Source organism: Sciurus carolinensis, chromosome 4, assembly GCF_902686445.1.
Source record: "Sciurus carolinensis chromosome 4, mSciCar1.2, whole genome shotgun sequence".
In the NCBI taxonomy this organism is placed as follows: domain Eukaryota; kingdom Metazoa; phylum Chordata; class Mammalia; order Rodentia; family Sciuridae; genus Sciurus; species Sciurus carolinensis.
In genome coordinates, this window is record NC_062216.1 from 112,279,667 (window position 1) to 112,349,012 (window position 69,346).

The 69,346-nt window shown below is 55.0% G+C and overlaps 1 protein-coding gene across 3 annotated transcripts; it reads right to left on the reverse strand.

Moving 5' to 3' along the window:
• Nucleotides 1–29,444: 29,444 nt before the first annotated feature.
• On the reverse strand, nt 29,445–50,898 carry Krt80 (keratin 80). 3 transcript variants are annotated; one of them, XM_047551113.1, is made up of 9 exons: nt 50,428–50,895; nt 45,376–45,584; nt 40,778–40,838; nt 40,410–40,505; nt 33,409–33,573; nt 32,847–32,972; nt 32,019–32,239; nt 31,511–31,566; nt 29,445–31,378 (listed from the first exon to the last, which is right to left on the reverse strand). In XM_047551113.1, the coding sequence occupies exons 1-9, from the start codon at nt 50,725–50,727 to the stop codon at nt 31,254–31,256; spliced, it is 1,359 nt and encodes a 452-aa protein (XP_047407069.1). In that variant the 5' UTR covers nt 50,728–50,895; the 3' UTR covers nt 29,445–31,253. The 3 variants fall into 3 exon arrangements, with proteins under 3 accessions (XP_047407069.1, XP_047407070.1, XP_047407071.1); XM_047551114.1 differs by having other exon boundaries at nt 31,241–31,431; nt 50,428–50,898; XM_047551115.1 differs by having other exon boundaries at nt 31,241–31,413; nt 50,428–50,897.
• Between the last annotated feature and the right edge of the window lie 18,448 nt (nt 50,899–69,346).

Consider the following 69,346-nt stretch of genomic DNA (forward strand, 5'->3'; position numbering starts at 1 on the left):
GTTTCTATCTTGTTGCCCCAGAGGCTGAAGGGCAAGTTTGAGCCAAGCTGGATGGCTGCCATCAACTCTGTGTTCCAACCAGCGGCCCGAGGCAGGAGAGGGTGTGTTCCCAACCTCATCACTTCTACTGGCATCCTGTTGTCCAGTCCTCAGTCATGTGACGCCCCTGCCAGCTACAAAGGATCCTGGGAAACACCATGGGTGGCCGTGTGCCCTGATACACATTAGGGCTCATTTTTTCCACAGAAGGGGAAAGCAGATAGCAGGGAAGAACGAAGAGTCCGCTGAACCAGGCACAGAGGCGTGAGCCACCTTGACCTACTCCTCCCAGGCTTGCTCAGCTCTTGAGGGTGGGAAACCAGGGCTGGAGTTACAGAAATGGAGGGGACTGGCCTTGTCCTCAAAGGACCACCCATTTCTCAGCAAACTTGAGCCGGTCGAGGGTGTTTCGGGAACTCTCTGATGGACTGAACCACCCAGCCAATTTCTGAGTACTCCAAGTTCTGGCCGTGACCAGACTCTCCTGCCTGGGGAGAGTCTATCCCTGGATCTTGTTGGCCACCTTTCTGGTGCAGTGTCTTCAGCAGTGGTCAACTAGTCACAGGAAATATGCTTTCCTCTAGCTGTCAAGATTTTTTTTTTTTTTTTTTTTTTTGCGGTGCTAGGGATTGAACCCAGGGCCTTGTGCTTGGGAGGCAGGCACTCTACCAACTGAGTTATCTCCCCAGCCCAAGGTGTTTTTTTTAGGATGTAGCCGACAGATTTCATCACTCAGTTTTCTCCATTTCAAGGTCCACGTCAACCATTTTTATTGGAATGTGTCGGAAGGGCAAAGCTTTGTCCCCACAGAACAAGCAGTCTGCTTCCTGCAGATAGTATGGATCCAATTTCTTCTTCTGCCCTGGCTGCCTTGAGGCTTCATGGCTGCGTGTTGCTAGGCAGGCTGGCCTTTGGTATTCTCTGTTTTCTGGGGGCCTGCATTTTAGTTCTCTGCATTGGCTACGACTCTGAAGCGTGTTGCCTCCCACGTTCTCTCTCTCTGGAAAGAAGCAGGCTATCATTACCAACAAAATAGAAAGCGAGAGCTCACTAATTGGGGGGGAAATGAAGCCCGTGGCCATGAGGGGTGGTACCATCCCTGATTTGTTTTCCAGCAGCTGGGGCAGAAGGGGAGGAATTAGCAGGCTGTCTCAGAAAGATGGAGGTGGAGACTGGAAAGCAGCAAGCCCTGAGCTGCGGGGAGGAGCTCTCGTAGGCAACTGGGACACTTGGGCATGGATCCCAGTTCTTCCATCTGGGAGCTGTGTGACCTTGGGCAAGTCACTTTGCCTTTCTGTGCACCAGGTTGGTGGGAGGGTTAGATGTTTATTGCCTACAAAGGGTGAGGAGAGAGCCTTGCACTCAATAAATGCTCAATAAATGTACATTTGCGTCGTGCTCATAATGGGTGGAGGAAGGATGGGGAGAAGGAGATACACAAGCATTATGGAATCCCTTAGCTTGGAGTGGAGCTGACGAAAAGTTTGGTTTCATTTGTCCATCAAGGAAATGCAAAGTTAAAACCAGAATGAGATAGCCAGCTCTGTATTTCTGGGAGCCTAGCTAAAACGGAAAAGACTAACAATAATTAGTGTTGGTGAGGGTTTGGAGCAGCAGGATTTCTCGCAGGCTGCTGGTGGTTGTATTAGCTGATATAGCCACTCTGGAAAACAGTTTGGTGTTAAGTATTAAAGATGAAAGCAGGCAACTTGGGAGGCTGAGGCAGGAGGATCAAAAGTTTGAGGGCAGCCTCGGCAACCTCGGCAAGACCATCTCTCACAATAAAAAAGAGAAAGATCTGGGGATTTAAGTAGAAGGAAAAAGATAGAGCTATAGATCAGTGGTAGAGTGTCCCTGGGTTCAATTCCCAGTACCAAAAATTTTTTTTTTTTTTATAAAGTCACATGAGGCTGTGTCATGTGGAAAGGGAGGGTTGGGCATGAGAGAGCCCTGTATGGGAGTTAAGCAGGTGTTTGCTTTGCTGTAGTTTAGTGAGCACGTTTAATTTTTGTATATGTATGTGAGTTTTTTTTTTTTTTTTTTTCGGTGCTGGGGATTGAACCCAGGGCCTAGAGCTTGCAAGGCAAGCACTCTACTGACTGAGCTATCTCCCCGGCCCTATGTTATACTTCTTAATTAAAAAAAATGTTAAAACTAAGATATCTGTTTGTCTATATTTATCTATGAGCCTGAGAGGACTTGCCCCCTTTTTCTGGGGTGGGGTCTCAGCAGTTGGCCATCTCCCTGGGGGCCCTAGGAAGGAGGCGCTCATCCCACGCTGGCTCAGCTCAGCCCTCAGTGGGGCCTCACGCCTGTGCAGGTCTTCCTCACCGCTCAGCCTGGGTGAGTCTCCTGCTGTGAGCAGACGGGCCTCTGCTCCTGGCCTCTCCATGACCAACCCTGGAAAGGCCGCGTCCCTGACGGCCTAGGACACACGGACCAGGCCTCGCTCTGCCTGCTGCTGCTTTGCTGTGTGCCTCCAGGGGTGGGCCTATGCTTCTTGGCTGAACCCTTTATCAAAGCTCTTTTGAGCACATGTTCTGTAGTGTGGCTGCTCGGTACTGAGGACCGAGCCCTCGGGCTCACAGTCTGGCTGGGAGTAAACGTGGATCAGCTAGTCCCTCAACGGATGACAAATCCCAAGTGCTACAAGGGATGGGCAGGGACTAGGAGGGAGGGAACTGGAAGTGTGCCTGGGAGTGACACGTGACCTTGAATCTGAGGTTTGTGAAGGACTTAGTCGAACAGTTAACTGGGGATGGACGAGCATTCTAGGCAGAGGGAATGGCATATGCAGACTGCCCATGGGGACAGGACAAGCATCCTGAGCAGCAGCGTCGGGTTTCAGCCCCAACAAGGACTCTGGATGAGGGTGCCAATGTGTTCTGGCACTTCCAGACCTTACATGGAGCCTCCCAGCTTGCTGCTAGGATAGTTTATGCTAACTTGAAATGCCAGAGCTGCCCTGGCAGACAGTGGGGGAAGGGAAGGGAAGGTTCTGGGAAAGCCATGTGGGGGGTGGGTGTTCTGTGCATGGCTAGATCATCCAGAGGAGGATTTCTGTTCTTGGGAAGGATCCGAGGACACACCATATATACACCAAGTGGAAAAAGAATGGGCTGATGGGAAGCACTGTCCCTTCCACATTCAGGATAACTTGTGGGGGAAGAGAGGGTACAGGCAATCAGGTGTCCTAGCCAAGTTCAGGCTGGACTTGGCTTAGAATTCAATGCAGAACCTAATTGTATCATTCTTTTATATTTTTTTTGGGTACTGGGGATTGAACTCAGGGGTACTCGGTCACTGAGCCACATCCCCAGCCTTAATTTTGTATTTTATTTAGAGACAGGGTCTCACTGAGTTGCTTAGTGCCTCACTTTTGCTGAGGCTTGCATTGAATTCAAGAGCCTCCTACCTCAGCCTCCCAGTGGCTGGGATTACAGGCATGTGCCACCGCGCCTAGCTAGTTGCTGTTTCTTTGATCCCCAAATGTATAACTGGGGTTGAACAGAGCAAGTACTACCTCCACACTGAGTCCTTGGCTGTGGGAAGGGCTATCACTGGAAGAGGCCAAGTGAAATGCCCCTCCCGCCAAAGCCAAGAGCATAAATCAAAACCAGCACTAGAGTGTGGCCATGAATGCCATCCCTAAGCCTGTGAAAGACTCAGGAGTAGTGATGACTATCACATCTCCAGGTAAAGCACCAGCCTGGTCTCAATGGAAAGTGGACAGAACCTGGTAGACGGACTGTCATGACCAGTGGGCAAACACTAAGTTCTGGTGAGGGGCAAAGGGGGATTGGAAAATAAAGATTGACAGACTCAGATCTTGAAGATTAGGTTGGGATCAGGTGGGGCCTGCTCTCTGATGGAGATGCAGGTCTAAAGAATTAGGCCAATAATCTTTATTTATTTATGTCTCATTATCAGGTTAAAGACTATGAAAGCATTATTCTTTGTATTCAGGAAAGTTAGGGAAACTAGGACAGCTATGTAGCTTTTCCTCAGTTGCAATCCACAGTTGCAAAGTGCAATTTAGGAGCTTTGTGTAGCTCTTAAGAAAGCCCATTGTTAAAAGTTGCTATAAGGCGGGCAGGAACCGGAGAATCGGAGAATCAAGCTGGAGAAACACCGAGGTTGTCTAGCATAAGAATTTCTTTTTTCCCGGGAGCTGTGTGCTGAGATCGAGGTCAGAGTTGATAGGGCTCTTGCACAGAGCCTGCTCATACAGGGCATTGCTACAGCAGCTAGGCATCCTGTGCCCTTGTACAGAAACATTCCCAGAAACCTGGCATGCCACAGCCACGAGGGCATCAGAGACCCCTGATCTCAGTAACTGCTCCCCCATCCTCCATCACTGCTCCCAACAATGGTCATAGACTACCACTGTGTGACCAAGTAGGAGTCCCCGTTGCAACGGCCACGCTAGATGTGGTGTCTGCTAGAGAAGAAGAAACCAAGCTGCGATATTTAGTGAACAAACACTGATTCTGCAGCTGCGTTCTCATCTTCTTCTAATTCAGCTAGAGAAGAGGAGCACGAGGCAGTTCACATCACACCAACTGGGCAGTAATATAATTTGCAGCTTTGCCCCAGGGTTATGTTAAATTTCTTGCTCTCTGCCATATCTGTTTGAAGAGGATCTGGACTCTGGACATCTGCACATCCAGTTGACCTGTCACATCATGGTATTGCACTAATTGGGTCAGATGAGCAAGTGACTGTACCTAGGAGGCCCATAGCCACCGCTCCTTCTCACAGAGGCATTTGCTTTTTCTTTTCTCTTTTGGTGGTGGGTACTGGCGAATGAACCCAGAGGCTCTTAAGCTCTGAGCCACATCCCCTTTTTTGTATTTTATTTAGAGACAGGGTCTTGCTGAGTTGCTTAGGGCCTGGCTAAGTTGCTGAAGCTGGCTTTGAACTTGTGATCCTCCTGCCTTAGCCTCCCGAGTGGCTGGGATTACAGTTGTGTGCCACCATGCTCGGCTTACAGAGACATTTTCATTTGAACAACTGTATTCATGGTTGTCCTTTCAGTTACATCCCTAGTCCTTTTATATTTTATATTTATTTTTTGGTACCAGGAGTTGAACCCAGAGGCACTTAAACACTGAGCCATATCCCCGGCCCTTTTTATTTTTTATTTTTTAAATTTTGAGACAGGGTCTTGCCAAGTTGCTTAGGGCTTCACTAAGTTGCTGAGGCTGGCTTTGAACTTGTGATCCTCCTGCCTCAGTGTCCCGAGCTGCTGGGATTACAGGCATGTGCCGCCCCACCCAGCTTCTCACAGCTGTCCTAACCAATCATCACCAACTTGTTGAGTTGAAAGAACAGAAATTTATTCTCTCACGTTCTGAATTCTGATTAGGCCAGGAGTCCCTAGTTATGGGGGCTGCAAGGCTGTGCTGCCTCCAAAGGCTCTAGGGCAGAAGGCTTCCTCGCCTCGGCCGGCTTCTCGCAGCGAGGTGTCCCTGGCGTGCGGCACATCACTCTAGACTCCGAGTCTGTCTTCATCTTATTCTTTCTTTCTGTGTCCACGTCTTCTCTCCCCCAGCCCTGCCCTCACATACAGAATCCATCAATCCGTCAACCAGTCACTCCGTCAGTCACGGGGTTTAGGGTCCACTTGGTAACCCCGGATGCTCTCGGCTGGACAGCCTTTTGATTCCATCTGCAAAGACACTTTTCTCAAATAAGGCCACACTCACAGCTTCTGGGACGTGGGCCTATCTTTTACAAGCCATCATTCAAACCACTTCAAGGACTAAAGTTTTGGGTCTAAGCAATTGGTCTCCTGTGGGTGGGAGGAGAGCCCCGTGGGCCCCTACGGATTCCATCTGGAAGTCTTCAGATTTCCCCACAGCTGCCTCTGCCCGTTCAGATGTAAGAGCCGCAGGGTGGGGCCTATGCTCCTCTATCTTCGCTGTCTGGCTGTGCACACAGCAGGCGCTCAATGCATACAGTAGGCTCTGCCTCTCTCTGAGGGCACTCTGGGGCTGCAGGTGGCACGAGGCTGAGGGACCCAGAAAGATGTGCAGAGAGAAGGACTGAGCACAGGATCTCCTGGAGCCCAGCAGGAAAGGGCTTGGCATCCTTAGCATGGGTCCGCTTAACTCCCCCCAGAGTGGCTGGAGGACGTTCTGCCAAGCCAGACCCTCAATGTGGACATTGTCACTGGCGGACAGACTCGCACTTCTCCCAGCCCCGGCCCACACTGTCAGCTCAATGGTCAGCTTTAGGGTCTTCCTGTGACAGCTGCCACTCTGGGCCCTCTCCTGTTCAAACACCTCCCATGGCTCTCCACTTCTGCTGAATCAAGTCTAAACTCTTTCAAGGTCGGCCATCATGGGGAAGTTGGTTACCTTGCCAGCCTGAGAATCCTTTCCTAATGTCCTTCTCCTTATGGCTGCTTCACAAACCTAATCCTTTTCTTGACACTGTCCCCTCCTGAGGAACAGTTTCCCTCCAGCAAACCTAGCCCTTGACCATCTTTAAAGGCCCAGCTCTCTCTTACTGCAAACATCCAGATTTCCCAAGGTAGAAGCGATCCTTTGGTCTGCCATGTCTACCTTAAAGCACTTCCTTCTTTCTATCTTGTCCCATTACTGTTTGTGAACAGGACTCATTTCCAATATAGAGGTAACCCCTGCTGGCACGAGCCATGTCCAGCTCACTTTTAAGATTCCTAGAACCTCACACATAGTACGTGCTCACTAAATATTTTCAAATGAGTAAGATACCTGTTGTAGTTCTTGCACATTGAACTTCTTTAGCCACAGAGGCAGGGTTCTGAGGAGAGAGCTGCATGAAGCTTCCTGACCTTGGGACTTTATTCTGTGGTGGTTGGTGTGGGGGCATGAACTGAGATTTCCCTGTGGGACCTTTCCTCCAAGGTTGGTCGTGGTTCATTGTGGTTCATTGTTTACCTATATGATAGAGTTGGCTTGAAACTTTGGAAACTTTGTCTTAAAGAATTAATGAAATTTAAACAATATAGTTTATACCTATGAACTATTAATATAAGCCTTAAAGAACAAAATGAGGGCCAGATGCGGTGGTGCATGCCTGTAATCCCAGTAGCTCAGGAGGCTGCGACAGGAAGATGGTGAGTTCAAAGCCAGCCTCAGCAATGGAGAGACCCTAAGCAACTCAGTGAGACCCTGTCTCTGAATGAAATACAAAATAGGGCTGGGGATGTGGCTCAGTGGTTGAGTGCTTCTGAATTCAATCCCCAGTATCCGCCCCGCCCCCCCCCAAAAAAGAATGAAATGAGGACCCAGGAGTCCCCCACCCAGCTTAATTGAAAGTGATGCCCTATCTCTTCCTTGCCCCTATAAAGCTCAGAAAAGGCACAGCTGAATACATGAAGCCTCTGCCAGACCACTAGGTTCTGAACTCTTCACCTCACCTTGCGTTCATACTAAAATGGAATTTGGACCATGAACAAAGGAAAAATTTCATGACACAGTTCTGCCGCAATCTGTCTTCTGATTGGTGACCAGATGAAGCAGATCAGGTGTGCAGAAGTCACTAGAGCAATGAATGGCACCTTCATGGTTGGAGGTGGTTGGTGCTGGGGATGTTAACCAGATCTTTTTCTTTGGAAATCCCTCTAGGTACCTCCTTCCAAAACCTCTGCAGTGCATATTTCTGTCCCTAGATGGCGCTGCTGCACCATGCCCTGGCCAGGGACAGTCTGGGGAGAGGAGGTACTTTGGATTTTGGAGATGGGAGAAATGCTTTATACTGAGAAGTGAAACTCTGACCCAAACTTAACGCGTCAGAGTTAGTTGCTAATTTTGCTGAGCATAAATCCCGATCCACTTACTGTCTGCATGGCTTTGGGCAGATTGAACATGTGGAGTGGAGAACAGCAGAGCCTGACTTAGAGGATTTTGGGGATAATTGAAATGATTTCCTTCATATGAAGTGTTTAGAACAGTGCCCAGCACATAGCAAGTGCTCAATAAAATTCTAGATTTTTTTTGTTCCTTTTCAATTTGCATTGCAGTGACCTTTCTCATCTCTTGAGGGCAGGGACCATGGCTTGCCACTCATCTCTACTTCTCAGGTGACTGGCACAGAGCAGGCACTTCGTAAAATATTTCTCTCTCTATCCTGTACCCATCACATGAGAAGAGAGAGTTGCTGTGTTCCAGTGAGACCAGGCCGGGCCTTATAGGAAGGTGAAGGGGTAGGTCGATTGGCAATCCGAGTTGTCCAAGAATGAAACAGTCTTCCTGGTAGAGTGAGCTCCTGGGCATTGGAGGTGTGCAAGCAGAGGTCACCTGCCACACAGGGAGGTGCAGAGGGGACCCTGGTTCAAGTGCAGTCTGGAGGTCACATTTCTAAGTGAAATGCTGATAGTTGCTGGGGTGCTGGTTGTGAGAGAGACAGGAAGGCCTGGGAGGGTGGGGATCCGATGGCATTAGGGGAGACAGGACCCTGATGGGGAGGGGAGAGACGTGTGAGGCAGTTCCAGGCCTTAGCCTCCCTGTCAATATCTAGGATGGACGAGCTTTGAGTAGAGGGTGGGCCGTGAGTGGCTCTGGGTGTGCCCTTGACCTTGGCTGGGCCCGCAGTCATTTTCTGGGGTGAAAGTTGCTGCCTGTGGGATCTCCGTCCCCCATCGATCCCCTGCCCACACTGCCCTCTTCTGACAGTGTCTTAGTTTGCTGAGTGACTCCTCTGCCCAACTGGTTGCCCTGTCCCCCACGCCTACCGGCAACAGAAAGAGCTTTCCCGAAGGAGAAGGCGTCACACCTGTTCTCCCTGCTCTGCCTCCGTCTGCTAGCAGGAGGGAGCCTGGGAAATCTTCCATCCAGGGCTTTGGGGGCTTTGTCCTTGCCTGTCCCTCCTTGCATGACTGGCTGGCACCCCTGCTCCTTCGTGTCTTGACCTTCAATATATCCTTCCCTGACCGTCGGCATGAACTTCAAACCCTCCTCCTGGCCACCCCACCCTTCCATGTTTTATTTTTCTCCACAGCAGTTGCCACTTAACATGGTATGTTTAAGGCTGCCCATGGAATTTGCAGGCTCAATGCAAAGTGAAAATGAGGGCCCCTTGCTTAAAAATGAAGAACTAGACAGCAACAGAGGAGCACTGAACCAGGCGCAGGGCCCTTCTGGGTGTGGGCTTGTGGAGTGACCCTGACAATGTGGCACTTATGTGTTTATTGTCTTTCTTCCCCAACAGGGAGGTAGGCCCCATCAGGGGAGGGATCCTGGGTTATCGCAGTAGTACCTTTTAGAATCTGTTACATGTAGCCGGGTGCGGTGGCACACGCCTGTAATCCCAGTGGCTTAGGAGGCTGAGGTAGGAGGATGGTGAGTTCAAAGCCAGTCTCAGCAACTTAGTGAGGCCCTAAGCAACTCAGTGAGACCCTGTCTCTAAGTAAAATACAAAAAAGACGGGTTGTGGCTCAGTGGCCAAGTACCCCTGAGTTCAATCCCTGGTACAAACAAAACAAAGCAAAACAAACAAACAAACAAACAACCCCCCCCGAGACATCTAGAATGTAGTAGGTACTCAGTAAACACATATTAAATGAGTGAAAGAGAAGTGCACATAGGAGGTCAGCTCTGAAGGAGCACTTCCGCCAGCCAGTGGGTGTAGGGAAAGGAGGCACATTGGAGTTCCGTTGGAGAGATGAGTGCAGGGCTGGGGAAAGCTATCCCAGCTTGAGTGATTGCAGTAGGATGTGCTCTGGTTCCAATCTACTGTGTGACCCTGAGTAAGTTACTCAATATCTGACCTTAGTCTCTTCTTTAGTTCCCCCACCCAACTTTTTTGTTTGTTTGTTTGTTTGCAGTACTGGGAATTGGACCCAGGGGTGCTTTATCACTCAGCTACATCCCCAGTCTTTTAATATTTTTTCTTATTTTTGCTGAGAAAGGCCTCAAACTTGTGATCCTCCTTCCTCAGCCTCCTGAGTTGCTGGGTTTACAGGCATTTAGTTCCCTTGTCATAGGGATGATACAGGGGACAGTGAAGAATACTGAGTACACAGAGTACAGGGTACAGTAATGATAGGATGGCGTATTTGGTGTCTGTGGGCTGGGAGAGGGTGGACCTCCATGCATCGGTGTCTGGGAAACAGTGGACAGTGGGTGGAGCATTGACCCCAGGGCCGGAAGGACTGCTGTGGGGCTCCTGAAGGGAGAGAGGCGAGGGGACTGGAACCAGGGGTGAGGGAACCTTGCTTGGGAAGACCTCTAAAGTTCTGGACCTGAGGACATGGTGCTCCGAGGCAGAAGAGTTGTCTTCCTCCTTGCCCCTCGGCACCCTGCCCGGGGCAGGCCCCTGAGGCTGGGAGGGCTAAGGATTCAGCTGGCCGCTCTCCAGACAGAGTTCTCATGGAAGACACCGGCCATGGAGGCAGCAGGGCCTCCGCAGGGAAGCAGGAGCAGAGCGAGGGCCCTTTACAAGGTTTCACTCCTGGGGTCCCCCCGAGATAACAAGGGAGACTTCCTGGTGGACAGCAGGAGGCTCTGAGGCACAAAGGGGGCCTCAGGAGCCCCTCTGATTTGGCATGGATGTCAACATGACCACATTTTTATCCACGGGCTGGTGACCTCAGCACAGCACCTAGAAATTAGTACATGCTCAATAAACAGGAGTTGACACCTGTGTCGTTGGTGCGTGTTCTGGGGAGGGCTCTGCAGGGAACTGAGGCCAGGCTGGTGGGTCATGACAAGCACAAGGGGGGAGGGGACCTTACCAGCATCTTATCTACACCAAGCTCACTTTGAGAAGATTTACTCAAGGATGGGGTCAGAAGCCAGAGAGGGGAACCGTGGGACGTAAGGAATCTCCCTGCTCCCGGCCATGTCCCTAACTCTCCAGGGCTTCAGACAGGAGCTCCCACTTCCTGCTGGTCTCCTCTGGGATGCTGTTCAGGTCCCTCAAGCCCAGGTGTCCAAGACAAGTTCTTCAACTCCCTCCCCAGGACTGTGGTCTTACCATCCACCCTGGGGCCAGAATCTGGGAGTTGCATGGGCTTCTTCCTTCTCCAGTCCCCAGCCCACCCCACCGCCAAGTCTAAGGCCAAAATCCACAAGGCAGCCGCCATCGGCCTCTGCTCTCTGCTGCTCCTCCCTGGCCTGTTCTCCGTGCCGAGACCTGTGCCGAGACCTGTGCCGAGACCTGCCCCGTTTCTCTTCAGGCTCACCTCCTCTGATTTGGCCCTAGGTGCTCAGTAAAGTCAAAGAGTGGAGGGCGGCTAGGGGTGCTGGGGCACCGAGAATTCTTTGGGGCCTGGGGCCTGACTGGATCCCACGGTCGTCGGCTGGGGGCGCTCCTGCCCCACGGAACCCTAGTGTGTGGGGGTGTCTCCTGCGCAGCTGGCCTAGCCAGACTGGCAGGTCTGGTCTGGGTGCGGGCGGGAGGTGGGAGGGTTTCGGAGCAGCGCGTCTGTGCGTGGGTGCAGGCCAGGGGCCAGCTGGGAGCTGGGTGCGCACACTAGCTTGGAGTGTGTTTGTGTGGGGGCCTCAGCTGTGCCGTGGGCTGCTTAGAGCTGCCCTGGCTCCTTGCCTGGCCACAGCCCAGGCCAGGAGACCCTGCAGGAGTGTTACAAGGCTGGGCCAGCTCTGGTCATCTCCCGGCAGACCGTCCCCAGGGATCCCTACCTCTTCACCCACTTGGGGCAGCCCTGTTGGGAGGGAAGGCTTTGGGGTCTAATGCCCACTCTGCCACTTGGTCTGTTACTTAAACTGTTTGGCCTCAGTGTCCTTGTAAATAAGGGGACAAGACACACAGGTCACAGAACTGTCATGAAAACTGGAGCTGGGTGTGGGACGCTCTTAACTCCTGGTTTCCACAGTGACAAAAGGGATGGAGAGGTCAAGCAGAGACCACCATGAAGTCCCAGTCCCAGTCCCCGAGTACTAGCCAGGGGGCGAGAGTGGCCCAGAGAGCCTGCAGTTCTGGAGACTGGAGGCCTGGAGGGTGGCAAAGACCACCGATAGCCACAGGACAGGGGAGGAGGAGGGACCGTCAGAGAGGAGGGACTGTCAGAATTCAGAGCACAGTGGTCTGGGCTTCAGAGAAGCAGACCCCCTAGATGGCCAGCTGCGGGGGGGATTCAGCAAGGGCCTCTGGGAGGAGGTGGGGCACCACTGGAGCTGGTCTCGAAAGGACGATGGGATTTCCCAGGGAAGGGGGGCCCTCTGGGTGTGGAGGGAAAGCTGCAGGGCCTGTCTGGAGGGCAGCGGGGTCCTGCCCGTCAAGCGGGGTGTGCAGTGGGATCAGGCTGGGGCAGGGTTGGCAGGATGCAAGGACTTGACTGCTGGTGCAAAGGCCTCAGTGGCAGGTGGCAGACTGAAGTATTTGAGGGGCAGGGATGCCATGCCGAGCTGTTTCCGGAAGAATCTGCACAGCCATGGGCCACTGGAGAAGGGATAGCAGATCCCTCTGCAAGTGCAGTGGAGGGACAGGGCCTGAGCCAAGGAGACCAGCTGGGATAAGGCAAGAGGTGCCAGGGCCTGGCGTGGAAGGCAGCTAGAGGAAGGGAAGGTTCCCTAGGAGGAAAATCTCCTTCTCCCCTTGGTCTACACGGTAAGGAATTGAGATTAGATGACCAAAAGAACTTCCTGGGCCCAGATCTGAACATGCCCTGTCCCTTACCTGTCCCCGAGTCCTTTGCTGCCCCCTAGCTCCTACTACCCCCAGGCATCCCTAACTGTTGACTAGGCTTTGGGCTGAGCCCTGGCCTGGCTGAGGCCTGAGGTGGGCCAGGGAGTGTAGGATCCTACCCCACTGAGTAATAGGTGACGTGTTGTGACTTGGCTGCAACCCCTCATGTGCCTGCCAGAGAAGGGTCTGGGGGTCCTGCAGAGTTTGTGACAGGGACTCAGCCAAAGGGCTTCAGGTGGTAGCAGAGGGAGGTATTTTTTCAGTGAGCTGGGGCAGCCACCTGGGAAGTGAAGGAGGGTACCCAGGGTGAGACCAGCCAGTCGTGCCTGGCTGTCTTCCCCAGAGGCCACCTGCGGGCCTTTAGGAGGGCAGGGTCTGGGTGTTGGAGGGGTGCTGGCCCCTGGGCAAGCTGCACTCTTTCCAGAGGCCTGGGGTTGACTCCCTCCCATGAAGTGCAGGTGGCCGGGGCCTGGGTAGGGCAGAGGGCTGGGCTCCTGGTTGGTAGGTACCTGGGCTGCTCTGAGCTACCTCCCCACCCTGGCTGCGGGAGGGGGCAGCAGGCTAGGGCAGGTCAATGGGCCTGAGTCTGGATGGCCCATGGGAGCAGCCGGCAGACCTGGGTGCGGGTCCTGGTGATACTGCAGACCTGCTGTTCTTACCTGGGGGCACGTCCTGTCCCTAGTCTCTGCTGTCTGTGGTAACTCCCAGCCTGTGCATGTGGACCTCTGTTCCACTACTGTGTCCCTGTCCTGCCCAACCTTCCAGGCACAGCCCTCTCCAGTGGAGGCTCCTGATTGTCAGACAGTGGACACTGGACAGGCACAGTGGAGACAGCTGGGGGAGAAAGGGGCTTCATGGGGAGCCTGGGATGGGGAGTAGGGTTGGTCGTGAGGGAAGAGGCAGATGTGGGATATTACCCGGATGTGGAATAGGGGTGAGGGTTAGGGGACGGCCTGGGGAGGCAGGGTGTGGAGGGCTGTGGGTTTGGGGCAGGGTAGGGCTGCCACTGGAATTTGAGGCACAAGTAAAGTCAGGGTTTGGGATGTGACTGGTGGAGGGCTGGGTGTCAGGGTGGGGGTTGACCTGAGCTTAGAGAAGCACCCAGATTTGAAGTGAGTAGATTTAAGGTTGAGTTAGGGGGCCAGTTCAGATTTGGGGTTAGAGTTGGGACCATAACAGTGTCAGATGGGATGTGGGGTGAGGGTGAGGGGCAGGTGGCATGGGCCTGGGGTTTGGGGATCCTTCCTGTCAGGGAAGGCAATGTCCCCACCCCCACCTGCTCCCTGTCCTCCCGGGTGGCCTCTTCCTCACTCTGGACCCTGCATGGGAACCCAGTTCCTCCTCTGAGCAGCTGCTCATGTGGGTCTCATCAGGGAGAGTCCTGTGCCTCTGAGGAACCTCAGTCCCTGGTCTGGTGGGGGAGCTGGGCCTGTGCCTCACCTGGCCTTAACCAGGTGGTCACCTGAAGACCTGGTTGTACCACCTTGTGATTCCCACATGAGGGCCAGACTTAGGAACCAGGGTCGGGCTGCGTCTGCAGTATATCTCTGACGCAGACTGAACCAGGGCCCGCGGCCTTTGAGGAGGGCCTCTCCCCTCGGCTCAGTTCCTCTCCAGGTCTGGCCTCCTGAGCAGGTGCTCTGCTTCTGGGCTGAACTGAGTCTGGGATAGTGGTGGGCTGATGTCCTGGTCTATACCTGCACCCGCCAGGCTTCCTGGGGCCCAGCTCAGTGGATATACCTGAGCATGCCCAGTCAGGGTGAGGGGTGCCCCTGTTCTGCTACTGCAGCAGGAGTTTGGGGCCTTGTGATTCTCTGGGGTGGGACTGGCAGGGAGGCTTGGGGGCACCCAGTTGGGTGTGTCTGTGTGTGACTCAGAGGGATGCCGAGGCCCTGAGCTGGTGGCTTTGTTCTCCCACTGGCCGGGTGGGTTCATGCCACAGCCGTGAGTCATCAGGGTGTGGCCCAGATGCCTGTCAGGCACACAGCCACACACTGGACCCAGGGCACGGCAGCCGGGCTCAGAGGGGCTGCCTGCAGTGGTTCCTCTCATTGGTAACGCCGCGGCCTTCCTCCTCCTCCTTCCGGCGGCTCCCTGGGAAGTGGTATACTCTGTGGGTCTCGAGGTGCTGGAAGGGAGTTGGCACTGCAGCCCCAGCAGGAGCGCACAGAGTCCTTCCCCAGCCGCCCTATCAGTGGTACTTGTGGGCCACTAGATGCTGACTTCTCAGTTGTCAACTCACTGGGTCCTTACACAACACTGAAGGTGGACCTGATGGTTCCCACCTCATAGAGGAGGACACTGGGGCCGTGGGAGGCGAATAGCTGTCCAAAGTCGCATCTCAAAGGGTGTCCAGCTGGATGAAACCTCCTCATCAGGTACTCTGTCACTGTGGTTGGCTGGAGCCAAGTGTGGGGACATTAGTGAGGCTGGCCTGGCCTCTGTCCTCCCTGTTAGTCCAGCTCTCCACTATGACCCCCATGAAGTCCTTCCCCACAACTTAGACTCAGGCAGGGGTCCTCTGGGGCCTGGTTTTCCCTTGGGGAATGAGGGAGGGATAGCTGAGGGATCCTACTGTCCCTCCTCCTGCCACTGGACTGGGCCCGAGTGCCTCTGAGGATAGAGACAGATGTGGCCCTGCTGCTCCTTGGGAGGTGCCCTGGTCTGCCTTCTCTGGACAGGGGCCAGAGGAGGGGCCCTGGGGGCAGCTCCCTCCTTGGGGCACTGGGCCTCCCTATCCCCAGAGACAGGAAGGACGTGTGTGTCCCACAGGACCACCTCCCTCTTCATGGGTGTCTGTGTCTGCCTGTGGGCCAGCCCGGCTGTCAGTGGGGTGCAAGGGGAAGCGGCGCAGGTCAAGGGTCCTAAACTCCATTCATAGCACCATCCCACAGGGGCAGGATGGGACTCAGGAACCCAGGTTCCCAGGTGCACCTGGGGCCTCGGAGGTTGCCCTGTATGGCTTGTTTTCTCTGGACAGTAGGGGGTCTGCTCCCAGAGAGGTTGCTGTGACTCTATGCAGCTGGGTGGCAGGGGAGGGTGCGCTCCCAGGGCCGCCCGCCCTCGCCCACACCTTGGGGTTCTCGGAGGAAGCTGAGCAGGAGGGAGAAAGCACCTTATTAGGTAAGGAATGCCTCCCTGGCCAGGTGGGGAGAGGAGCTGGCTCCTCCTCTGGGCCCTCTCCATCTGGGTGGCAGTGGCAGGCCTCTGTGGTGCCCAGGACCACTCCCAGCCCTGCTTCCTGGAGCTCCTGTGGCTTTGCTGGACCCCAGCAGGTCCACCTGGCTGGGGGGAGACTTGTCATGCTCACCCGGGAGGCTGAAGAGGCAGGGGCCTTGAGTCAGCTTGGTGGCTGTGTGGCCTTTCAGAGACTCGGCTCCTTCCTCTGCACAGTGAGGGGTGGGCCAGGGCCTCCGCAGAACGTCCTTTCACTTGCACTCACAGGACCCCGCCACAGTGACCCCCTTTCTCTAAGTCGAGGTGCTTGCTTGCCTTCTGGGCCTGTCCTCTTGGTTCCAAGAGAAGTGGGGTTCTGAGGCAGGCCAGTTTCTCCAGGCAGGGTGCCCTGCTGGATTTGGCCACATCCCAGTGACAGGGCTCAGTAGAGAGCTTGGGACACAGGTGCTGCCCCAACCCCCTGCAGTGGCCACCTTGCCCCCAACTGTCGAAGGCCAAGGCAGGCCTCCCCAGGGCCGCACCCCTCCATCTCTCTCCAGCCCCTGTGGGCAGCGTGTTTGGCGTCTCCCTTTGCCGGCTGTCGGGTGATGGCCTTGGAGATGAAAGCACGGACCCCGCATGTCCGAAGCCTTTTCAAGCATTATTCAGTTTGACCCCTGCGACAGTTCCCCTCCTGGGACATTTTGGTGGGTGAGTTTCATGGAGAGTGTTCACTAGGGGCCTGGATGGAGGCCTGCTCCTGCCCGGGTCAGCGGGGGAGGCCACATGTCCTCCTGGTGGTCCAGGAAATATCAGAGCTGGGAGTGCCTTTGAGAAATGTCCTCCCCGCCCCCACTGTGAGCCTGACTCTGGGGCCTAGGGCTTCTGCTGCCTCCTCCCCAGTCCTACTCCAGCTCTTCTTTCCTCTGCCTGTCTCTGAGCCTCCTGCCCTGCCCACTTCCAGAGCTGTGATGGCTCACAGGGTTTCCAGGGAGGCTGACAAAGCAACTTCTGCTGTGTGAAGAAAACAAGGTCAAACACGTGAGAACGTCCATGTGCAGAGCCACCCTCTTCCATTTCAGCCTCCCCTGTGTACAGCCTGTCCCCAGCCCCCTACCTTATGCTGAAAGGACAAAGCCCCTGTGTTCACTCACACCCCCTCCTGAAAGCACTAGGGCTCAGGGAATCCCCCAGTCTCTTGTAGTTTTGGAATTCTGAGAGTTCAAGCAGGAAGTTCTGCCTGTGTGTAGCTCTAATCTTTCCTGCTGTTTTAAGTCCCCTGTTCTCTGGAGTATGCATGCACTGCCCAGGGCTCAGGAAGATTCAAGGTCAGGATTCCAAGGGTCCACATTCTCTCCTCTTTGTTCTTATCTGTGGGACTTGAGAACACCAGAGGCGCCATTCTGAATTCTCACTGGGGAGGCCCTCTCCACTGTCCTCCAGCTGGTTGGGGCTTTCTGGATCTTGTGCTCACTGTGCTCTATTGGGGCTATTGACACTCTGTCCTCTACTCTGAATCTTTGTTGGTACCTGGTATCCTCTGTTCCCTGCTGGTCTGGTCCCCAGTGTCTTGGACAGTGCTTGACACTAGTTGGTGCTCAATAAATATTTGGTAAGGGCTTGAATAGTCCCCACAACAGGAAACTCTACTTCACCATGGCAACTTTTGTGGGAAGCACTAACTGAGGAAGACATTACTGGCTCTGACTGGCTCCCCTCACCCTCTGTTCTGAGGCACAGATGAGTCTCGGTTCCCCTCGCTGGCAGCTCTTCAAGTGCATGCTGAGAACCATGGTCAGTGGACTCTTGCTGACTTTCCAAATGGCAAACTCCAGAGAAGGCCCTGTGGGTCCAACCCATTGGACTTCCGGTTCACGGCCCTCTAAATCGGGTTATCTTCACCACATGAACTGGGACTATCTTTTTTTCCTGGCCTGTAGGATTGTACTGTGCCCTAGAGGGGTTACAGGGCAGAGGAGACTGCAGGGCCTGGACACAGACCATCACCCATCTCCAGGTCACTCGTGTGGCTTCTTTGGGCCTGGACCAGGATTCACTAGAGGGTTCTAGAAGCCAAGAGGGTCAGGCCAAGGGAAGCAGGTGTGGTTTCTCTCAGGCCCTCGGCTCAGATGGGAACTGAGAGCAGTCAGTGTGTAAACAATTGTTAGTTTGTGCATTCAGTGAGCACTTCCTGTATAGAGTAATTCTGGAAGGGGAGAGCACATTGTGAAGGGAATACACATAGGTCCATTTTGAATCTCAGATGGCAAGTCTGGGCTGGGTCTTAGAAATGCCCTTTTTCAACCAACTCAAAAACTTAGGGCTCAGAGAGGGAAACATGCTTTCCTGGGTCACACAGCTGTGTGCGGTGGCTGGGATTGCAATCTGTGCTCCTTCTCCAGCATCTGCTGAGCCTGGGTGCAATATTGGGAAAGGGGACACCCAGGAACCAACAAACTGTGCCCAATGTTCTGAGGCATGGCTTGCCAGCAATCAGGGGCCCAGAAAGGAAATTACAGGAGTCATTTCCAGAAATGGGGAGTTACAGGCATCAAGGGTGAGTGAGTGTGTGTGTGTGTGTGTGTGTGTGTGTGTGCATGTGCATACATGTGATTGTGTGTGAGAGGTAGGGGACACACAGGGCTTGTTGTGGGCAGATTGATTAAATATGTAAATGCTTAAAAAACCTGGAAGACCTGCTTGCCCAATGTGAATACTTGGCTCTTGTTATTTTAAGGGGTCTCAGAGGAATCCGGTCTGGGTGTGAGAAGTGGGTATCAAGGGCAGTGTGACGGGTGGTCTGGGTGGACAGGAAAGCGTCTCAGAGGCAGGCTTCAGGGGAGGGAGGTCCAAAAGCGAGGTCGCACCTCCAGCCTGCTGGCTATGGGCTGTACGGAGAGTGCAGCTGGTGTGGTCTGGGGTGTGTGTAGCTCAGAGCCTTGGAGGGTCGGAGGGCTCTGGCTCTGTCCGTCTCCAGAACCCCCTGCCCGGCCTCAGGCACAGGCAGGAAGTGTCTGAGGAGGCTTGGGTGGTGGGATGGCGGCGGATCGCCAGCGCTGGTCGGTGGACGCGCAGCCCCCGGCTCCTGCGGCTTTCTCCCAGGCCTGCAGTAGCCCGCGGCGGCCGGCAGGGGGCGGTGCCCGACCGGCTTGGGGAGGCTCCCTCCCCTCTCTCGGGCGGGGCGCCCCGGAATGCGGCGGGGCTCAGATGTGGCGGCGCCGCCCGCGTCCTGTCGGGTCCCGTCCCATCCCGTCCCGGCGGCCCGGAGCAGCTTCCCTGTCCGGACACGCCAACCCGCGGGCGGGCGGACACCAGGTGTCGGCTCTGCGGGAACAGAGGCTTCCGAGCCTCGCCCTCCTGCCCCCACGGGGCGCCCGGGGGACCACTGCCAGGGGACGCACAGGCCTCGCCTGCCCGAGTTAGAGTTGGGGCTCCTCTAACTCGGGAGGGAACGAGAGCGGCGAGAGACACACCTGCCTGCAGGTGGGCGCTGGGGGCGGCAGCTCCTAGCCTCTGCTTCAGTGGCTTGCCTTGCCCGTGCCCCAGCTGTTAAGACGGCGAGGATCCTGGCTGGCTGTGCTGTTGGGTTAACCCTTAGGACAGGCTTATGATGTCCCTGACCACCTCCCGCATCAGACTGGCAGCTCCCCCAGGGGAGGCTCCTCAGAAGGGGCCTCTTGGTCCTCCTACCCCACTCTATGACTGGCTGTGTCCCAAGTCTGGGGTGGGTGAGTGGGCACAGAGACCTGGAACAGAAGCTTTGGCCTGTGCTGCTGGTAAGCTGGCCTGGTTGCTTTGTCTGGTGTCTCTGAGGGGAAGTTGAGGCACCCTGAGCCTGAAGGGGCCTGGAGAGTAGTATCCCCAGGTCCCGCTGACCCTGCCCTTGACCGCAGAGCCAAGACAGAGGAGGCAGTGGAGAGGCACATTCCTGGTGTCTGGAGGGAGAGCTGCAAGCCACAAAGGGCAGACCCTGGCCGGGTGGTGGGTGGCGGGGTGGCCAGGAGAGGAGTGCAGGCCTTGTTTCCAGTTGGCAGATGGTAGAGGAGTCTCAAGTCCTCCAGTGAGTTAGTGGCAGAAGCCGGACCAGGATGGGGACCGCTGACCCCCAGTCCAGCACTCTTCTCATTTCCTCATCTTATAATGGTGGAGATGTGGGGGTCTGAGAATGTGTCCAGGATCCCTCCTCTCAGACCCAGGCCTGGCTGGGTCTGAGACACTCATCCTGGCCACAGTCTTTCCCTGGAAGTCCCAGAAAGGACACTGGCCAGTGCAGCTGCCCTTAGCCCTAAGGCTCACCCTGGGAAAGAGGACCGCCCGAGGCTGCTCTTCCTCCCAGCAGAGGGAACACTTGCTGATTTGGGTGTGTGTTGGGGACTCTGACCCTTTCCTCCCCACCAGTGGGCAGTCCCAGGACACAGGGCAAAGCCCAGAGTGAGAAATTCCCTGAGTCCTGGCTGCCTCCCAGGGGGTGATCAGGAGTCTAACTGACAGGCTGTGTGGCATAGAGCGGGGCTCTTCCTCCCTGGGGGCTCAGTTTCTCCATCTGTCAAATGAGGGGCGAGGTCACATTCATGATCCTGGGATGTCATCCCTAGGCTAGTGCTACAGCCCCACAGTTGAGGTGTAAGGTGACCTGGACCTATTCTACTTGGAAATGGAAGTGGATGGGTCTAACTGGGCTGCATGCTTAGCTTTTGTTTAGTTTTCAGAGGACAAATGAAAGGGACCCATTGTCTGCCAAGTTTATCCTGCCAAGTGCTCCTTGTCTGCTGGGGTGAGCGGAAGGCTAGGCATGGGAAGGGTCCTGTTCAGCCCTTTGGGGCCTGATAGGACAGGAGCTTGGTGACAGAAAGTTAGACTTCAAGGGGTGAGCTTGACACCATGCGGAGCATCCCGGCAGGCCCTGGTCCCCCCAGAGGCCTTCAGAATTAGCTCGTCAGCCCAAGTTGTTCTCTGTGCTGGACACAGGACAGGGAACTCCCTCCAGGCCCAGGTCCTCAGGTGCGCTTGAAGGTGACCTGGTGGGCTGGGGGCGTGTAAGGGGACTTAGAGACTAGGAAGGAGTTTTCCCAGGAGGCCCTGGGGAGAGTGTGTGTGTTGTGGGACGCCAGGGGCCTCTAGGCTCAGAGCCATGGGCTGTGGGAAGATGGAGTCGCGGAGGGGGCTGCAGGCAGGATGGAGAGCCCCAGGAGCCCCCCAGGCTCTCCCAGTCTCAGGGAGTCTTCCTGGGGTACCCCCAACTCACTGCGACGGGACAAAACCTGTGGTAGCCTGCAGGGTGAGCCTTCGCTTTGTACCCCAGATGTCTTCCAAGAGGAAGCTGGAAGGCAGCAGGAATGCAGGAATCCTGCCAGACCTTGTTCCAACAGGTTGGTGGGAAGGGCTGGGCTCCTGCATGCGCCCCTGTGCTCTGATCTTGGCTTGCAGCTAAGCAGCTCCATAAATAGCAGAAACACAGCAGCTTCTGTGTGCGTGCGCATGTGTGCGTGCCCAACTACGTGTATGTGAGTGTGCACACGTGCACGCCTGGGCTGGTGGCTTCTGGGCTCAGGGACCTCATTGCCTCCAAACGTGGATGGGACCCTGCCTCTTACTTTAGTCAAGTCATACACCAGCCCAAGGTGGCATTCTTCGGCTGAGTGCTCACAACATACCAGGCCCACCTACCTTAGCTCCTATGGTCATGTCCTTTTTATCCACTTTCATAGTTGGGGAAACTGAGGCTCTGAAAGTTTGCACATGTTCAAAGCCATAGAGCAAGTGAGTGCTAAGCCCAAACCAGGGTTCGTATTGAGGTCTGTCTGACTGTGGAATGTAGTTTTACCCTCTCCCAACTTTTTTTGGTATGGGGAATTGAAACCAGGGGTGCCACATCCCCAGCCCATTTTATATTTTATTTTGAGACAGGATCTCCCTAAGTTGCTGAGGGCCTTCCTGAGTTGCTGAGGCTGGCTTTGAACTCGAGATTCTCCAGCCTCAGCCTCCCAGGCCACTGGGATTACAGGAGCACACCACCTGGCTAGATGTGTGCTTTGATGGTGGACCTGCATCTGCCTGAGCCGGCAGGACACCAGTACAAAGGCGTTGCACAAATGCTCACGTGCACTTACATGATACACAGCTCCCATATGTTGTATACATGTGTGTGCATGCCAAGAATGCTAACGTGCACAGTGCTTACCTGTACTCACTATCACAGGTGTGTGCAGAGGCTGTGCCATTTGTGTGTGCTTTGCAGAGATCTGTGTGCCTGCGTACATGTGGTCCTCTCCAAAGGCTGACCTCATGGCCTAACCACCCTCTCTCCCATTCTCAGGCTCTTGACTCAGCATACATGTGAAATCTGTTTGCAAGCCAATGCCCCCAGGTCAGTGCTATGGCAGGTTGGGTGATGCCTTGTGGATGGCACAGGGGCTTGAAGGAAGAGCACTCGGGGAAGGTGACTTGGCAGAAGTGAGGGCTGAGCATGAAGGGGAGATGGGAGGAGGGGGATGAAGACCTGGGGAAAGAAGACCTACTATAGACGGGACCGGAGCCCTGACCTTGCCCCTTCTACTGTCTCTTTCAAGGTTCACCTCCAAGCACCTGGGGAGATGCTCCAGGGACCCTTTGGGGGGTCCCAGGTTCTGGAGGACGTGTCTGTACGTGTCCATGTGTCTGTGTGCCAGGCAATCCTCCCCTGACCACTGAAGGAACAAAGGGGTGAGAGGGACCCCATATGGAAGGCTGAGCCTCCTCTTTGTCTCCCAGGAATTGGGTAGAAGAGTTGAGCCAAAGTCTGGTCTAGGAGTTTCTAGAACAGGCTGAAGGTAGCTAGCTCTCTGCCGCGTGCAGGTGCAGGTGGGGCGTCGGCCAGCAGGGGGCGCTCGGAGCCTGCGGATGGTGTGAGCAGCAGCGCTGGTCAGACTGGAGGCTAAGGGCTGGGGCTGAAGAGGGGCTGAAACACAGGTGTGTGTGTGTGTGTGTGTGTGTGTGTGTGTGTGTGTGTGTGTGTGGTGGGGGGTGGGAGGTGGGATCACACACCTTCTCCCACCCTCCTTGCAAAGACAGACCTAGGGACAGCTCTCACTCTGTGTGGGCTCTGGGCTGGGGGTTTGAGGCTCTGAGAGGAGCTCTCTGCTCTGACTTGCCTGTCCCTCTCGTGAGGCAGAGTGAACTGGCCCTTTGTGACAATGCAGGGGGTAGGGTGGGAAGGTGAGGACTGGGAAGGTGAGGACTCTGGAATCAGACGGACTTGAGGTATGATGCTATTTCTGCCTCTGGGTGGCCTTAAGGCAGGTCATTCAGCCTCTCTGGAAATGGCAATGTCCACCAGCTACCCAGCTCAAAGCCTTGACATAAGTCGAGCCTGGCCCCACCCTGGCTGTGGCCTCCCCCAGGTCCTCAGACCTCTGACCCTTGCCATTTCCTTGGCCTGGCCTGCTCTTCCCAGTCTGGCTTCTCCACTGCCTTCTGCCTCTAGCTGCCCTGCTCCCCCCGTGAGGCCTGCCCTGACCTCCTTAAGAACTGACCCCGCCCCGCTTCTGCTTGTTTTTCCTTCCCGGCATTCCTTGCCACTGGCCATCTGCATCTTTTTCAGGAATACATTACTTTCCGGTTTGTCTCTTTCCATGAGACCATGAATCCAACATAGACAGGGATTCCGGCGGATTTGTTCACAGCTGTCCCCTGGGGCCTCCGTTAAGCTCACAGACCTTCGTGGTGATGTGGAGGGGTGGGTTTCTCCCCTTGAAAAATGACACATGTAAGAAAGCTAGCAGACAAGGGGAGGTGTCTCTTGTTTCTGAATGCAGGGCTCTCGAAGGGGACTCGAAGGCATCCCACACTCCTCCTGGGGCACAGGTGCAGCCACCTGCCCACCTTCGCGATGCCCACGTTGGTTTGGCCACCTTGTCAGAAGTTCCCCAGTCTTTAAGCCTTGTCAACTGTTCTCAATTAGAAGGAAAAGCTTTCAGTGTCTCCAACTTCCCTGCTCCCAAGTCCAAGAACCCACCCCAGGAGGTTCCTGCCTGGGCTCTGGGTCTGGGAGAGGCCTCCCTGTCAGCCTAGGCTTGGTCTTGTCTCCAACAGCTCTAACTGCCCACTCTCCGTGCCTGCATGGAATCGCTCTGAGCCCCCTACCATGGTTTCTCTTTCCCCCACTGGACCCCCACTGATGTGTTCAGAATGGAAAGAGCAGCAGGAGAGTGCAGACTGTGCTGAATGCCACCAAGGGTACAAACCCGGGCCACCGGAAGGTGATAAATCAAAAAAGAGTGGCACTAGGTGTGGTGGTGCTTGCCTGTAATCCCAGCGGCTTGGGAGGCTGAGGCAGGAGGATTGAGAGTTCAAGGCCAGCCTCAGCAACTTAGTGAGGCCCTAAGCAACTCAGTGAGACCCTGTCTCTAAATAAAATACAAAAAAGATCTGGAGATGTGACTTGGTGGTTGAGTGCCCTGAGTTCAATCCCTGGTGCCAAGAAAAAAAAAAAAAAAAAAAAAAAAAAAAAAGAAAGGAAAGGGCAGTGGCAGTCTGATCAGATGGGCTTTGGGGGAAGGTCTCTAAGAGGACCTAGACTTGAAAAATGAGAGGGAGCCAGGTGAATGCACCAGGTGGGTCAGGGTCTCTGAGCTGTACCTGCTGGGTAGCGTGGAGTGGAGGAGGTGAAGGGGCTCACTCTAGGGGGCCTCTGAGAGCTGAGACCTGAAATTTGAGCCAAGAGTGTGAGTCTGAGTCCTGGGTTTATTATTTTAAAACACAGCCCCCACCTCCTTCTTCCCTCCCCTTCTCTGGAGGGGAGAGGAAACCAGGCTGGCTCCAGCTCCTGGGAAGTGCAGGTCTCACTCTGGCCAGCAGAGGGCAGTAATCACCAAGGTACAGGCTGACCAGGCATCCGCTGACCTTTCCGTAATGGAACTCAGCCTGGGCTACTGTAGAAGGGAAGGGGAAGTGCTGGGCTTACCCTTTCTAATCCTCAGCTCCCCCAAACAGATCTCTGAGTTCTGTACTCTCCTGGGAAAGGGATGGTGTGTGAGGTGGGGCAAACTGTGCTTAACCACTGTAAAAGTCAGGCACATTCCAACTCCACTGGGGCCAGGGGAAAGACTCTCGAAAGCTAGTGTGTTTGCTGTTACTGTTATTATGAAGCACTTAACTCTGTGCCTGGCACGTTGCTAAATTCTTTTTATCGTGCGTCATCTCTTAAAAATGTCACAATCTGTGAGGCAGGTACTCTTTATCTGCAAGAGGTTGCCCAGGGCTACGCAGCTGGAACCAGGATCGACTCTGCAGGCCACGGTCCTGGTCGCTATCACCATTACCTCCTTGGGAGGCTGTGCTGCCCAGGGGAATTCAGGGGGCTGGGGAGGAGGTGAACAGGACTGCTCGGTGCTGCTTGGAGGAGTTGAGGACTCCCTAGATGCCACCGCTTGGCATACGGATGATTTTGAGCTGGAGGTGCTTGAGAAGTGGCAGCTGCAGGAAGCGCTGTGTGAATGTCCCTCTCCTACCTATAGCAAACAAACTGTTATTACCAGGAATCATGCTGCGAGGGATCTGTACACACAAACTTACCAACATCACTCCTCTTCCATTGGCTTTCTGTCCTCCATATACCTCCTGGGGGGCTTCCCCGAAGTTTTAAATTTTATTTTATTGCTTCTAGCTCAGATCTATCTGTCTCATCATTTCTTCCCCAAATTTATTGCTTGATGCTTAAGAAGTACAATAGCTTTCTTCTTTGTCTGCTTGCTTCTTCAGATCCTTACCCTCTCGTTAGGATTCCCCATACATGTAAAATTAATAACACGTGTATGGTTTTCCCTTGTTAATCTGTCTTATGTCAATGTGGTTCCAAGAAATCCGCTGAAGAGCCCACCTAAGAACACAGATGGCTAGAGGGAATCTTTAGCCTCCTCTATATGACTCAGAAGGAATCGGAAAGATCACTCAAGTCAGATGCGATGGCCCACACCTGTAATCCCAGCAGCTCAGGAGGCTGAGGCAGGAGGATCGCAATTTCAAGACCAGCTTCAGCAAGTTTAATGAGGACCCTGTCTCAAAACAAAAAATAAAAAGGGGCTGGGGATGTGACTCAGTGGTGAAGCTTCTCTGAGTTCAGTCCCTAGTATCAATAAAACAAAAAACCAAAAAAATCCCAAATCACTCAAAATTTGTTTTCCAGATGAAGAAAACTCAGAGGGACATGACTTGCCCAGGACCCCACAGCCTCACAGACAGTGCAGGGCTGACCACAACACAGGGGAATTAGGCAAACAGGGGACCATGAGGATCTTGCCAGAGTCCCTTGAGGGCAAGGACCCCATTTTACCTTCATTCCCTCCTTCTTCCCCATGGTGCCTGTCTCAGGGTGCAGCACATAGTAGGTGCTCAAAACATCCTCCATGATGGGTTCATAGGGTACCTCTCCATGGCTGCCATCTCTGGGGGTTCATTTATCCAGCCCTTAGTAAGGGCTAGTAGCTTGGCGCCCTGCATGTCACCAGCATGTGCTGCTGAATACAACACAGTTGGTGCCAATTGGTTTATATCGTGCTGGGCCTTTGGGGGTACCCCACATTACAACCTGTGCCCTGTGGTTTTCTTCCTTCTCAATTCCCCTGCTTCTGTCTCATGATTGGCAGCCTGGCTGGAGATGAGCAAGTCTGTTTCCTGTCCTTTGCTGGTCCTCATATCGCTTCTTCCAAGTGCGTCCTCCTCACCTCCAGGAAGCCTTCTTTGACTTCCCAGGCCCAGGGCAGGGTCTGGTTCTCCGCCCAAGGATTGTCTTCTGCTTCTGTTTAAGCATGGGCCTCCCTCTTCAGGCCCAGAGCTTTCCAAACACAAGGACAGCTTGGTTCCCACTGGCCTCCGACCTGGGCCTCCATGGAGGAAGCTTCCTCTGGAGCTGCCAGGGCACTACCCGGACTCCCCAGACCCACCCCAAACCTCTGAGCCCATCTGCCATGCTGAGCCTGAGATTCCAGCTGGACCCTGCTCACCTTTGCCCACCTTTTGTGTTTGAGTCTCTACCTCATCAGCTCTCAGGGTTGGCCATTTTTCCTGCTTTTATGGCATGCAGTTGGCAGGTAAAAAATGGTTTCAGGGAACCAAGATACTTCCATTCACCTGCTGAGTGACTAAGGTTACAATGCTTGGCTTCTCTGGGCCTCAGCTAACAGAGAAGAGCCAAACCTAGGTAGGGGCTTATTTTAATTATAGCCAGAAGGGGGCCAGCTGTCCAATTGACCTGGAAGGACAGGGCTGAGAAGAAGGAGGAGGGAAGAGAGAAGGCTGCCTAAGGAGGGGAACAGACTCTGCCTTTCAGAGGATGCTTTGGGTCTGCTAGCTGGCAAGGGACAGGAGGTTTCCTTGTTTGGGTCATTTTGTCCCTTTAGTTCACTCATACTGCACACACCTACTGTGTGCTCCTTCAGCATGCCGGGCACTTATCAGTGCTGGGAACCCAAAGCTCAGCAAGACATGTCCTCTTCTTCGTGGGACTTCTAGGCCAGGAGATTTCAGCTGAGGAGCGACATCGTTCATTCATCTTTTCACTCATTTTATATTTATCGAACACCTACTCTGGGTCTGGTATCCCTGGGGATGCAGTAAGCCCAGATCCCTGCCCTCAAGCAGCTTAAAGTCATCTGAGGATCAAAAGTGCAAAGGAGGCAAATGGAGCCCTGCCGAAGTAGAGGAGTAGGGAGACAAGGATGCAGAGATAAGTGTTGGCCAATTTAAATGTGCTCCCAAGCGTCCAGAGCAGGCCAGGCATAGACTAAGTCCAAGCTCAATGAACACTTATGAAATGGATGACCAAATTTCTAAAGAACTTGGAGTCAAATAATAAAATAATTTTAACTATGTAATAAAAAGGCTGCAAACTGGAATGACACACAGCAGTCAGAATGGTACTTATGGGGAAATTTATGATCTTTAAGAATTTCTTATCTGAAAAGAGGAAAGATGAAAAATTAAAGCATTCAACTCAAGAAGTTGGAAAATGAAAAAAATAATAAACTCAAAGAAAGTAGAAGGAGGGCCAGGCACAGTGGCCCATGCCTGTAATTCCAGTGGCTTGGGAGACTGAGGCTGGAGGATTGCAAGTGGAGGCCAGCTTCAGCAATTTAGTGAGGCTCTAAGCTCACTGCTCTTTGACCCTGTCTCAAAATAAAAAATAAAAAAGGACTGGGGATGTGGCTTACTGGTTGAGTGCCCCTGAATTCAATCCCTGGTACCAAAACAACAACAAAAGAAAATAGAAGGAGGGAAGTAAAATATGTAAGTTTTGAATATGATATTCATATTCAGATTCAGAAATTCCAATACATATTTGAAAATTAATAAAATAGAAAACAAATGAGAGGCATGTCTCAGCTGTTTGGGATGGGTGTGTCACTATCTGTCAGTCTGTCCTGGGTCTTGAGAGCAGAACCTGACCCAGCAGGCCTGTATTTGATGAGTCAACTTTCTTTTCTTCCTTCCTTCCTTCCTTCCTTCCTTCCTTCCTTCCTTCCTTCCTTCCTTCCTTCCTTCCTTCCTTCCTTTCTTTCTTTCTTTCTTTCCCTCCTTCCCTCCCTCCCTTCCTCCCTCTCTCTCCCTCCCTGCCTTTCTCTCTTTCTCTCTCTCTCTTTTCTTTTTTTTTTGGCACTGGGGATTAAACCCAGGGGCTCTTAACCACTGAGCCACATCCCTAGCCCTCTTTAAATATTTTCTTTAGAGACAGGGTTTCACTCAGTTGCTGAGGCTGGTTTTGAACTCTTGACCTCCTGCCTCAGCCTCCCAAGCTCCTGGGATTACGGGTGTGTGCCACTGTAGCCGGCCAGTTGACTTTCTTAACCTCTGCTATACCAGCAATGATATCACCAATGATCCTTTATATTGGCTAAGCTGTCATAGGTCAGAGTGCCAGCAGTGAGAGGTGTGGCATTCCTGATAGGAGGGACCCCAGCTCTCTCATCAGATCCCTAGATACCCTGGGAGACACAGGAGAGGTGTGTGCTCCATGACACCAATGAGGGAGCACAGGTGCCACTTGCCTGAGATCTCTCGGCCAGTGCGTGGGCGGGCCCGCAGGGGCCAGTGCCTCTCTCTTCTCTGGCTTCTACAGCACCCACTTCTGCACTTGGTGAGGAATCTGGGTTGGCTATCTTGAGGTGCTGTCTTATTCCTGACCCTGGCCATGGGTTCCCTGGGTGAATGGCAATCTTGGTGTCCTAGCATAGAACCAGGCTCTGAGAAGGTCCTTGATCTTTACATGTTGACCTGGGATTTGGTTTGGCAGGATTAGGCCTGTATCTATTGGGCTCTATTCTGGATGGTGCCAACCCTGTAGTTGGGCAGAAGTGCTAGAGCAGGAAGCCTGCCACTTGGGGATCCCCCATTTGTGCTTGCTGAGATGGCCCCATGTGCCTGGACACATCAAGAGGTGCTGAGAGTGTGGACCAATATTATTTTGGTCCCCTTGTAGTCTGGTGGGGCAGGGGACTTTTTCATGTCCAAGTGTGAAGGTATAGCTAGGACCCTGGACCCCTTTCTCTGTAATTGGAGAGTTCATAAATCCCGGGTCACCCTGACTGACCAGCCTCTGACCCACCCCCAGAGGGGAGATAAAAACAGACACAGGCCTTTATTCATGGACAAATCTCAACACTTTATTCATCCCTTGGCAGGGAGAGGGGGCATTGGCCCAAGCTAGTCAGCCAGTCAGGTGGGGTGGCTGGGATATGTTTATCTAAAATCCAGATATTACATACAGCACTGCTCATGCAGAAACAGTAAGGGAAGCAATAAGTTAAAAGCCACATAAGTTATGAAAAAATAATATATATCTTATATATCTCATATACCCACTGAGGATTTGCTCCCTTGGAAACCAATAAATAGCCTGAGAGAAAGCAGCAGTGAGCACCCTCTTTGGGGACTTCAGGGATGAGTATATATAGCTGAGTTCCTGCTGACCTGGGGTGGGAGACCATCAGCGCCCCCAACAGGCTTGGAGGACCTTAAGGCCTAGGAGGGGCTGAGGCCCTAGGGCATCTGGTCCTGGAAGATGAGAGGAGAGCAGAGATAGGCAGAAGAGGAGGTGAGGAGAGGGGTGAGTAGAGGAGATGGGAGGGGAGGAGAGAAGGTGGCTTGTGGGAAGCTGTTGCTGACAGGGTCCCCCTCCAAACCCTAAAGGTGAGATCTCAGAGAGGAAACAGGGCCACTCCTGCCCACCCCAGATCTTGTGGCTGCATGTTTTTCTCTTTGGTTGAGCTGTTTTAAGGCTGTCATTGGGGGCACCCCAGCCTAACCTCAAGGGCTCAGAGGCTCCCGGAGCTGCCTGGACTGTACCTCCTTCATGGCCTGCTGGAGGCGGGGAAAGGAGGCATGGAGAGAAGGAGGGTCCAGAGGAGGAAGAAAAGAAAGAGCTAGAAGCCCACAGGTGTAGGGTGTTCTGGGTTCCTCAGTGAATGAAAAAGAGGGGAAGGCCAGACTGGTCCAGTGGAGAGGAGAACAGGGGCCTGAGAAGTGGGATCCCTGGGACATGAGTCACAGCAGGGTGGGGCTAGGGGGTCTCCAGGGCCTGGTACACCAGAGCCAGGTGATGAGGTGGGAGAGAACTGGGCTGGGGGCAGAGAGCTCAGATACCAGGCCCTGTGGGGAGCCCTAGAATAACAGGGAGGTGAAGAGTGGGTCTAATTCTCCTGCCTGGTATCAGACTGCCATTTGGTTTCTGCTCCCAGGGAGCTGACGTTGGCCAGCATAGCTTCTGGAGGGAGCTGGCAGGGGCCCGAGTGAGGGAGTTCTGCCTTTGATCTCCTGGGAGGGACCAAAGGGAAAAGGGTTCAGCTGGGCGGCTTTCTGAGGTTCAGACTCAGGCCTCTGACCCCCAGGGCCTCCTCCCTCCACTCCCTAATACTGTCAGGTGTCTGGGGAGCCCAAGTGCAGGAAAGCCAGGGATCCTCAGCATCCCACCTCCCCAGGGACTCCAGATACAGGATAGGGCCTGAGTGGCCCTCTCAACTCAGCCCAGAGCCTGGGCTGGGGGCAAGGGCAGCAACCTTGGTTCTAGGTGGAGGCAAGGCAAGGCTGGAGAGAGGAGTTGAGGGCAAGCATTGGACAGAGGACTTGAAGCACCAGGGTCTAAGCCCTGTGCTGGAGGAAGAACCTCAGAGGAGCAAGGAGGACCCCAAGTTCCAGTTTACCCAGCCAGGAAAACCTGTGGCCAGAAGGTGGCAAGGGGGGACAATGAGACATTGACAGTGGGTAGAGCTAGGGACGCTCCCCTCCACCCGGGGAACCTCAAGAAGGGAGCCTCTGGTTGGAACTCTTCTTTCAGTTCAGCATCGGGTCTTGTCTCCCCTTCCGACCTGGAGGCTCCAAGCTGCTGTCTGGAGCCCAGCTTAAGTCCCACCTGCTGCGATGGGAGTGACCTGGGGCTGCCGGGGTCAGCTGCCTCACTCTGAGGCCTCAGACTCCTGGGAGAGGTACTTCTCTGACATTTCGGTGATTTTGATCACGGGGCCTCTGCGGTTCCTCTTCTTCCGGAAGGAGCCCTTGCAGCGGGCTGATTTGGAGGCAGCTATATGGGACACAAGGGGTGGGGGAGGGAAGGGGCTGGAGGATTGGGAGCCACTTTAAGGATGCCTTTAGGGTCATGACCCCCTACACCCTGTGCCTCCCCACCATGGGTTCTTGGGGCAGGTGGACTCACCGACTCTAGGCCTGGACTGCACAGCACTGACTACGGTGGCTGAGGGCAGGTCCATCCTGTGGAGAGAGATGAGGGTATGTGAAGGGAGGTGCGACTTCAGTTCCCTTGGGATTGGAGACCTGGGGACTGGTAAGTGGGGCAATTTTTGATTGTCACTCTCAGCCTTGGACTTGCTCTATGGTGTGACTCCAGTCTGCCAGCTTTCTTTGCTTCCATCCCTTCTTTCTTCTGTATATGTGGCAAATATTCCTGTGCACTTGTTTTTGACAGGTTTTTGCGTGCATAATCCCATGAACCATCCCTGCTGGCGGATGAGCCATGTTTATGATCAGCCCATTTTCCAGATGGGAAAGCTGAGCATTTAATTAATTGGACCGAGATCCCAGTAAGTGACTGGAGTAGGTCTGGAACCCAGGCTTGCCAGGCTCAGTGTGTCCTGCTGGAGGGGAGCCTGGCTTTGCCTGGCCTGAGCCTCCCTCACCCTCCCTCTCCCTAGTCCCGCTGTCACCTGCTCTCCTCGCCCTCCACCAGCTTGCGGTAGGTGGCGATCTCGATGTCCAGGGCCAGCTTGGTGTTCATGAGCTCCTGGTACTCGCGCAGCTGCCGTGCCATGTCCTGCTTGGCCTGCTGCAGGGCGGCCTCCAGCTGGGCCAGCTTGGCCTTGGCGTCCTGGAAGGCCAGCTCCCCCTGCTCCTCGGCTGCCTTGATGTTCTCCTCCAGTTTCAGGCACTGCACCCAGGACAGAGGGAAGGAGTTGGTGGGCAGGGAGGGAGGGAGGGAGGGAGCCGGCCAGGGCCGGGAGTAGCCTCTGTCCTAGGGGCCTTCCTGTCTGTGGGGGGGCTAAGCAATGTCCTCTCTGGATGTGGTAATGGTTGCAATGCAGCAAGAGGGTGTTCAGTTAGACCCTCTTCTAGGGTCTGAGGGAAGTGCCACCAAGAAAGCTGTCCAGCTGCCTGCGGGGTGGCACTTGCTTGGATAGTTTATCCTGGCTGGAAGCTGGGACTTAGGCCTCCAATCCCTTCTCTCTAATTGGTTGGTGAGGAGTCTGGGGGTGGGCTCTGGGTGTGCTCAGTGGTGGGACTTTCTGAGATCTCACATCCCTGGCTGTTTACAGAGCACAGGTCTATGCAAAGCTTACGAGATCCTCACGACCACCCATAGCAGGTTGTGCTACTTTCCCATTTGGCAGGCTAGGGAACTGAGGCACAGAGGCACTAGGTGACCGGCTCAGGGTCACACAGTCAAGTCTTGCATGTGCTCAGTGTGTGTGAGCATGACCATGTGTCTCCCTGCTTTCCTCCCTGCTCCTGCCCCTGTGGGTCCTGCAGACACTCACGTGGCTCTTGACCGAGAGGATCTGGGACCGGAGCTTCTGGATACGCACGTTGAGGTCAGCGATCTCGCAGCGGCTGCTCTGGAGGCTGTTCCCAAACTCTGCCGAGCGTGCAGCTCGCTCCTCCAGCTGGGAGGGAATGGGACAATCGCAGTAAGGGGTCATTCACTGTGACCATCCCAGGACTCCTGGCCCTCCTCCCCTTCTCTCAGCCCCAGGCCATCTCTTCCTCTGGGCCCCACTTCATGCCGGCCTCCCTCCTGCTGTTGCCATATGACTCTAGGTGGCCTCTGCTGGGCTGCCCTTGGTGAACCCCACAGCTGTCCCAGCTTCTGTTGGGGGACAGCACTACCGTGACTTCCAGGACACGGGAGGGCACAGACCTTGGGCTTCCCTCTTGGCGACTCCTCAGGGCCTCACAGGTGCCCTGCTGTGAAACGCCCACTGTGGCCTCCTCTGCCCGCCCTCTGCCCGCCCCACACCTCCCTAGCGACCTCAGCAGTGTCTAGAACAGCCCTTCCTGTGGCCCAGAGGGAGCCTCCGCCCTGCACGGTCAGCCCCACACCTGGCTCCGCGAGTACGCCTCCGCCTCCTCCAGGCTGCGGGCCGCGATGGCGTCGTACTGGGCCTTCACCTCTTCCACGATGCCACTCAGGTCGATGTGGCAGCGACTGTCCATGCCAACCGTCACTGACACATCCTTCACTTGGGCTGCCAGGTCCTTCAGCTCCTGGCCAGGCACAGATGTGGAGGGCTCAGGGCTGGTGGGCGGAGCGCGAGGCCCCTTTGTCCCTGGGGGTGGTGGGGAGTGGGCCTGCTGCCCTCCAATCTCCCTGGAGAGGTGATCAAAAAAGACCCTCTCCCCAGCTCACTGCCCTCCGCTCACCTGCACACTGCCTTCCTCTCGGAGCTGAGGGGAGGACCAGGGAGGGGCTCTTGGCTCCAGAGGCCTTATTCCCTGTCTCCCTCTGTCTGCCCAGTTGCCCACTCCCCGGCTAGGACACCCTCCTCCTGGCTGATGGGGAAGCCATGCTCCAGGCTGGCAGGCGAGGTAGGTCCCTCTGCTTGCTGTTTTGTCACCAAGCTCTGTGGCAAGCAGTTCTTCCCTCCTCCCCCCGACTGGGTGGGAAGCTCCATGCGAACTTGGCAAAGCCGAGTTCACGGCTGGGCCCCCCTGTCTGGCAAGGGTCCTCGAGTGCACGAGGGAATGGAGGGTGGGGAGGGGCAGGGTGTGGCTGGAGGCGGCCCATCTGCCCTCGCCATCGCCCTGCCTCTTTGAAAATGGGCCCAGCCCCTGAAAGGCATTGCTCTGACTTCAGAGTCCCCCTGGAGGCTCACTGCCCACTCGCCCTCTAGTTGAGGGATCTTGCCCCAAAACATGACATTCTTTTCATCTCCTTCCGGGCTCCAGAGCCCTCTGGAAATGGTAAAAGCCACAGCTACCCGGAGGCTCACTCCAGGCCACACTGTGTTGGTGTTCCCGCAGGTCCTCCCGGGTCGTGGAGGAGGACAGGTGGGTGTGGAGATGGCCGAGGGGGGCAGAGAGGGACCTAGAGCTCTTGTGCCGGCTGTTCCTTCTCTGCTTCTGCCAAGGGGCAAGGCCAGGAGCTGAAGCCTTCTCTGCTGTCTTCCTAGGTCCAGGCTGGCCTTCCATGACCCGGCCGCCAGCCTCAGGCTCAGGGGTGTGTAGGGAAGCAAGTGGGACAAGGGTCTCCTTAAGAGGTTGCAAAGTGTCACCCTGAGCCTGGACTGCTTCCCCAGGGGGTGCTGAACAACAGGCTGGGCCTGTAGGGCCTCTGTGTGGGAGGGAGGGGTGCCAGTGTAAACAGAGCGAGCGGCCAGTGCAGAGAGGGCGGAGTCAGTTGGCCAAAGGGCCTCAGGGAGGCAGGGAGGTGCCAAGCAGAAGGTGGCGCGGTGCTGGGGCCATTCTGCAAGCGCGGGGCAGGGGCTGGTAGGGCTCTCTCGGCCGCAGTCTACCCTTGACCTCTATTTCAATCGTTACATTTCAGTCAGCATTCCCAGTCTGCTGATGGCCTCAAAATTTTTTAAAACTCCGAGTCAGGATTCAAACAAGGTCTGTCCCTTGCTATTGGTCCCCATGACCCCAAGTTTCTTTCTTTCTTTCCTTTTTTTTTTTGGTACTAGGACTTGAACCCAGGGGCACTCAACCACTGAGCCACATCCCCAGTCCTTCCTGTATTTTATTTAGAGACAGGGTCTCACTGAGTTGCTTAGGGCCTCACTAAATTGCTGAGGTTGACCTTTAACTCTTGATCCTCCTGCCTCAGCCTCCCAAGCCACTGGGATTACAGGCGTGTGCCACCGCACCTGACTCCCAAGTGTGTGAGTCTGCACCCCTCCCTTTCTCTCTTTCCTTGTCCTTTTTCTTACTGGAAACGGGGTCGTCTGCCTTGTAGAGTGCCCCACAGTCTGGGTTTTCCAGATTGCTCCTGTGACCATGTTTGACATGTTCCTCTGTCCCCTACTTTGTACTAGCAGCTGGATCTGGAGGTTGGCTCTGATCCAGGCTTAGCCGTTTAGCCTGTGGCTGCCTCCTGACCCTGGCACCTGACTTTTGGGACCACCCCTTCCATTATACTCAGGTGATGGTGGAGCCTCTGGCTTCTGTCCCTGTCAGGAGCTGATACTTGCAATCCATGAATTGTATCTGGGGGTTGTGGACTAGCAGCGAAGTGGAGTCAGATGGGTTATGTGGGAAGCCATGAAGGTCACCCTGCCCATCTGCTCACCTGCCAACTCTGCCTACCAGTGCCTCCTGGGGACAAGGAGGGGCTCCTGGAAAAGGAAGCTTGGGTGATGGCAGGCACTGGGAAGACCCTCTACCGACCTACCTTTGTCCTGGGGCTGGCAGGACCTGAGCTCAGTGGCTAGCTGCCCCTGCTGAGGGGTTTTGGTTGGTCTTCTAATGACCTTAACAGAAGTCTCTGGGCACAGGCAGGCTGAGGGGCCAGCCCAGAACAAGGCCGAAGGTCCCTGCAGACCCATGCTCCCCCTCTGCTGCCCAGTTAACATACGACATGTCCTTTTATGAGATGGGGTCTCACTCTATTGCCCAGGGTGACCTTGAACTCCTGGGCCCAAGTGATCCTCCCGCCTCAGGTTCCTGAGTAGCTGGGACTCCAGGTACAGTGCCCAGTTGTCATCTGACACTTCCAACATGGAACCGTCACGTTAGCAGGCACAGCCCTGGACACCTTGGGTGATGTGGCTCTGGGCTTCTTTGGTAGGAGGGTAGAGAAGGCCAGCGAGCAGGGTCCTCGGTAGAGCCCCAGCAGCGCCTCCAGACCAGGACCAATTTGCCTTTTGGGGTGGCTCAGAAAAGGGCCAGGGCACTCCAGGAGATGCTTTAGGGGACTGCCCTGTCAGGAAGAAGGGATGTGCAAATCACAGCTGATAGAACAGCCTCAGAGCCTTTCTGGAAAGAGGCAGGCTTGGCAGGAGTGCGGTAAACAGAAGGAGGAAACGGAGTGTTCAGAATATCTGCAACCTGTCCGGACATGCTGGCCCCCCGCCGGGAGCAGAGGGTATAACAATGCTTGCCTGTGTGATGTGCCACCTTGGGATGGGCCCCCAGAGCCCCAAAGTTGGCAAGAATTAAGCCGAGGTAGTTTCGGGCTTCCCTTAGGAGCTGGAGCCTGAGGAGGTTGCTGTGTGTATGCGACCACCCGCAGAGGGCTCTCCACAGCAGGCTGCAAGGTGATTCTCATGGGGTGGCTTATTAGCAAAATGTGGCACTTAAGCACACTGGATTCTGAATACTACCACCTCTTACTAATTAGATAGCCCTGATCAAGTTTTTAAACCTGAGTCTCAGTTTTCCTGTCTGTAAAATGGGTATAATCACAGAACTGAAACCAGCTAACGTTTATTAAATGTTTACCATGTGCCAGCCACTGTTCTAAGTTCTTTAGGATCTATTAAAAAATAAATCCTTACAACAGCCTGGAGGGGTAGTGTTATTCTTCTTCCTATTATAATGATGGAGACATTGAGGCAGAGAGTGAGATTAAGATAACCTGGTCTGGTTTGCCTGCAATGTTTACTATGCCAGGATTCAAATCCAAGCTGCTCCAAAATCCAGGCTTACTTAATCATTAGCCCTAATTCAGACTTGTTGAGAGGATTAACTGAGATTAAGCCAGGAAAGCTCGGAGCACAGTACCTGGACTATAGTAGGTGCTCAATAAATAATAGCTACAGATCTATTGTTGTAAATGGTAAAGGTGATACAGCAGACGACAGGCCCAGGAGCAAAGCAGCCTGTTCCTGGAGTGGCCACCCTGCCCATGCCGTTTAGATAGCACTGTTCTTTCTGCAGGGATCCACCTCCCAGGAGGGGAGCCTGGCTTCAGGAGGTTGTCAGCAGATTCCACAGTTAATCTCTCTGGAACCAGAGCTCATGGGTGGGGCAGGTAGTGTTCATGCTGGATGGATCCAAGTCCCCAGTGCACCCGGGAGCTGGAATGTTCTGCCAGAGCTGAGCAGAATGTGGGCTTCTGCCAGCCCAGGGTCCTTTCGCCCTGCCAGCTCTTGTCCCTGGAGGGGAGGGGCAGAAAGGTGCAGAGAAGGCTGCAGTGTGCACATCCTGAGCAGATCCTGGTCATGGGGTCCTGCCCAGTGGGCTGGGAAGGGTTTTGCAGGGCCGCCGCTGTGTTGGGGGAGGGGAGGGCCTGGGACACGGCATGGGCCTGGACAGCAGTGCTTTTCTGATCTGGTCCAAACTAGAGTGGCCAGCCATCTGGGGACACTCGTGGGCTGCCATATTTTTCTGTAGCTGGCACAACCCCAGGCTTAGACCTGCTCCGTCCAGTTAGTCACAGGTGACTGCTGAGCACCTAGAGCGTGGCTAGTGTCAACTGAGATAAACTGTAATTGTAGAAAATGCACCAGATGTTGGAATATTTAAAATGAGACAAAGGGTATAAGATAGCCCACTATTTTTTATATTGACTACATATTAAAATAATCATATTTTGACTTTATTGGGCTAAAATGCTATTAAAATTATTTTTTGGTTTCTTTTTTGAAAATCTGGCTCTTAGAACACTTAAATTAGATATGGATCCTGTCTAGTTCTACTGGATAGTGCTGGCTCAGGGACACACTGGTTGGGGGATCTTTCTGGCAGATTGCCAGTGTTTTTCTCCTCAAACTCAAGTAGCACAGGGAGAGAAACGCAGAACTTGTATCCCAAGGTCAACTTGCCATCTTCCTGCTTCCAAAAGTGACAATAACCGCTATACAGTTACCCCTCTCTATCCATGGATACCACATCTGAGGATTTGACCAACCACGGTTGGAAAAACTGAACGTACGGACTTTTTTTCTGGTCATTATTCTCTAAAGCTATACAGTGTAGCAATTACTATTTATATAGCATTTACATTGTATTAGGTATTATAAGAGATCTAGGAATGGAAGGATCTGGAAGGATGTGTGGGTTATATGCAAATGCTATGCCGTGTCATATGAGGAATTTAGTATCCAAGGAGCGAGGTACGCGCTAGGCTCCTGGAACCAATTCCCTGAGGACACTGAGGGGCAACTGTGATGTATGGTCACCTTCACTGAAGGCCCTGCTCCAGGGCAGTCTCATAACAGCACAAATGGTACCCGAACCCCCCTGCACTACGCCTCCCTGGCACCAGTGCCCATCACACTTGGATAAGGTCACACTCTGTCTCAGGGCCCAAGGTCACGCATGAGCCTAACCTGCTGGTTCCCCCTGACCCAAAGCCCCACGCTGCCCTGTCTGTTCCGACCACAGTGACTTACTTCTCTTTCCCTTCAGTTGCCAAGCTCGCTCCTGCCTTAGAGCCTTCACACAGCTCTCACTGGCGGGAACCTTCCCTGTGGTTGAGTCTTGGCTTACTTGTGCCTCCTCAGAGAGGGGCCCTGGCCAAGGCTCTGAAGGTCCTCTCCCCCAGCACTGTTGGGTCACCAGTTTTTTGGCAACCCTGCCCTTAACGCCCTTCTGAGTGATCTCCCTCAGGGGCTTATTCTCTTGCACGTCACCTGTCTCTTCTGAGCTAGGTGGAGCTCTCCTGGTGAGGAGGGACCTTGCTGTCTTGCTCAGGCTGCAGGGGTAAAGATGGCACTCAGTAGGCACACCACAAACGCTTGTCTAACGAATGGATGGGTTTAGTCCACATCACAACTCTCCCCTGCACTATTATTCTCCCCATTTTACAGATGAGGAGCTTGAAGCCCTGAGAGGAGACACAGATGGCTCTGAGTTACACAAATGGTAAGCAAGGCCACGTCAGGATTGGGGTCCTGGTTTAGAGCTTGAACTTGGAGCTTGCTGAGGGTAGGGCTGAGCAGAACTTTGGAAATGCTGACCATGGTGATGCTTGCCTGGCCTGCACGCCTGCGGAGTTTGGGCAGAGGAGCCCTAGCCTGCTTCTCAAGCCAGCCAGTGGGTGTGGAGCCCTGGTCAGTCCCACAGGGCTTGACGTGGCTGTGGAGGGCTGTGCTGGACAGGGCACTTTCCAGGGCCTCTGGTGTGGATGGGCTGCAAGGGCCACCTTCCTGCTGCTCCCAAGGGAGATGGTGTTCTCTCTGCTGTGCTATATGCCATGGGCAAAACAGGTCTCAGTCCACAGGGGCCCAGGGACCGAGCCTGCTGGAAAGGAACGGGGCCCATGTACAGATATGAGGTCTAACCTCCCTGCTCACAGGATGAGGCCAGGGAGTTGTAGCCAGTGGTCTGCAGGGTCCAGAGCAGAACAGTTTAATTGTGGTGGTGACTCTGATCGCTGCTCTGCTCTTGGCTACAGCAATGTGTGGCACCAGGTTGCAGAGCACAGTCGACCCCAGCAGTGATTCTGCCCCCTCATAGCTCAACCAAAGACACCTGTGGAAGGGCGCTTTAGTGCAGGAGTATCCCCTCTACAACCCCAGGCCCTGACAGAGGGAGGTGCAGAGGAGGAGCAGCGTCCCAGAGAGCAGGGCCGTGCGATGACTGGACTGGCAGACCAGCGACCTTGCTGGACCACTGTCCACTCAGGCTTGGCTGAGGACTCAGGGGACAAACGACAATGTATTTTGGAGGCCCCTTGGTTGGCATTTGTTGGATCATCTTTGTTCTGACAGAAACCAACTGTGAGTCTTCCCTGTTTTAGCCCCAAAGGGGAGAGGGTAACATGCAAAGCCATCAAAGCTGGAACTGGGGGTCCCTATGGTTTAGGCTACAGGGACTGGGGGAGAGTAGTCCAAGCGGAAATGTTATTTGAGGGTCCTGGATGGAGACGGGGGCCAGCCTCCTGATCTTTGCCCACTGCATCTGGTCCCTGATACCCTTGGCACTCCAGCACACGTGAAAATAAGGTTCTCCTTGAAAGAGTGACTTTGGGGAACCTGCCCATGTTCCAATGAAATGAGTGGCAAAGGGACATGTAGGATGACTGACAGCAGGACAGGAAGGGGCATAGGACATCATGACTGTGGAAGGTTCCAGGCCTCTGGATGCCCTCCCTTTCCCTGCACCCCTTGCTGTTGGCACTCAGCTCTTGACTCGGCAGGACGTGGGCCCTTCTCACTCACCTGCTCATAGATGGTTCTCATCAGCTCCACAAAGCTCTGTAGGCCTTTTAACTTGGTTTCCAGTTCAGTCCGTCGAAGACACTCGGCATCCAGGTCCTGGGGTTGGGAGCAGCGGTGAGAGATGGAGAGGGCTGGCGGGACTCCAGGCAGGACTGGGAGGGGGAGCTTAGCTTCCTGGGGGAGAGTGGGGTGATTCCCAGAGGAGATCTGGCTCAGATCTTGGGGAAAGGGGCCAGATAGGGGCTGGTCTATCTCTCTGTCTGTCCTTGGGTCCTGGGACTTAAGCCCTTGGGCACAAAGTGGGTGATTCTGAGGGAAAGAGGGCAGGGGTCCAGGAGGAAGGAGCCTGGGCGGGCTGGGCGGGCTACCTTCTTCAGCTGGACAAAGGTGAACTCCAGGTCTGTGCGCTTGGAGATCTCGTCCTCATACCTGCGAGGGTGGTGGGGGGAGGACTGCTTAACTGAACGTGGCGAGGGCTTGGAGTCGGTTAATTCCCTTTGGACGGGGCCCAGAGCCTCTGTCACCCTGTTCAGTGCCTGTGTCAATTAGAAAAGCAGCCCCTCCTTCGGGCGTCTTGTGCGACATGTCCCTACTTCCCAGTGACACTGACTCCCCTTCTCTCACACCTTCCCAGAACTGCCCAATTTTCTCCCACCAGCTCCTGCCCCTTCCCGGCTCTGCTGCACAACCACCTGCCCAGGAAGCCTCCCCTGACTGTGGCCCTTTCCCCTGGCACGTGGTTCCTTCCTCCTGCCCTGAGAGTCTCAGGTTCAGACCAGCTGTGCTTCAGGCGTCCCCAGCCTCCTGCTCGCAGCTTCCGTCTCCCACCTCCATTCCCTCCCTGCAGCCCCACCCTTCTTCCCTCTGCTTCGCCAGTGGGACGCCATCCTGTTCCCTCCAAAGGGAGGATGGGAAGAGAGTGCTTTTGGACAAGGAACTCCCTCACCCTGCAGCTTCCTCGTCTCGTCTCGGGGTATGTGTGCAGCGGCCAAAAGAGCACCGCAGCTCCTTCTCCTCTGCCAGGGCCACCTCCTGTTGTCAGGATCCTTTCATCCCTGACCCACCCTCTTCCTCCAATCATGATGTCGGCCTCCGGGTGGGTGGTGTCTGCTGACCTCAGACTTCCTACCCAGCCCTGCTGGCCCTAGCATGCATAGATTATGTGGCTTCTGCGTTCTTTCCTCCCCTCCAGGGAAAGCCTGAATCAGTGGCAGCTGTCATTTCAGCCGTCTGCCACCTGCCCCAGTCCCTGACCTTACAGCCGGGATGGTGTTGTCCATGGCCTGTGTCTGCTGGCCAGACCTGCCACCCCCATGCCTTCTTGTTCACCAGCTGCCTGAGGAGCTGAGGGGATCGGACCTAAGGGTGGTGAGGGCCTGCAGGGTACCTGGGTCTCTGCATATCAGGGTGCTGGGTACACAGGCTGTCCCTGGCCTTGTCTTGGCTCCCAATAATCTGTGAGAAGCTCTAGGGTGCAGGTCACAGGGGCTGGGTAGAGGGGTGGGCCAGGGAGAACAAATGTCCCACAAACACGCTGACGAGGGAAGGGGGTGACTGGTGCATGGGCCACCTCCTTCCTGTGCTGGTGCTCACTACACCCTCTCCTGTGACCCTCAGGGCCCCAGATGAGGAAAAAGGCTCAGAGAAGGGCTTGATGTGCTGGCTAAGCAGGGGCTCCAGTCCTGGCTTCCCCCGTGACCTGCTGGGTAGGTTACTGTGTGCCATAGTCAGGATAATGGAGAGGTTGTGAAGACCCAAAAGGTTAGGTAGGACACTGTTCCCAGCGGTGCCTGGCACTCAGGAAACTCGAAGGCTTGGCCCCTCTGCCTTGGCCTCTCCCATCCTCAGACAGAAGCCCTGTGAAGCCTCGTTGCGGAGCCGAGGTGGCTCTCTGCAGACCCCCTCGCAGATCTGCAGGGGCGGGCTAGCTTGAACAGGCTTCCCCCTGAAATCTGGGGGCTCTGAGGACCTCCATGGTCTGGGGGTGCTGCTCCACATGCAAGCAGGTGGCTGAGCCTTCCCATACCCGCTTCTGGGTAGCAAAGTCCTGCCTGCTTAGGGGCAGGACATGGGACAGCAGGCTTGGGGGGCCCAGCTGCCTCACCCCCTCTCTGCCCTTTCGGCTCTCTGTACAGCCTTCCTTCCTTCCTCCTAACCACTCCCTGACTCTCACTTGTCCCGTGAAGTCATTCCCATTGCTTGGAGGCTGCTCTCTGATTTGTTAGCTCTGTCCCCTGATAAACCTTAGGAGGGGACCTTAGGCCCTGGACTGGGAGCCCTGGGTTCCATCAGTCTCCTGCCCCCTTGCAGATGTCCTTGATGCGGGATGCAGGAGGAGGGAACCTGTGTTTCCAGGCCATTCCTTGCCTACTAGAGGCCACCAAAGACCCTGGAGAACATACACAGGGAGTGTAGTGCCCACCCTCGCAGAGAAGGACACAGGGAGTATGGGGACCTGAAGCGACTCCTCATGGCTACTGCCCAGGCTGGGCTTACCCTGGCCCTCCAGGAGGCCAGTAGCAGGTGGGCTGGGACGCCAAGCCTGGCCCAGGGGAGGCTGGTGGCACAGCAGGCGCACTTGGCTGAGGCCAGATGCTGGGTTCCTGTCCAAGGCTGGTTCCCTAGTCCCCTTGAGGCTACTGCTGGGCCATCCCCAGTCTTTGTGTGACTAGAAAAAGCCCCTTCCTGATGCACAACTGATCTCAGCTCCCACTCACCCCTCAGTCTCCTGCTCTCGCCATTAGCCTGCTTGCACAACCGTAGGCGGTGTCCCTGAGTCACTTACTGTGTGGGCTTGGGCAAGTTGCTTCCCCTTGCTGGGCCTCTACTCTGTCCCTGACAAATAGAAAAGTCAGTCGAGCCAATCCTTGGGGTCCCTGCTACTTCTAGGCCCTTGAAAGTCTCTCTCCCCACAGAGGCTTAGGTGACACCTTATCCCCAATTCCCACCCCATTCCTCTGCCGTCTGCCAGCTCCCAGCTCCCTAACCCGTTCTCAGGCTTGTCACACCTGCACCCCTCTCCCCGTAACTTGTTTATTTCTGGGAGCCAGGCTGATCTCATCGCCTGGAGAGGCAGGGCACAGCCCCTCCCTGCTACGGCTCCACCCGGCCTCCCGGGGCCCAGGCTCTGCACAGCTGGGCTGCAGCTCCCTGGCTCTGGCCTGTAGACCCAGGAAGCTTGCCACCAGACCCAGTTTCTCCTCTGTCTACTAAAGTGCTTCCCTGTCCAGAGAGGGGACCAGAGGCCCTGAGACTAAATTGTAAATCAGACAGCAGGCGGATGGAAACCAGGCGGCGGGCCAGGCAGGGGCTGAGCCCGATGAAAACAACGGGCAGTGTTTGTACAGGACTTCCAGCTCCACCGTGCTTCCCCAGACACCGGCTGTCGGGGCTGGCGGGAGCAGCCTTGCACTGTGGCAAGCGGAGTTTAGGGTTTAGCACGAGTGGCCACGTGCCTGAGGATAACCCCCGCTGGGTTTCCGTTTGCTTGCTCATAAAACGAGGACCCAAGACCCCCATCCAGTTCTGCCATCTCTGATCCTTAGAAGGTCAGAGACCTACTAGGGACCAGTGAGATGGGATCATGGATTCTGGTGAACTGCCATGGCTCTGTTACCAGATGTTGGGCAGCTGGGCAGTTCAGAGTGGGCATTCAGCTGCCTGGGAGGGTAAGACCCAGAACAGGCCGTGGACAAGCTGAACCACAGCCCAGGTCCCTGGACAGGCTGCCTCCACCCTCCAGCCCTGCCAGGCTGGCTGCTCCAGAGGGTACAGGCCTCGCCACCAGTTGACAGGACTTAGGCTGGGCTGCACTGGAGGGAGGACGACAGTGGTCCAGCCACACTCCATTCCTCTTACCTTGACGGGGGGCCTCAAAAGGAGATAAGACCCAAGTTCATGGGTGCAGGCGCATAACCTCTCTGCTCTGCCTCAGTCTCCTTGTTCCTAAAACCTTGCCCATGATCTGGTCAGAGGGGTCACCTGTCCTCTGAGTCACCCGAGTGCCTCTTCTGTCCTCCTAGACCATGGGCAGCAAACTGGCTCCAGGCTAATTCAGTTCAGCAAACCCATGTCAAGGACTGGCTCTGAGCTGGGGACTTCAGACTTCTAGGGCATGGAAAGCCCACACACCACGCTGACCTCTTGCCTGCATCTTCCAGCTTAGTTGGAATCAACCATCATTCCCACTTCACAGTGGAGGAAACTGAGGTTCAGACATTAGGCTTAATGTCTTGCTCAAGTTCACAAAGCTAGTGAGGGTGGGGGAGGGGATTAATGCCTCTCTGGGTCCAAAGGCCAGGGCTGGACCTACAACTACAGGGAAGTACCACCCACTCTCTGTTGGCTGGCCTGTCTGTCTGCCCCACTAAGTTGCCAAAACATCTTACTGGTGAGGACTGTTTTCTTCATCTCTCTAGTTCCCAGGCCACCTTGAGGCCTGGCAAGTGTGACCTGTAGGGGTTGCATTTTTATTAAAACACACCCTTTCTGTCCCCTGCCTGCACCTGGCTGTTCCCACTCTTTTTCCCATCTGACTGAGATCAAAATCCAAAGCCATATCCAAGCAGAAAGCCAGCTGTTGTTCTACTGGTGACATCATGTCCCACCTCAGTTTAGAGTGTGGGCCTAGGCACACGTGGAGGCTGCTGGGGCCAGGGCTGCGGGTTGTGACAGTTCCCAGGGACCAGCAAGTGCAGGGTCCAGCTGTGAGCCAGCCCAAGAAGGACTTTGCTGTAAGGATCACTACTGCGGGGGGTGAGGGGGGTGGCTGCAGGTTCCTGCTGCCTCCCCAGTATTTATAATGGCACCTGGCACATACAAGGTCCTTAATGGATACATCTTGAGAAGATAAATGTCTCATATGATCTTTCCCCTTTCTGTGGCTTGGGACCATCCCTCCTGAGTACTGCTTGGTCCCCACCCTCAGTCCCTGCCCATGGCTCCCGCAGGGTGTGTTGGGACCTACCTGATTCGAAACTCCTCCACCTTCGCCAGCACCTGCAGCAGGTTGGCTTCTAGCTGTCCCCGCTCCTGGCTCACTTTGCGCAGTTCTTCCTGCAGTCGGCCCTGGTAGGCCTCATAGTGGTGCCCCAGATCGAAGGTGCCCGAGTCCTGCCCCTGCAGGAAGCTCCAGCGGGTCTCCAGTAGCTGGTTGCGCTGTTCCAGGGCTTGTACCTGGGAGAACAGGAGAGCGCTGAGCAGGCTAGGGCCGGGCCCGTGGGGGGTGACCCCAGGCCCCAGGGGGGTCTCCCTGGGAAGTGGTGGCTCATCTGCCGCACACATCAGCTCAGGTTGCTGGAGCATTCAGAGCACACCTCCGGTGACTGATTATTCCAGCTAAAGATGCTGCGATAAGAGAGAATGGAGGTGGAGCCAATTAGCAGAGGCCTCCTAGGGGAGGGCAGAGCTGTGAGATGGGGGGAGCGCGTGACAGGACTCCTGGGCCGGCCTCTGCCTCCAGTTAGAGCCAGGTTTGCCTTGAGGATGAAGACTGGGAGGACTCTCACTCTCCCGTCCTACAGGGGCTTCTGTGCCCTGAACCAGAGCCCCTCCCCCAGTGCCGCCCAGCTGGGCCGGGGCTTCCCCTACCTCTTCATGGCCCTGCCGTCCTGGTGGGGGGCGCAGCTGGTTTTGGCACTCTCCTGCCACACCCCCAGCCCTGCCTGCCTGCCTCCTCCCCAAAGTGCTCCCAGGAGTCCTCCCGCAGCAGGAAGCCCCCTTCCCTCCAGCAGGCCCTCAGCTTATCTGCCTGGCCACCGCCCTCCCTGTCAGCCTGGGAGCCACCCCACCTCTCAGAGCCCGAGACCTGGGCAGGCCACTGTGGTGGGAGGGATGACTGGGCCTGCTCCTGGACAACGTGGGCTGTTTTCGTCAAGAGGACACTGTGACGAGTGGCCCAGTGATGCTCCGTATGACCACAGGCAAGTGGCTGGGTCCCTCCCACCTCTGTTGGTGCTGCTGACCTGGCTGGGAGAGCTGCCAGCAGCCTTACAGGGGGCGATGGAGGCCTTGGGGATCAGGTGACTTGTCTAGGGTCACACAGCAACTGATGGCAAAGCTTTCCCAGCAGGCCTTGCTACTGGCTCTGTCACCGTGGACCTTCGTGGGCTCCCTCTCCCTCCTCTCTGGCCACCCTCTCTAGGTTTCCTGTTTTTCCCTGAGTGGCTTGGATGACCTTGGCAAGTGTCCTTTGACATTCACAGTAGGTCCCAGCCACGGGAGGACTGGGGGACAGACTGCATTTGAGAGCTGCTTAGCTCCCATCTGTACTGGTAGGTTCTGCTTGAAGCTGCCTTGAGCCTACTGTACGCTGTAGTTATAGCTAAACAGGTTCAGTGGGGATGGAGGTCAAGAGGGTTCTGCCCTGCTTTGTGTGTGAGAGGAAGCATTGGGGGGGAGGTATCTGCTCACCCCACCTTCCCTCCGTTTTGACAAGCAAGAGTTCCATGTTGACACTGAGGGTGGGGTGGAAAGAGAGATGTGAAGTTCCTTCCTCCACCCACGAACAATAGAAAACCTTCGCACCAGGAAGTTCTTCCCTTAGTCTAACCCCAATGCTCTATGCTTCACCACTAGTCTGCTGAGAGAGAGAGTGTGCATTTGGCTAGCCAGGCCAGCCTGAGGGCATCTGTGGTCTTAGGGGATTAAAGATAGCCTCTGTCTCCCACTGCCCTTGGGAGAGCCTCTTGTTGTCTCAGTAGGTGGGGTTGGAATCTCACCTCCCACCCAGGTCCTTCTTTGCAAAAAGGCTCCTCCCTTAGGAACAAAGGCCTGGGGAGGGCTGATAATCCCAGCTCCCTAAGAGGTGCCAGTCTTTCCAGGCCTGCAGCCCTCCCCTCGCACCCTCCTCTCTGCTCTGGCTGAGCCCCTGCCTTTAGATCATATAGGAGCTCTGAGAGCAAACTCTGTCCCATCTGCCTCCCCATTTTATAGATCTGGAACCCCGACTCAGAGGAGTGGAACTCACACTAGCCTGACTCCATGGTACTGGGCCGGGCCGGGCGTGAAGTGTTTGTAGGGGGAAGGGGGCAGCCTAAGCTGGCACTCCTGCTGGAGTTGGGGAGCATCACGGGGAAGGTGAGCCCACCACCTCGATGGGGCTTCTGGTCCCGAGCCTCGGGGGCGGTGCCTCTGGGGGAGGCAGGTCCTGTTCCTCTGAGGAGGCATCAAGTCCCTGCCTTCTGCCAAGGAGCCCCTGAGTCCTGGTCCCTATTCTGCATTCAGACCCGTGGATGACTCCAGGGACTCCCGAGGTCACCCAGGCCTAGGGGAGATAGGGTCCCCTTTCCTATGGGTCTAGGCCTTTCACCTCTGCTCCTGAGTTCCCTCTCTGTAGCCTCCTGTATACACCAACCTCAGACAGTCCCTCTCTTGTCTACCTTCTTTGCCTCTCTTCTACCTGTGTGCAGGTAAGAGACCCAGCCAGCATGTGGACACTGCCCTTTCCCCCTCACTCCTCTTGCTACGTCTCCTCAGCTCCTCATGACTGTGACCTTGCTAGTCCTTCCACTGGCAGGAGCTCAGGGCCACCTTGTATTCCAGAGCATGGAATACGAGGCACAGAGAGGGTAAGTGGCTTCCCCAAGGAAACACAGCTAACAAGGGGACAAAACAACACTGCTGCAGGGCCTCTCTGCCGACACCTGGAAGTTCACCCAGTCCCCACTCGGGCTCGAACTCTGGTGAGTGCGATACCTCAGAGGGACTAGGAGGGGATGTGGAGCGGGTGTCCCTTCCCCTGCTCTTTGCTGGGAGCCTGGCTGTTTCACTGATGGTGGCATCTCTCCCCGGCCTTCCCCTCGGGCCCAGACGTGTCAATCTAACCCATCTGTACCCTGCCGGCCCAGTGCCTTCACTCCTCCTTCCGGAGGGGCCCTTCCTCCTCCGTTCCCCAGGGACTAACTGAGTTCTAGAGCTCCCCGGGCCAGGCCCATTTATTTGATTTTTAAAATTTAACAGTTATAAAGCACTTACCCATATCAAGTGTGTTCTAACCGCTTCTCAAAAATTATCCCATTACACTGACGTGCACTGAGGCACAGAGAGGTTAAGTAATGTGCCTACGATGACACAGCAGGCCGGTGGTGGGCCGGGGTTTAAACCTACCATGGTGCTCCCGATTTGCCCCTCTCAATCGCTGCTACTTCTCTTGGAGCCCTCACAGCCGTTACTAGGTTTCCTGGGGCAGAATTTCAGCAACCAGGGACCCCAGCGCTGGTACCTCCATCTCCCTACATCCTACCATGAAGGACACCCCATCCCAAGGCCAACCTTGAGGGCTGGGAGGCTCTGTCTCTGCTACAGATCAAGGGCACTGCCCTGGGCCCTGGGCCCAGGACCCCAACCCAAGGGCCCCTCCTGGTGCCTGCACTCATCCACTCTCGCCCCGTCCCCATGCAGAGGCACAGAGTGACATCAGCACTGGCACTGGAGGAAGAAAAGTCATTCGAGGGAGAAAAGTCACCCAGTGGAGCCAAATTACATAGCGCAGTTGAGCATTCCTTTTAAGGGATTAACTGGGTTTGGTCTGGAGGCCCTGGGCAGAGACCTGCCTCCTCAGGGCAGCGGCTCTCTGACGAGAGCCAGGCCAGCAGCGGGGACTGTGTGCAGCCAGGGCTCTGGGAAGGGACGTTTTGCCTTGGTGGATGCCTGTCTGTCCTCTCCACTGGCCCCCATTTGGGCATCCAAGTGCAGACCAGGACACTCTGCTATGAGCACATGAATGGGGGAAGAGATGATTCCCACCTCAGAGACCACCGGCTCTGTTTCATCCACCTGGGTTCAAATCTAAACTGTACCACTTGCTGGTTGCTTGACCTCGGGTCAGGTACTTGACCTTCTCTGACCCTCAGTTTCTTCATCTACCAGTTGGGAAAATAACAGCCACTGCAGTGTTGCTGTGTGGACTCAGTGACGCCGCGCTGCCAAGTGCCGACTGAGGGCCCCACATCAGCAGGTGTTCCCTGCGTGCTGCTGTTTTCCTTCCTACCCCCTCCACAAGCTCCCACCTCCTGGGGACAACCAGCATGTGCAGGGGAACACAGAGGAACACTGACTCAGAACCACAATGCAGGCAAGGACAGAGCTGAAGCAAAAGGCTGGGTTTGTTTACTGGGAGGATCAGGGAGATAGAGCTTTCCTCATCCGTGAAATGGGCATAAAACTCTCTTCTTTTAGCAGGTTGTTGAGGGAAATAGAGACACATATGTGAAGCATCGGGCACAATGCCTGGTGCAGAGTAAACGATTCGTCAGGGCAGCTGTGGGAGTTATGATGGTTATTCTTGGGCAGGACAGGAGGGAACAGAGTTGGGAGGACTGGTCAGAAGTTTCTTGGAGATGAGTGACAGCAGATTTGGAAGGTAAACAGGACTTCCTGGGGAACTCCTTTGCTCTAGGGGTAGAGATGGGTATGGGGACCCCAAACCAGCTATGGAAATGGGGAGAGTGGGAGTGGTGACCGGCCCCTTCTGCCTGGCTGCCTGCTGGCTGTCTAGTTCTGACCCGGGCCTCCGTCCCTGCATTCCTATCTCCTGACTACCCAAGCTGCATCTTCCCTCGGTGGCCCCAGCGGCGGCCTCCTTCCGGCAGCACCACACACCCTGCCAGCTCTGCTGTCCGGGGAAGCTGAGCAGAGTTGCCTTGAGGGATGGACAGGAGTAGGACTTCGGAGGTCATCACCACCCGCTTGCCTGCAGTAGGACTACAGACCACGCCTCCACGAGCTTTCCAGGGAGGAGGCATTCCCTTGGTCACGCTCAGTGCTCCTCCCCAGCCCACTACGGGGGAAGGGCGACCCCAGTCACGGGCTTGATCTTTTCAGACCCGTCAGAAGCCATCCTGTAGTCCCTCTGCTCCCGGACTCCGCTCAGAGTTAGCCTGCCGCGTTAGCAGTGCCGCCTCCCCATTGGCTGGGCGCAGGGGCGGGGCGTGCTGCCCATACTCAGGAAAGTAGAGCTCCGCTCCTGCCCAGGCCTGGCCGTCCTAGGCTTTTGGTACCCCTTCCTATCTCTGCTCACCTTGCCAATCAGGGAGGCAAATTTATCGTTGAGGACCTTCATCTCCTCCTTCTCCTGGTTCTTCTGCTGCTGGATGGCTGGGTCCACCTTGAGGTCCAGGGGCACCAGCAGGCTGGGGTTCACGGTCACCTTCGGGATGGTGCCAGCCGGACAGCAGCCTGTGAGGCTGCGCGAGCTGAAGCCTGGCACAGGGGGCCCACAGCTGCCCCATCCGGATATTCCAGGCCGGGGGCTGCCCGCTGGGGTCACCTCACAGCCGCTGAGGCTGCTGAAGCCAACAACGCAGGAGTGGCAGGCCATGGCGGCCCCCCGGCCTGGGAGCTGGAGGGCCCAGGGATGAGCGAGTGAGCCTTGGAGGGGAGGCGAGCGGCGGGCGGCTGCCTCCTGTCGCAGCCAGGGCAGGCTGGGGACTGAGGTGCAAACACCTGTTGTACAGTGCTCATTACCTGCGGGAGGGCGGGACGCCTTCAGCCCGACCAACCTGTTAGATGATGTGTTGCTCTTGCCCCTCCCCCGCCACCACCACGCTCTCCCTCCCCAGCCCGGGAACTGCCTGGCTGAGAGGGCTGGTCCCAGGCCCCCCATCCCCCTACCAGGCAGGACCTGGCTTGGGGAGGGGGCCAGGCTGGCCGGTTGGGTTGCCGGTGGGGAAGCAGCATGAAGAAGACAGATTTAATAGGAAGGACAGAAGAGAGAGAGAGAGAGAGACAGAGGGCCTGTCACCAAGGAGCTCATGCATACCTGAGGGCTGACGTAACTGGGCTCACATACTTCTGGAAAAGATGAGGCAAGCGCTGCCAGAGCTCCCGAGTGCAGGGCAGCTGTCCTGGGCACCGCGCCAGCCTGGCATCAGAAAACAGCACCTTTATTATTTATTATTATTTTTTCTAGCTGCCAAAGAGTCTCCCTGGTTTATCTTTCTCCCTTCCTGTCTTTGCTCATTATTGAGGACCTGCTAAGCGCACTCCACTGTCTCAGGGCTGGAGGGAAGAGACAGTCAAGGCCAGAGTCCTCAGCTTTGGAAAAGTGAGATTGGGTTTGAGGCAGCGTGGCTGCTCACCACGGTGGTGGTCTCGGGTTGGTTGCTTGATTTTGTCCTCATTTGTAAAATGTGGATGATGAAAATCCAGGCTGCAGGAAAGGCGTCCTAGGGAGAGCCCCGAGTGGCCGTGGCCGCGGCACAGGGTGCTCCCCTCGTAGCAGAAACAGCCCGCGTCAGGTTCAGCTCTGCTCAGGGCTGTGAGAACACTGCCCTGCCGCCTCTCTCCCTCTCGGCTTCCCATTCCTTCTTTCTCACTTCTCTGGCTCCTTGGGCCTCTTTCATATTCAAAATGAAGGAGAATGAGAAGAAAACATTTGACCCCACAGAGCCTCCGTGGGGCAGCAGAAGGTTCACCAGCCTGGTGTTTTCCTGCCTTGCCCATGCATCCACTTCCAGGGCCTTGCCAGCTCTCTGACCCAGCCTCTTCCTTCCTGGCCTGATGGTCTGGTGGCCTGGTGCCCTGGTGGCCTGGTAGCCTGATGGCTGACTCTGTGTGTCCTCTCTGGACCTGGCACACCACCCTCAAGCAGATAGAGGCATGTCTCTGGGAGATGGTCAGAGATGGAGGGGTCTCTGTCCCCTCTGGGACTAGCAGACAACAAAGTCCTGAGGGGGTCCTGCTTGCCAAGTCACATTGCCACCCTGGCCTCTACCCTCCTCCTCCTTGACCTCTTTCCCACATGTGGCTCAATAGGACACAGAACCACAGGACTCTGCACTTGGTTCCGATTCATCCTGATCCTGGATCCCAGGATCTGCTGGGGGTGGGTTGGTGAGGGACTTCTGGGTGACTGGGCATCTGCAACAGTGTCTGTCTCCACTTCTGCTACCTGCTGCCCTCTCCCACTCAACAGCCTCATGCAGGGCCACCCCAGCTTCCCATCGTCTTTACCCTGGCCTGGTATCCAAATGGCATGTGGTTAGACATAGCACCTTGTTCTCTCCTCCCCTGGTCACCCCTGTGTGTTCCGTGGGGAAGGGAGGGGGCAGGCAATGGCATCTGGACTCTGCCAAGGCCACAATAGCCGTGGATATGTCACATATGTCCTGAATGTTCCCTTAGTCCTCACCATAACCACCACTTGAGGTAGATGCTTTAATTCATCACCTCTACCCAACCACCCATTTTCCAAGGAGAAACTGAGTGGGGTTAGGTGGCTGGTCTCAGGGCACACAATTTGTCAGTGATGGATTTGGATGCAGAGATGGCTGGATTAGGAGCTCTTACTCTTACCTTAGCTTCTAAGTTCTAGGACCCCAGGAAGAGTAGGGGATAGAAAAGGGAGTTGGCTTGTTCTCAGTGTCCAGCCTCAGTCAGGACAGTCCCCCGCCTAACTCTCTCTCAACTGGATGCCTGACTCTCAGAAGTGCCTCTGCACAGCTTAAATCTCCTATTTCTTTCTGACTTCAATTGGCCTCAGTCAGTTCCTGAGCATTGAGAAGTCAGTTCATTGACAAGCCCCTGGCTTTTAGACTGGCCTTTTGGGGCTTGTCTCTGGGACCGAGCACCATATGGCTTTCTTTGGGGGGTGTCCTCATCTCCCTGGAAGAATGGAGGACATGCGCGGCTGGGGCAGAGATGTGGGGACCCACCTACTGCTTCCTCTCTGGCCCTGCAGTCTCCCTTGAGTGCAGTCCATAGGAGGTATCTTCAACTGTCACAGCTCTGGCTGGGGAAGAGCAGCAGAAAATCCCAAAATAAACAAAACTCCACAGGACTGCCTAGCCCTGCCTCCTTCTCCCTTCCCTTGTTCATCCCGTACCCTCTTTCCTATCTCCTCCCACGCCTCTCTCTGCCACTTAGGGCTCATCTGATCTAGGCAACTGTCTCTGACCAGGGGTTCCTCTACCTCAGTCAGTGGGGATCTCCACCCTCACTGGACATGGCCCTTTCCTGGCCTTTGTAAGAAACCTGAGCACCTAGGGATTCAGCACCCCAGGAAAGCAGGAAGCCTGTGGGAGTTGGGAGATGGGAGATGGTGGGGAGGATTTTCAGTCTCTGGAGATGTTCAGGTACCTAAGTGGGCTCCAGATCCCTCCTGTATGTTCTAACAAACTTGCTCGGGCCTTTCTGTGGGGATGGGATTGGGTAACCCCAGTTGGAAGTGACCTTGGGCATCTTGTGTCCTCTGGTACCCTGGAGGCCTGTCCTAGTTGGTTCTTACATGTTTCAGGGACAGGAATCTCAGTCCCCATCCCCACCAGTCTGTACCTGTTGACCCTATCCCTGTAACTTGTGCTAGTTCACAATCCTGCTCATTCAGGAGGCAGAGAGAGAGGACAGAGGAGAGTCAAGGACTGGCCAGAGACAAGGAGCCTGGAGGAGGCTTGTCCACCCAGAAGCCTCTGGGACTTGCTCCTCTAGCATGAGGAAGCTTTCGAGTTTCTTCTCCTTCCTTTCATTTCTTCCTCTGCATGGCTCCCTCATGACCTCTGATCTGTCTCTGTCCTCTCCCTCTCCTTCCTGCATTTGCTGTTGTCTAGCACTGCCTTTCTCTTGTCTCCTGCAGGCTCAGAGTCCTTGCTGGGCACCTCTGTCCCTCAGCCCTGGGGAAGGAGAGGTGTCTGGGTTCGCCTCCCCACAGCCTGGCTGACTGGACTTATGGAATGGCATCCCTGTGTCATAGTTTCAGTGCCTCCTCTTTGCCCTGCTCCCCTTTTGGCCCACGGCTTGGCCCGTGGAGTGTGGGCCTCATAACGCAGGACGGCGAGACATACTTGCTGCATGAATGTTCCATTGAGCACACGCCAGCCCGGCCCAGGCTCCGGGGCAGGATGCAGTTCTTGGGGCAGAGGAGACAGGAAAGCGTTTGGGATCTGCGGGGGAGAATCTTGGTCTCATTCCAGTGCATGATGGGAAGGAGGGCCTCTCCAGGAAGCCTTCCTAGGTGAGCCTGCCCAAGTTCCTGTCCGTCTCTCATTCTCTCTTAAATGTGTGAGGTCCACACCTTGGTTATTACCTGGTTCAGTGCCCTCTCCCTGATGAGGCTGGAAGTGCCTGGCCTCCTTCCTCCGGATCTTCCCTGTCAGCAGGGCCTTCAGGAAACTGCAGGAGGGAGGTCCTGCCCATGGGCCAAGTCCTGGCAATGGGGCCGAAGGGCCTTCGAGTAATCCCGGTTATGTGATAAGAATTTATGAGGGCCCCAGAGCTGGGGACTGGGGCGTTGAATGTGAGTTTGGGAAGGGAAGGGCCCAGAAAGGGGAAACTAGCCACAGGGATGAGAGATGAGGATTCGTCCACGTGCCAGGTGCACTCTGGAGACAGGGAGAAGGCGCCGAGCCAGGTGAGCGTGCCCCTGGGAGGGGATGGTGAGAGCAGACCTGGAGGAAGAGGAGGCATTGTCCAGGCAGGGAGGGAAATGGTGTTTCAGGTTTGGGTAGCATCATGAGCTGGGAGGTGAGAAACTGTGGGATGTGGTGACAATGGCAAGAGCCAATATGAGGACCCACTGGAGTGTTGGAGGTGCTGTGGAGCTTGGAGAAGCCAAGGCTTCCTCAGGAGCCTGTGGAGGCTACAATCACAGGGTCCTTCAGTGGCTCCCCATGGCTTTCAGGATAGAAGATTCCTCGGAATGTCAAACAAGGCCCTGTGCATTCACTGCCCTTCTTCTCTGGGTCCCAGGTCCATGTGTCAGGGCTGGACAAAGCAGATATGGAACATTTCCATCATCAGCATGATTTTATTGGATGGCACTATCTCTAAAGAAGGTCTCTTAGATGGGCCAGGAGATTGTACACTCCTAGAGGCTGTGACCTGGTTCAAGACAGCATGAGGCAGTGGCAGGAGCTCTGGACCTGGCATTAGGAGACCTAGCATCTGGTCTGGGGCTCTGCCACTCACCTGCTGTGTGGTTTGGGGCCAAATGCTTGACTTCTCTGGGCCTCAGGGGCCTATAAAATCAGGTTACAATGAAGGATCATTGTTTTTCTTCATTTTTCTTCCCACTTTGGTTCAAGAAATGTTCCTCAGACTGTTGTCCACCCCCGAGCTATGCCAGGTACTCAGCTTACAGTGGGAACCAGGGCCCTGGGCCCAGCAGCCTGCTGTGGAGGTGGGGCGGGTGCGGGCATTCTGTAATGAGGGCGGGCCTGGAGGGCTAGGGGGAGGTAAGCACAGGCTAATTGCACTTTCCTGTCTGCAGAGCACTTAGCCCAATTTGTAATTATTTATTGTTGGTTGTTTATGTGTTTGAGTCCATCTCCCTGGCCCAGCTCTGGGAACACACGGGGCAGTGTGGGGTTTGTTCCTCAGTGTCCTGGTGCCTGACACAGGGCTTGGCACACAGTAGGTGCCTGATGACCAGAGCTTTCTGGGATGAGTCGAAGGCCACCCTTCCACATGGGGCATTAGTTATACTGTACTGAAACAGAGGGTACACCAAAAGCTTTGGGATGCTGTGGAGTGACAGACCCGGTGGACTGTGAAGGACAGTCCACCTCAGAGGTGGGCTCTGGAGCCCCATCCTGGCTCCCCTTGCCAGGCCCAGATGAAACCCCAGTCAACATGAGTCCTCCATCCAGGGTGTCACGTGGACCATCACCAGTCAGCTCCTAGAGGCCTGCGTCCTGCCCCTCGGGCTTCCTACTTAGCATCCGTGGGAACTCTGACGCCTTCCTGTCATAACCAAATACCTTAGTAGGAGAGAAGGGTAGGACCCTTTCCCCTGCAAAAGGAAGAAACAGAGGAACTGGGAGGCCCCAGTGGGTCCAGAGTTGAGAGAGAGGTGCACCCAGGGCAGGGCAGGGACCAGTCACAGCCCCTGGGCCCCTCTCCTTCAAGGTGGGGCCCAGGAATGGAGCATGGAGGTTCCCCCGGTCCAGGCATAGGGCCAGCCCAGCCTCTCCAGGGAACCACAACCCATGCCTGACTGTGTGGGTGCTGGGCTCCTGCCAGCGGCACTTTGGCACAGTTGCCAGGCCTGCTTCTGGGTGGAGAGGAGCAGGAAGAAGGATTGCACAGAAGGAAACTGGCAGCAGGGCCCCACTTCCTCTGGCTGCTCCGTGCCTCCCAGGGAGGGCCAAGGGGCAGCCCAGCCTGGCTTGGTTCCTTGGGAGGCACGGCATCCTCTCATCTGCTTCTCTCAGGAGCAAATGCCAGTCCCAGCAACAGGCCCCACGGAGCCCACTCTCTCTGCCACCCACTGAGCCTGGCTCCTGTCCAACCTGTGAGCATGATTTTTACAGCCTTTGTTTCTCTGGTCTCAGACAAACACTCAACCCCCTCCTTCCTCCTGTCTGCCTGTAAGCCTTCACCCTGGCCTCAGCCTAGCCTCTCCAAAGGGTTCCCTCGCTTGTGCATTGAGTGGGAGAACTATCCCCAGCCACGGTCATCAGGCCAGGGACTTCGTGTTGCTCACGGTTCTGTTGCTGCTGGCACAGTAGGTGTGCAATAAATACTTGTTGAATTATGCAGTGCAACTCTACTATTTAGCACAGTTTCTTTTCTTTTTTTTTGGACTGGGGATTGAACCCAGAGGTGCTTCATCATTGAACCACATCTCCAGCCCTTTTTCTGTATTTTAGTTAGAGACAGTAACTTGCTGAGTTGCTTAGGGCCTTGCTGAGGCTGACTTTGAACTCACAGTCCTCCTGCCTCAGTCTCCTGAGCCACTGGGATTACAGGCATGCGCCACTGTGCCTGGCTAGCTTTGTTTTTTTTGCTTTTTAATTTTTTAGATGTTGATAGATCTTTATTTTATTTTATTAAAAAAATTATTTTTTAGTTGTTGATGAACCTTTATCTTATTTATTTATTTTTATGTGGTGCTGAGAATCGAACCCAGTGCCTCACACACGGTAGGCAAGTGCTCAGCCGCTGAACCACAACCCCAGCCCCATAGCACCAGGTGTGATGGCTGCTTTAGGTGAGAATCTCTTCCCTCCCTCCCCGTTATTAGACAGGGTCTGTGGCCCTGATCCTGGTCCCCCCAGTTCTCCCTGGCTGGCATCCAGGTTACTGGAGAACCAGCGACCTTCCCTACTCTGCTTTTTGCTCATTCATTCTGGAGATTCTTCCTGAGTCCCCTGGGTACCTAGTCCTGTGCTGAGCAGTGGGGTGTATATGAAGATGAGTAAGACAGGGCTGAGACTGGGGTGTCTGCTCCCCAATTCCAGGGGGTGAGAATGACTCTCACTGCCCCTGAAAACCTCTTCTGTCCAGCTGCCCCTCCCCAGCTGCTTCCAGCCTCCTCAGCCTTCCTTTCCTGGCACTGCACACGGCTATTTAGGAGGTGTCCCCGTCCCTGGGGCTGCTTTCAGAGAGGAACAAAGAGGGACTGGTAGGCTGGGTGGCTGACAGAGGAGGCTGCGGGAGTGGTAGCGCATGTGGAGATGCTCATTTGTCAGCTCAGATCGTTCCCCGGAGCTCCAGCTACTGCCTTTATCTGGCGTGATAATAGACCGAAACCATGTCCTGCTCCCTGTTGAGAGATCTGTGCACCTGCCAATGTGGCAGCAGCCCAGGATGACACTGGGCTCTGCTCCAGCTGACAGGCTGGCCAGCCACAACCAGTGGGAGCCACGGGTCTGCAGGCTGCCCACCACACAGGGATGTGCCCCTCCTCCAGAGGTCCTGGGTGCCTGGATGGGAGGCTCTCAGGACCCATCCAGGGAACTGAAGCTACTTGTGTTTACATGTTCTTTCATCTCTCTATCCTGGGCCTGACCACGGTGCCCAGTGGACAGTAGGAGTTCAGTGGTTGAACTGTATGGATTCAGCACCTACTTATTAGGGACCTACTGTGTGCAGCCACATCCTTTTACTTCCCTCCTCCAGTATCTGTTGGGAAGCCCATGATGCAGTGAGATGGGGAGTCTCCAAGATAACTGGTCTATGACAGCCTAAGCCAGCCCTGCTCACTGTCTCTCAAGGAGAAGGAGGTGCCTCTCCCTTTGGCCCCACCACTCGCATCAGCGCCCAGACTTGTAAGTGCTCATGCATGTCGCTGATGCCGTCTCCCCCGCTCCCAGGCAGGCCTGGAGCTGTTGCACTCTCATTTTGCAGGGGAGGAGGAAGAGGGGGCTTTGCATCCAGATCTTCGGTTCCACAATTTGGCACCCAGCCCAGCCCCTGCTCATGCTGTTTAGGGGCTCCATCCCTGAGATAGGTTCTGAATTTCTGGAGAAAGTGGGGAGGGTGAGATGAGAGCTGGGGCGGCATGGGCCAGGGAGGGGTGGCAAAGGGCAACGGGCGAGGAGCTGAGGTGCAGGCTGGAGGCCGGGGCCCAGGGGTGCAACTGGGCTCAGACCAGGGTCCCAGCTTAGACGGCTGGATGGAGCAGGAGAAGTCAGTGGGAATCTGATGACCTCAGCTTCTCTCTGAGGTGCCACAGGCTGCCTCTCGAGTGGGCAAACAGTGCTGGGCCAGATCGGGGACTAATGACTGTTTTCCAACAGGCGATTCCTCTACGTGGGGAGCATCGTTTCAGGTCATCGCTCTGCAGTCGGCACTTACTGAGTTAATAGCAGCCTGGTCTAGGGCCTCTGGCCCTCCTGCTGGCCCCAGGGCCCTGCGAACTGATGGCAGCAGATGAGGGAGAGGAAGGCAGGAATAAACAGAAGCAGCGCGCCCTCCCCTGCCCTGCCCCTCTGTTCCAGGTCACTGCAGGAGTGTGGGACAGTGTCAGGGTGCCTCCATTCACAGCAGGGCCTCACCCCTGCCTCCATCCAAGGACCACCCCCCCCCCCCCGCCCGAGCCCGTATGGACCAGCATGCTGGCCTCTAAGGTCCCTCACCTGCCTTTCTCCTGCTGTATCCCCTGCCATGTCCTGAAAGCTGAGGCAGGAGAAGACAGTGCCCTTGATGGAGGACAAGCCGGGTGGGAGGCCCTGTGTTTGGAGTCTCCTCGTGGCTTTCTAAATTCCCATGGCCACCCATGTCATTGGAGCTATTTTTATTTTGCCACTGAAGATGCTAAGCTCTGCATCTTATGTGACTTGCCCAGGGTCACCCAACATGGTAGGCAGGGTAATAGCACCCCAAAGATGTCCGAGTCCTAATCATGGCAAAAGGGACTTTTGTGATTAAATGAAGAATCAAGGATGAAAAGGTTATTTTGGATTTTCTGGGTGAACCCAGTGATATCATATGGGTCCTTTAAATGGGAAAGAAAGAGGCAGACAACGGATGGCACACGAGAAAAACTCCACTGGCTGAGTGGCTTTGAAGATGGAAGGAGAACAGAGGACTTCACGGGAAAAGGAAGGAAACTGGTAAATGAATAGTCCTCCAGAGCCTCCAGAAAGAAAGCAGCCCCGTTGGCGCTTAAGGTGGAGCCAGTGAGACCTGTTTCAGACTTCTGACCTCCAGAGCTGTGGTAATAGACAAGATTAACAGAGGTGAATATTTTTTTGATTTAATTTTTATTTTTTTGGTACTGGGGATTGAACCCAGGGGCACTTCACCACTGAGCCACATCCCCGGCCCTTTTTTGTATTTTATTTAGAGACAGGGTCTCACTGAGTTGCTTAGGTCCTTGCTAAGTTGCTGAGGCTGGCCTTGAACTTGCAGATCCTCCTGTCTCAGCCTCCTGAACTGCTGGGATTACAGGCAGGCACTACCGCATCTGACAACAGAAATAAATAAGTAAATAAAACCATATTGTCTTAAGCCACCAAGTTTATGGTGATTTGTTACAGTAGCAACAGGAAACCAGTTAGTAAGTGAGGAATTGGACTCAGAGGACTGGACCTCCACTCCACTCTGCTCCTTGGGGCCTCTCCTGCCTCAGGCCCTGCAGCTTGACAACCAAGTGCCTATGGGAGAGGATGGAAAAGGAGATTCCCAACTGGAACAGAGGCTGGGGTTCAGTGGCTGCCCCTCCTTGGAGCCCCAGCCTTCCTTTCCTGCCTGTGCCTGGCTCTGGAGGTCAGAATTTCCTAGACACGTGGCTACAACAGCCCAGTCATGGATGTTCACATGAGGCAGGGTCTGAGCGGCCGTCAGCCTGGAAGCACTGCAGTGCTAAAACCCACACGCTCTCTGCCCAGAAGCCCTGGCTACACAGCTGCCTCCCCACATCTCTTGGCTTCTCTTTCCTGCCTGTAGGCTTTTTTTTTTTTTTTTTTTTTTTTTTTTTTTAAGAATATTTATTTTTTAGTTGTAGATGGATGCAATACCTTTATTTTATTTATTTATGTGTGGTGCTGAGAATTGAACCCAGTGCCTCACACATGCTAGGCAAACGCTCTAACACTGAGCCACAACCCCAGCCCTGTGGTCGCTGGGTTCTTTGAAGCAAGGTGGAGGGATAGAGGTGTGTGGTCCTCTCCTTTGGGGTTCCCCGAGGGTGTGTTGCCTATCTTTGAGCAGGGGGCAACGGTGTGACCAGTGCCTGATTGTGGGAGAATCCCAGGGCCCTCTGGTGTGCATTCAGATTCTGTGGCCCTCCCAAACAACATGTCTAATCAGCCTCTGTATGCAGGTATGTGCATGAGTGGGTGCATATAAGTGTGCAAGTGTGTGCATGTGAGTGCATGAATGTGCCTGTCATGGCCCCGAGCATGCCTGTGAGATTGTGTGAACAAGTGTGGGACTAAGTGTGAACATGATTCTCTGTGCCTTGTGTATGTGTGAGTATGTATGTCTACTCTTACCTATGTGTGTTAATGTGTGTTTGTGGGTGCCTGCTCACTGTTTGAATGTGAGTGTGCGAGTGGAGGGTGTGTCTGCTCATGCTCCTCTCTGTGAGCACGTAAGTGTGCAAATCTGTGCACTCAGGTCCTCACATGTGAATGTGAGTGTGTGGGAATGGGAATGTGTTTATGCTCCTAGGTGAGTGTGCAAGTAATGTCTGCTCACACTTTTGCATGAGTGTGTGAAAGTGCTCAAGTGTCTCCTTCCTCCTCTGTGTGCGAACCTGGGCGTGTATATGAGTGTGCACCCAGCTCTGTCCTCTGCCCCTAGCTGGCATCGCCTCACCCTGTGACACAGCTGCTAATGACTGTTTGCCATTGTCTGTGCACGGTGGCATCACCTACTCTAATGACAGTCTCCCTGCCTAATGACCTGGCTCCTGCCCCGTCATTTAGGAGCCACAGGGGCACTGGCCCCGTGGCCAGGGAGATGTTGACGAGCTCAACACATTTCCCGCTGGGTGTCAGTGGGGGTGGGGGAAGCACCCATCGTACCCCTCCCCCGCGGCCCTCGGGGTGCCCGCGTGGGCTGGGAATTTCAGCTGGCTGGTGGCATTCCTGGGCAGGAAGCCCTGTCTCGGCAGGGTTGGGTGGCTGCTGCCCCTCCCTACAAGTTTACTGGACCCTGGCAGGCAACTCGACTCCATCAGCAACACAGACAAGGTCTGCCTTCCTCTTGCAAAGTCCCAGGCCCGCTGGTCTTTGCTAAGGAAGGGGTGTCCCTTCTGAGCAGGCCTCTTGCTGCTCCGACATGCTCTGGTCTGGGGCCACCTCTGGGGAGCAAGAGGGCCTGGAGCTGCCAAGGACCCCCAAGGAGTTCACATGGCCACCCGTGGGAGGCCACCAAGGAAGCCTCACTTGATCCCCCCCTGATATTTTGGTCAAAATTGAAATTAAGTTAAAATGGCTTTTATTCTGAAGGAGGAATCAGAAAGTTTGCTGCTCCCTTTTGGGGAACTCACAAGCCTTCCTTCTGCTCTTACAGCTTTGAAGCTACTCCATCTGGTTGGTGGTCCCCATTTACAGGTCTGCCTCCCGCTACCTGAAGTTTCCCTAGAGAGGCCTACTACTCTGGTTCCAAGGGATCACTAGAGGTTTTCTGAATTCAGGGATGCATGCCTGGAATTAGGCAATGTCCTTGGCAAAGTACTGATTCTGTGGCATCTGCTTCCCAGGTTGTTCTGGGAACTGAATAGCTATCTGCAGAGCACTCAGGACATGACGGGCACAGAGCAACACACAGTCAATCTTTTTAAAACCTCCCTGGGTCTTCATTCATTGTCTATAAAATGGGGAGGACGGCGGCCGGCTGCTGGCGCTCAGCTGTAGGGAGGATTGGGGAAAATTCATGGCAAATACCAGTGGTGGAGGGGACAGCTCCTGGTGTTTCTCCAGGGTCCTCACCCTTGGCACTTGTCTCCCTACCCATGAGAGGCTAAGCAAGGGAGGAAGAAGGAGCAAATGCACCCACTGTTTCACCTGCTGACTCAGTGTCCTTGTCCGGCTGGGAGCATTAACTTCTTTGCCATGTACCAGTGAGGGCTGCAGCTCCTCTCTAGCAACAGGATTTCTCAGCCTGTCATTTGTGACTCTGTAGAGGCTCATGAAGACAGGAAAGCATCCTAATGCATTACGAAGTACTGTTTTATGCAGGCATGTATGTGTTGGTCTCTGGGTAAAATGTACTTCCTCCTGTGGGGAGGTTAAAAAGCTGGAGGCACCTGGCCCACCGTCCCTGGGCAGGGGCAGGATGGTAAGGACCCCTGAGCTTTGCCTGGCGGCTCTGCTCTACCCTGAAGCCTGTGCTAAGGCTCATGTGTGCTGTCTTGGAGGGACTGGGCTCCCAAATGGGCAGGCTCTGATCCACTTGGGGCATATCCCTTCCTGCCTCAGTTACCTTCCGGAAACCTTCTCTCAACATTTGCCTGGGTAAGGTCCTGACTGGGCATTCAGGAGTGGCTTGAAGGATGGAGTGTGGGGCTGGGCATTGCAGGGGTCCGTGGAAGGCTGCCCAGACACCTGTTCTGTGGACCCGCTCTTGGGTTAGGATCCCTGCTTCTTCTCCCATGACTCAGGGCCCTTTGCTCGCCAGACCCATGGGTAGGACAAAGGCATCAGAAAACACTTGCTACCAAAGCAGACCAGTTGGGAGGGGGTGGCAAAGAAATCCCAGGCCTAAAACTCAGAGACAGTCTTTTCTCCTCCACCAACATACCAGTCCCACCTGAGCTCAGGTCAGTGGTGGGCTAGAGTGGAGGATCCTGTAGCACCAAAAATGCCAAATTGCACTCGGCTTGCTGGGTGATGAATCTGTGCCAGACGCGCACAGGTTGATTTACGTTTATCAGGTCCAATCTTTACCACCCTCGTAAAGGGTTCCTATTATTGTGATCGTTTCACAGATAGTGAAGTTGAGGTCCAGAGCAGTTAAGTCCACACAATTAGGAAGTGCCAGAGACAAGATTGATCCCCCACATCCTGTTGTCCTCTGAAGGAGTGTGTGTGTGCCGGTGGGGACACAGCCTTGACAGGCAGCCTGATTCTTGAGGCCAGGAAGAGCAAACCTGGTCTTGGAAGGTTTTCCAGTACTCTGAGAAGTTGACCTCTTCCAGGCAGCCCAGAAGATTCCTGCCCCTACACGAACTTATGTGGGGCCTTCCCAACAATTAAAGCAAGAACTTGAACGTGGGGAGAAGCTGCTCATTGTTGGGAATTTCATCAAGTTTAATCAAGCATCAAGGGAGATTGCTTGATTATCAAGAGGAAAAATTGCAGCAAGAGAGATGTGGCTTAGATTCCAGAGCCTTCCTTGGCACTCCTTAAGGGCAGGGACTAATCCTCTAGTAAAATGGGCTTAATTAACACTGGGGACTCTCACAACTAGTGAGGATCATGGAAGGTGTAACTTTGTGAGAACATTTGCAAAGTAACACATAAATGAGGGCAAACGAGCGCCAGGTAATTCGGATCTAAGTACTGAGGGGACACGGAGGAAGCCGGTGCTAAGAGCTGGGTGGGGTCCGCCAGGGAAGCCTTCCAAAGCATGGAATGGGCTGGGGAGGGACAGGCTTTCTTTGAGGTGGGGGCAGGCAGGGGGAGCAGCAGGCATCATTCCAGAACAAGTCCCTAGTGGCCCCACCCCAGAGACCTGGCTCAGTGACCTGCTACCCTGGGCATTTGTCCTGCCTCCTAGTTGGGGACTGTCCAGTCACTCCCCTGCACAATCAATTGGTGTCACTTGAAATATGACAAGGAAATGTTCTGTAGCCCTTAGCCAGGTCCTTCTTCTCAGGGATTTTGGACCCCTGAACATCCAAGTGTCTTCTCTGTGGGGTGTGGAGGAGGGGGCAGGGAGGAGAGCAGCTGAGGGAGATTGTGGGAGGTGAGAGGGAAGGCTCAGCCAGCCAACGGCCTCCCTCCTTGGGGGTCCCAGGGCTCCCTGCTGGCCTGCCTCCATACTGCTTCTGGAGCTGGAATCTGGGCCCCGGGCTGTGAGAGACACTCAGATTGACAGAGCTCCTGAGCAGGAGGGGACCTTAGGCTGCCCCTTCATTTACAGGGAACAATGGAGGCTGGGAGTGGGGAGGGGAGGGGAGGCTATGGTGTGTGTGTGTGTGTGTAAGACCAAAGACCAACATGTGAGGAAGAGACACTGCTGGTTTTCAGGGATTTTCTGGAGAATGGGGAGACCAGCACATCCCTGGACATTAGTACTTGGAGGTGGGAGGTTGGGAGAGGTGGTCCCGTGGGCCCCTGTAGGAGAGTGGGCCATGGGATAGGGCTTTAGGGGTCCAAGGGGCAGGGCTGGGCAGGGGCTCCCTCATGGGCAGAGGAGCTGGGACATGCGCGCCTCCGGCTTCTGTGAGGTGGGGAGTACAGAGAGGGCCTGGAGTCCTGGCTGGCCCAGACTTTTGCCTGCAAATGAGACCAGGTCTTCTCATGCTGGTCTCAGGAACCGCACCCTGTCCAACAAGGGCTCGGGGGAGGGGTCTCTTGGTCCCAGGCATAGATTTCCCGGTGGGCGGAGAGGATTATTCGGGGAGGTGCATCCACGAATTGGCTGGGGAAGGAGAAATTGAAGGTCAAGACTCAGGAGAACTTTGGGACTGGGGTTGACTCCTGGTTTGTCCTACCTGTAGGGACGCCCTGAAACTGGGACCGAGGCATCTATTTGGGGATTCATAGTCATTTTATAACTGGCATTTAGGTGCATGCCTGCAGCAGTCTCAGGAATCCGACCATTCATCTCCCGCCCAGCAAACGCTTTGTGGCTTAAAACAAGGGCATCTCATTCAAGGTCAGCAAAGAGGCACAGAGGGGAGGCTGCCCCCGGGGAAGGAGAGCCAGCTGTCCTTGTCTTCGTAGAGAGGGCGGCAGTAGTTAAGGCCACGGGCAGCACCAGGGGACCTGGGAGGAGGACACTGGCCAAAGGCCACATGTGGAGGCCAGAGGAACACCATATCTGAGCCCCATGGGGACAGCTCTGTTGGCTCTCGGTCACCTTCCTGCCTCCCCATCCCCAGGCTCTGTGCCCAGGCCCTGTTGTCAGCACCTGCTCTCTGAGCCAGTGCCTGGCAGAGGCAGCCATGAGATCATGGGGTGGGGTAAGTTGGCAGGCCCCAGATCTTCCCGGAGCCGTGGCAGGTGCATGTCACAGCCCTGGGCCCGGCGCCTCTGTAATCTCCCTCCTGGCCCCATCCCCTTGCAGGGAGGTGGCTCCTTCAACCAGCCAGTTCAACTTCTTCCACCTCAGCCCTAGACTTCAGTACAGTGGCGTGAAGTCTTGAGATTAGACTCTGAGAAGGACTTCCTACTTGACGATGGGATGGTGGGACAAGGGAAGGGGGAGTTAACATCAAGGGCAGGAGATAATAATCAGCGTAATGCTTGACACTGAGGGCGGATTCTGTGTCCCGCTCTGTGCGAAGGGCTTTGCAGGCAGTTCTCAGATAACCTTCACTGTGACTTGATAGAAGAAAGAAACTACGGCTGAACTTCCACAGCCGGTGAGCAGAGGAACTGGTATCACAACTCATGCGGAGTCGGGGGAGGCTGGCCCCTGGAGGAGCACAGGGCTCCGGAGAACTCATTCCCGCCATGAGATGGGCTTCTGGAAGGCAGGAGCAGGAGGTCAAATGGGCAGGAGAGATAAAAAGCTGTCACCTTCCTGAGGGTGGAGGTCAGTCACACGGAGTGGGTGGGCCTGTTTCTGTCTGGCACATCTTGAGTCAGAAAGGAAGCAGGGACATCAGAAGTGCAGCAACAGGAGCCAGGTGACAGCTAGACATTCTGACTTTGGCAGGTGAAGGGTGTGTTTCCTGGAGAGAGAGCAGCCGGAAGGAGCTCCGTTGGGAAGAGGGGCAGACAGCCCAAGTTGGGGTCCGCGAAGGCTTGTGTGTGTGTGCATATGCCTGGGTGTCCGTCATCTCTAATGATGTGTCTCTGCCCCACCAGCTCTGGGCTCCCCATGGCACCTGTGTTGTGCCACAGACCTCGAGAGAGGACAGATGGTCTGGGATGCACTTTATATCTGGGTGCAGAGCTGTCTTGACTGGGGACTCTTCTTGTTCCACCAATGTTCTCCAATCTGTCAGATGACTTACTTCAATCTTGAAGCCTTGCCCTTACTTATTTCCCGAAGTTTCTCTGCTTCCTCTCCAGGGATGTCATCCCTTCCCCTGTCCCTGGGATTCCAGGCAGTGGTGGGCACATCCCATTGCTCTCCCTTGAGCCGGCAGCCCATCTTGTTCCTGTTGTGTCACAGCTTCCTCAGGACTGGACCCACTGTAGTGAGGCCATACATCTGGGGCACAGATGCACGGGAAGGAGGGACACAAGTGACTTGGGAGCGTAACTGAGGTCAAGTCTCAGGTTTCTCATCAGGGCTGCTGCCTGTTTGCCTCTGGTGTCCAAGCTGTCCTTCACGTCAGGGGTCTGGTGTCAGATTCGATATCAAGACTCAGCAGCAACACACACAGTCAGAGCCAGGTGGCACCTCAGAGACCATCCAGGCTCATCTATTGTTCCTTCACAGACAAGCCATCAAGAAAGGGAAAGCCCCTTGCCCAAGGTCACTCAGCAAGTTGCGGGGATGTAGCAGGTTCCCCAAACCACAGCTTTTCCGACCACATCACGCTGTGTCCCCAATTTAAAAAATCTATTTTTTTTAGCTGTAGATGAGCACAACACCTTTTCTTTATTTATTTTTATGTGGTGCTGAGGACCGAGGCCCCCAGCCCAGGTTTCCCTAAGTTGGACGGGCCTCTCCCCTCCCTCTGACTCTTCTTACTTTCCTCATGCTTCCCCTCAGGTTCACCCCCGAGACCCTGCCCACTTCTCAAGACATAACTGGCTCTCACTCCCTCTGTAACCCGCAGGTTTCTCTCCCTGCTCTATTAGCATGTCCTGCTAATTCCCATTCCCTAATTGTCTGTAACACAAATTAATGCTTTATTACTTGATGCTCTAATGACCTGGGTTCTACCCAGGCTCAATTGCTTCCCAGCTGCGTGACCTTGGGCTAGTTACTTCACCTTTTAATCCTCTGTTTTCTTATCTGTAGAATGGGGCAGGCTGCTGCGGAGTGCATGGCTCCGAGAGAGAACCCGGGAGATAGGCGAGGCTGAAATCTGAGATGGTGGGTGTGGGTGGGAATGGCAGTGGAACAGGTGGGGGCCCCATTATGGGGGAATCTCACCTGGGAGGGGTTATGTTACTGGTCGGGGAAGGCTTAGAAGGGAAATAACAATCCCCCGCCTAGACTTTGGGGTGACCATGAAGTGGGATAACTTTGGAGTTGGTGAATTTGGATTTGAATTCCAGCTCTGTGACTGGCAAGCTGTAGTGACATTGCACAAATTGCTATAGCTCTCTGAGTCTCCATTTTCAGTCTGTAAAATAAGGACTTCCTACTCTGTAGAGTTATGGGAAGGATTAAATGAGAAAATGTGTATAAATTGTTTAACTTGGATTTTTTTTTTTTTTTTTTTTTTTAGTAAAGGGGATTGAACCCAGAGGTGCTTAACCACTGAGCTACCTCCCCAACCCCTTTTGTTTATTTATTTAATGATTTTATTTTATTTTGGGTACCAGGGATTGAACTCAGGGGCACTCGATCACTGAACCACATCCCCAGCCCTATTTTGTATTTTATTTAGAGACAGGGTCTCACTCAGTTGCTTAGCGCTTCACTTTTACTGAGGCTGGCTTTGAACTCATGATCCTCCTGCCTCAGCCTCCCAAGCTTCTGGGATTTCAAGTGTGCACCACCGTGCCCTGCTTTATTTTTTATTTTGAGACAGGCTTTCACAAAGTTTCCAGGGGACCTTGAACTGCGATTCTCCTGCCTCAGACTCCTGACTTACTGGATTAGCTGGGAGCCCTGCCCTTAGTAGTGCTTAATAAGGAGTAGCCATTGTCACTGTTGTCATCCCCAACCAGTGCGTGTCCACCTGTGTCGAGGCTGGCTTCGTGTCTGGGTCTTCCTGGGCCCTCGGCGTCACGTTCGCTCATTTTCTAACCTGGAAGCTTCCCCAGGGCAGGGCTCACAGGCATCATCTTCTTGCTCTAGCTACTGTTGAAAACAGGTGATGTCACTCCTTGGGGCCTCTGGGTGGCTCTGTTGAGGCCCCAGGGATCTGCAGTCAGGTGGGGGAGTCTACAGCCCTCTAGGTCATCCTCTGGCCTCACAGTGTCCAAGGGGATTAGGGAGCCCAGGGAGCTTGGCGTGGACATGGCCTGTGCCCAACTCTTTCCTGGACTGTCTGGTCATCTCTCCCAGGGATGGTCTTGGGGGTCTCAGGTGCTTTGATGGGCCTGATGCTGCTCATGAACCCCACAGAGGGGATGATTCTAGCACCCAGAGAGGGAGCCTTGGGGGGCCGTGAGGGGAAACAGACTGCTAGCTACCCACCCCTTGCTGAAAATCTCCTTGGCCCATGAGGATGGAGAGGGGATTGAGACATACACCATCCATGAAATCATCAGTCTAACAATTATGAGAAAATATTTATAAAACACCTATTAGGTGTTGAGCCAGGTGCCCGAGGAGGCAGGTGGCGCCAGGGGCTGTGGGAGGTCTGAGGGGTAAACTTTGGCCTGCCCAGAGTGGTGGGGTGTGCTGTGCGTGGGAGATGTAGCTGATCCCCATAAGCAGAGGGACCTGAAAGCAGTTTTGGGGTTTAAGAGCAGCCAGTGACCTGAGAGTGTCAGATGGAGATGAAGCCAGAAAAATTCACAGGGGTC

Excerpts from the sequence above, each read along its gene's own strand:
- Krt80 (XM_047551113.1), bottom strand. The coding sequence starts at position 50,727 with ATGGCCTGCCACTCCTGCGTTGTTGGCTTCAGCAGCCTCAGCGGCTGT. Across the intron at positions 45,585-50,427 it reads TTGCCTCCCTGATTGGCAAG|GTACAAGCCCTGGAACAGCG; the intron begins GTGAGCAGAGAT and ends CTGTTCTCCCAG. Across the intron at positions 40,839-45,375 it reads GTGGAGGAGTTTCGAATCAG|GTATGAGGACGAGATCTCCA; the intron begins GTAGGTCCCAAC and ends CCACCCTCGCAG.